The sequence below is a fragment of the Protomyctophum parallelum genome, assembly GCF_964188405.1.
Source record: "Protomyctophum parallelum genome assembly, chromosome: 10".
Classification (NCBI taxonomy): Eukaryota; Metazoa; Chordata; class Actinopteri; order Myctophiformes; family Myctophidae; genus Protomyctophum; species Protomyctophum parallelum.
The window spans coordinates 27,305,617-27,377,705 of record NC_139704.1 but is presented as its reverse complement, the minus strand read 5'-3'; the positions used below and the strand labels follow the sequence as shown (position 1 = coordinate 27,377,705).

Here is a 72,089-nt window from a genome sequence, read left to right as displayed (position 1 = left end):
GTTTGTTTTTTTTTCATTTTTTTCAAATCCTCAAAATTGATGAAAAACGGCGTGCTATAGTTTGCCGTACGGTATGGGCTATAGCCCATGTTAAAAAATGTAGAAAAACGAGGTTAAATTGTTTTTTCAAATTAAAAAAAAACGATGGGCTATAACCCATGTTTTTTTTGTTTTTTTTGTTTTTTAAACCTCAAAAATGATGAAAAACGACTTGCTATATTATGCTGTACGGTATGGGCTATAGCCCATGTTAAAAAATGATGAAAAACAAGGTTACGTTTTTTTTTCAAAATTTCAAAAAACGATGGGCTATAACCCATGTTTGTTTTTTTTCCATTTTTTTCAAATCCTCAAAATTTATGAAAAACGGCGTGCTATAGTATGCCGTACGGTATGGGCTATAGCCCATGTTCAAAAGTGATGAAAAACAAGGTTAAATTGTTTTTTCAAAATTTCAAAAAACGATGGGTTATAGGCTAACCCATGTTTTGTTTTTTTTCATTTTTTTCAAATCCTCAAAATTGATGAAAAACGGCGTGCTATAGTATGCCGTACGGTATGGGCTATAGCCCATGTTAAAAAATGATGAAAAACGAGGTTAAATTGTTTTTTCAATTTTTCAAAAAACGATGGGCTATAACCCATGTTTTTTTTTTTTTTATTTTTTTTCAAAACCTCAAAAATGATGAAAAACGGCTTGCTATAGTATGCTGTACGGTATGGGCTATAGCCCATGTTCAAAAATGATGAAAAACAAGGTTACGTTTTTTTTTCAAAATTTCAAAAAACGATGGGCTATAACCCATGTTTGTTTTTTTTTCATTTTTTTCAAATCCTCAAAATTGATGAAAAACTGTGTGCTATAGTATGCCGTACGGTATGGGCTATAGCCCATGTTCAAAAATGATGAAAAACAAGGTTAAATTGTTTTTTCAAAATTTCAAAAAACGATGGGCTATAACCCATGTTTTATTTTTTTCCTTTTTTTTCGAAACCTCAAAAATGATGAAAAACGGCGTGCTATAGTATGCTGTACGGTATGGGCTATAGCCCATGTTCAAAAATGATGAAAAACAAGGTTAAGTTTTTTTTTCAAAATTTCAAAAAACGATGGGCTATAACCCATGTTTGTTTTTTTTTCATTTTTTTCAAATCCTCAAAATTGATGAAAAACTGTGTGCTATAGTATGCCGTACGGTATGGGCTATAGCCCATGTTCAAAAATGATGAAAAACAAGGTTAAATTGTTTTTTCAAAATTTCAAAAAACGATGGGCTATAACCCATGTTTTATTTTTTTCCTTTTTTTTCAAAACCTCAAAAATTATGAAAAACGGCTTGCTATAGTATGCTGTACGGTATGGGCTATAGCCCATGTTCAAAAATGATGAAAAACAAGGTTACGTTTTTTTTTCAAAATTTCAAAAAACGATGGGCTATAACCCATGTTTGTTTTTTTTTCATTTTTTTCAAATCCTCAAAATTGATGAAAAACTGTGTGCTATAGTATGCCGTACGGTATGGGCTATAGCCCATGTTCAAAAATGATGAAAAACAAGGTTAAATTGTTTTTTCAAAATTTCAAAAAACGATGGGCTATAACCCATGTTTTATTTTTTTCCTTTTTTTTCGAAACCTCAAAAATGATGAAAAACGGCGTGCTATAGTATGCTGTACGGTATGGGCTATAGCCCATGTTCAAAAATGATGAAAAACAAGGTTAAGTTTTTTTTTCAAAATTTCAAAAAACGATGGGCTATAACCCATGTTTGTTTTTTTTTTCATTTTTTTCAAATCCTCAAAATTGATGAAAAACTGTGTGCTATAGTATGCCGTACGGTATGGGCTATAGCCCATGTTCAAAAATGATGAAAAACAAGGTTAAATTGTTTTTTCAAAATTTCAAAAAACGATGGGCTATAACCCATGTTTGTTTTTTTTTCATTTTTTTCAAATCCTCAAAATTGATGAAAAACTGTGTGCTATAGTATGCCGTACGGTATGGGCTATAGCCCATGTTCAAAAATGATGAAAAACAAGGTTAAATTGTTTTTTCAAAATTTCAAAAAACGATGGGCTATAACCCATGTTTTATTTTTTTCCTTTTTTTTCGAAACCTCAAAAATGATGAAAAACGGCGTGCTATAGTATGCTGTACGGTATGGGCTATAGCCCATGTTCAAAAATGATGAAAAACAAGGTTAAGTTTTTTTTTCAAAATTTCAAAAAACGATGGGCTATAACCCATGTTTGTTTTTTTTTCATTTTTTTCAAATCCTCAAAATTGATGAAAAACTGTGTGCTATAGTATGCCGTACGGTATGGGCTATAGCCCATGTTCAAAAATGATGAAAAACAAGGTTAAATTGTTTTTTCAAAATTTCAAAAAACGATGGGCTATAACCCATGTTTTATTTTTTTCCTTTTTTTTCAAAACCTCAAAAATTATGAAAAACGGCTTGCTATAGTATGCTGTACGGTATGGGCTATAGCCCATGTTCAAAAATGATGAAAAACAAGGTTACGTTTTTTTTTCAAAATTTCAAAAAACGATGGGCTATAACCCATGTTTGTTTTTTTTTCATTTTTTTCAAATCCTCAAAATTGATGAAAAACTGTGTGCTATAGTATGCCGTACGGTATGGGCTATAGCCCATGTTCAAAAATGATGAAAAACAAGGTTAAATTGTTTTTTCAAAATTTCAAAAAACGATGGGCTATAACCCATGTTTTATTTTTTTCCTTTTTTTTCGAAACCTCAAAAATGATGAAAAACGGCGTGCTATAGTATGCTGTACGGTATGGGCTATAGCCCATGTTCAAAAATGATGAAAAACAAGGTTAAGTTTTTTTTTCAAAATTTCAAAAAACGATGGGCTATAACCCATGTTTGTTTTTTTTTTCATTTTTTTCAAATCCTCAAAATTGATGAAAAACTGTGTGCTATAGTATGCCGTACGGTATGGGCTATAGCCCATGTTCAAAAATGATGAAAAACAAGGTTAAATTGTTTTTTCAAAATTTCAAAAAACGATGGGCTATAACCCATGTTTTATTTTTTTCCTTTTTTTTCAAAACCTCAAAAATTATGAAAAACGGCGTGGTATAGTATGCTGTACGGTATGGGCTATAGCCCATGTTCAAAAATGATGAAAAACAAGGTTAAGTTTTTTTTTCAAAATTTCAAAAAACGATGGGCTATAACCCATGTTTGTTTTTTTTTCATTTTTTTCAAATCCTCAAAATTGATGAAAAACGGCGTGCTATAGTATGTCGTACGGTATGGGCTATAGCCCATGTTCAAAAGTGATGAAAAACAAGGTTAAATTGTTTTTTCAAAATTTCAAAAAACGATGGGTTATAGGCTAACCCATGTTTTGTTTTTTTTCATTTTTTTCAAATCCTCAAAATTGATGAAAAATGGCGTGCTATAGTATGCCGTACGGTATGGGCTATAGCCCATGTTAAAAAATGATGAAAAACGAGGTTAAATTGTTTTTTCAAATTTTCAAAAAACGATGGGCTATAACCCATGTTTGTTTTTTTTTTGTTTTTTTTCAAAACCTCAAAAATGATGAAAAACGGCTTGCTATAGTATGCTGTACGGTATGGGCTATAGCCCATGTTCAAAAATGATGAAAAACAAGGTTACGTTTTTTTTTCAAAATTTCAAAAAACGATGGGCTATAACCCATGTTTGTTTTTTTTTCATTTTTTTCAAATCCTCAAAATTGATGAAAAACTGTGTGCTATAGTATGCCATACGGTATGGGCTATAGCCCATGTTCAAAAATGATGAAAAACAAGGTTAAATTGTTTTTTTCAAAATTTCAAAAAACGATGGGCTATAACCCATGTTTTATTTTTTTCCTTTTTTTTCAAAACCTCAAAAATGATGAAAAACGGCGTGCTATAGTATGCTGTACGGTATGGGCTATAGCCCATGTTCAAAAATGATGAAAAACAAGGTTAAGTTTTTTTTTCAAAATTTCAAAAAACGATGGGCTATAACCCATGTTTGTTTTTTTTTCATTTTTTTCAAATCCTCAAAATTGATGAAAAACGGCGTGCTATAGTATGCCGTACGGTATGGGCTATAGCCGATGTTCAAAAGTGATGAAAAACAAGGTTAAATTGTTTTTTCAAAATTTCAAAAAACGATGGGTTATAGGCTAACCCATGTTTTGTTTTTTTTCATTTTTTTCAAATCCTCAAAATTGATGAAAAACGGCGTGCTATAGTATGCCGTACGGTATGGGCTATAGCCCATGTTAAAAAATGATGAAAAACGAGGTTAAATTGTTTTTTCAAATTTTCAAAAAACGATGGGCTATAACCCATGTTTGTTTTTTTTTTGTTTTTTTTCAAAACCTCAAAAATGATGAAAAACGGCTTGCTATAGTATGCTGTACGGTATGGGCTATAGCCCATGTTCAAAAATGATGAAAAACAAGGTTACGTTTTTTTTTCAAAATTTCAAAAAACGATGGGCTATAACCCATGTTTGGTTTTTTTTCAGTTTTTTTCAAATCCTCAAAATTGATGAAAAACTGTGTGCTATAGTATGCCGTACGGTATGGGCTATAGCCCATGTTCAAAAATGATGAAAAACAAGGTTAAATTGTTTTTTCAAAATTTCAAAAAACGATGGGCTATAACCCATGTTTGTTTTTTTTTCATTTTTTTCAAATCCTCAAAATTGATGAAAAACGGCGTGCTATAGTATGCCGTACGGTATGGGCTATAGCCCATGTTAAAAAATGTAGAAAAACGAGGTTAAATTGTTTTTTCAAATAAAAAAGAAACGATGGGCTATAACCCATGTTTTTTTTTTTTTTTTTTTTTTTTAACCTCAAAATTGATGAAAAACGGCGTGCTATAGTATGTCGTACGGTATGGGCTATAGCCCATGTTCAAAAGTGATGAAAAACAAGGTTAAATTGTTTTTTCAAAATTTCAAAAAACGATGGGCTATAGGCTAACCCATGTTTTTTTTTTTTTTTCATTTTTTTCAAAACCTCAAAAATGATGATAAACGGCGTGCTATAGTATGCTGTACGGTATGGGCTATAGCCCATGTTCAAAAATGATGAAAAACAAGGTTAAATTGTTTTTTCAAAATTTCAAAAAACGATGGGCTATAACCCATGTTTTGTTTTTTTTCATTTTTTTCAAATCCTCAAAATTGATGAAAAACGGCGTGCTATAGTATGCCGTACGGTATGGGCTATAGCCCATGTTCAAAAATGATGAAAAATGAGGTTAAATTGTTTTTTCAAATTTTCAAAAAACGATGGGCTATAACCCATGTTATTTTTATTTATTTTCAAAACCTCAAAAATGATGAAAAACGGCGTGCTATAGTATGCCGTACAGTATGGGCTATAGCCCATGTTAAAAAATGATGAAAAACGAGGTTAAATTGTTTTTTCAAAATTTCAAAAAACGATGGGCTATAACCCATGTTTGTTTTTTTTTTGTTTTTTTTCAAAACCTCAAAAATGATGAAAAACGGCTTGCTATAGTATGCTGTACGGTATGGGCTATAGCCCATGTTCAAAATGATAAAAAACAAGGTTATGTTTTTTTTTCAAAATTTCAAAAAACGATGGGCTATAACCCATGTTTGTTTTTTTTCCATTTTTTTCAAATCCTCAAAATTGATGAAAAACGGCGTGCTATAGTATGCCGTACGGTATGGGCTATAGCCCATGTTCAAAAATGATGAAAAATGAGGTTATTTTTTTTTTCAAAATTTCAAAAAACGATGGGATATAACCCATGTTTATTTTTTTCCCCATTTTTTTCAAAACCTCTAAAATGATGAAAAACGGCGTGCTATAGTATGCCGTACGGTATGGGCTATACCTAAATACATATAAATGATAAAAAACGAGGTTACTCATTTTTTTTCACAAATTCAAAAAACGATGGGCTATAACCCATGTTTTTTTTGTTTTTTTTAATCCTCAAAAATGATGAAAAACGGCGTGCTATAGTATGCCGTACGGTATGGGCTATAGCCCATGTTCAAAAATGATGAAAAACAAGGTTAAATTTCTTTTTCAAAATTTCAAAAAACGATGGGCTATAACCCATGTTTTTTTTTCTTTTTCATTTTTTTCAAAACCTCTAAAATGATGACAAACGGCGTGCTATAGTATGCCGTACGGTATGGGCTATACCTAAATACATAAAAATGATGAAAAACGAGGTTACTTTTTTTTTCTCCAAAAATTCAAAAAACGATGGGCTATAACCCATGTTTTTTTTGTTTTCATTTTTTTCAAAACCTCAAAAATGATGAAAAACGGCGTGCTATAGTATGCTGTACGGTATGGGCTATAGCCCATGTTCAAAAATGATGAAAAACAAGGTTAAGTTTTTTTTTCAAAATTTCAAAAAACGATGGGCTATAACACATGTTTTTTTTTTTTTCATTTTTTTCAAATCCTCAAAATTGATGAAAAACGGCGTGCTATAGTATGCCATACGGTATGGGCTATAGCCCATGTTCAAAAATGATGAAAAACAAGGTTAAATTGTTTTTTTCAAAATTTCAAAAAACGATGGGCTATAACCCATGTTTTATTTTTTTCCTTTTTTTTCAAAACCTCAAAAATGATGAAAAACGGCGTGCTATAGTATGCTGTACGGTATGGGCTATAGCCCATGTTCAAAAATGATGAAAAACAAGGTTAAGTTTTTTTTTCAAAATTTCAAAAAACGATGGGCTATAACCCATGTTTGTTTTTTTTTCATTTTTTTCAAATCCTCAAAATTGATGAAAAACGGCGTGCTATAGTATGCCGTACGGTATGGGCTATAGCCCATGTTCAAAAGTGATGAAAAACAAGGTTAAATTGTTTTTTCAAAATTTCAAAAAACGATGGGTTATAGGCTAACCCATGTTTTGTTTTTTTTCATTTTTTTCAAATCCTCAAAATTGATGAAAAACGGCGTGCTATAGTATGCCGTACGGTATGGGCTATAGCCCATGTTAAAAAATGATGAAAAACGAGGTTAAATTGTTTTTTCAAATTTTCAAAAAACGATGGGCTATAACCCATGTTTGTTTTTTTTTTGTTTTTTTTCAAAACCTCAAAAATGATGAAAAACGGCTTGCTATAGTATGCTGTACGGTATGGGCTATAGCCCATGTTCAAAAATGATGAAAAACAAGGTTACGTTTTTTTTTCAAAATTTCAAAAAACGATGGGCTATAACCCATGTTTGGTTTTTTTTCAGTTTTTTTCAAATCCTCAAAATTGATGAAAAACTGTGTGCTATAGTATGCCGTACGGTATGGGCTATAGCCCATGTTCAAAAATGATGAAAAACAAGGTTAAATTGTTTTTTCAAAATTTCAAAAAACGATGGGCTATAACCCATGTTTGTTTTTTTTTCATTTTTTTCAAATCCTCAAAATTGATGAAAAACGGCGTGCTATAGTATGCCGTACGGTATGGGCTATAGCCCATGTTAAAAAATGTAGAAAAACGAGGTTAAATTGTTTTTTCAAATAAAAAAGAAACGATGGGCTATAACCCATGTTTTTTTTTTTTTTTTTTTTTTTTAACCTCAAAATTGATGAAAAACGGCGTGCTATAGTATGTCGTACGGTATGGGCTATAGCCCATGTTCAAAAGTGATGAAAAACAAGGTTAAATTGTTTTTTCAAAATTTCAAAAAACGATGGGCTATAGGCTAACCCATGTTTTTTTTTTTTTTTCATTTTTTTCAAAACCTCAAAAATGATGATAAACGGCGTGCTATAGTATGCTGTACGGTATGGGCTATAGCCCATGTTCAAAAATGATGAAAAACAAGGTTAAATTGTTTTTTCAAAATTTCAAAAAACGATGGGCTATAACCCATGTTTTTTTTTTTTTCATTTTTTTCAAATCCTCAAAATTGATGAAAAACGGCGTGCTATAGTATGCCGTACGGTATGGGCTATAGCCCATGTTCAAAAATGATGAAAAATGAGGTTAAATTGTTTTTTCAAATTTTCAAAAAACGATGGGCTATAACCCATGTTATTTTTATTTATTTTCAAAACCTCAAAAATGATGAAAAACGGCGTGCTATAGTATGCCGTACAGTATGGGCTATAGCCCATGTTAAAAAATGATGAAAAACGAGGTTAAATTGTTTTTTCAAAATTTCAAAAAACGATGGGCTATAACCCATGTTTGTTTTTTTTTTGTTTTTTTTCAAAACCTCAAAAATGATGAAAAACGGCTTGCTATAGTATGCTGTACGGTATGGGCTATAGCCCATGTTCAAAATGATAAAAAACAAGGTTATGTTTTTTTTTCAAAATTTCAAAAAACGATGGGCTATAACCCATGTTTGTTTTTTTTCCATTTTTTTCAAATCCTCAAAATTGATGAAAAACGGCGTGCTATAGTATGCCGTACGGTATGGGCTATAGCCCATGTTCAAAAATGATGAAAAATGAGGTTATTTTTTTTTTCAAAATTTCAAAAAACGATGGGATATAACCCATGTTTATTTTTTTCCCCATTTTTTTCAAAACCTCTAAAATGATGAAAAACGGCGTGCTATAGTATGCCGTACGGTATGGGCTATACCTAAATACATATAAATGATAAAAAACGAGGTTACTCATTTTTTTTCACAAATTCAAAAAACGATGGGCTATAACCCATGTTTTTTTTGTTTTTTTTAATCCTCAAAAATGATGAAAAACGGCGTGCTATAGTATGCCGTACGGTATGGGCTATAGCCCATGTTCAAAAATGATGAAAAATGAGGTTAAATTGTTTTTTCAAAATTTCAAAAAACTATGGGCTATAACCCATGTTTGTTTTTTTTTTGTTTTTTTTTCAAAACCTCAAAAATGATGAAAAAAGGCGTGCTATAGTATGCCGTACGGTATGGGCTATAGCCCATGTTAAAAAATTATGAAAAACGAGGTTAAATTGTTTTTTCAAAATTTCAAAAAACGATGGGCTATAACCCATGTTTGTTTTTTTTTTGTTTTTTTTTCAAAACCTCAAAATTGATGAAAAACTGCGTGCTATAGTATGCCGTACGGTATGGGCTATAGCCCATGTTCAAAAATGATGAAAAACAAGGTTAAATTGTTTTTTCAAAATTTCAAAAAACGATGGGCTATAACCCATGTTTGTTTTTTTTTTGTTTTTTTTTCAAAACCTCAAAATTGATGAAAAACTGCGTGCTATAGTATGCCGTACGGTATGGGCTATAGCCCATGTTCAAAAATGATGAAAAACAAGGTTAAATTGTTTTTTCAAAATTTCAAAAAACGATGGGCTATAACCCATGTTTTTTTTTTTTTTTCAAAACCTCAAAAATGATGAAAAACGGCGTGCTATAGTATGCCGTACGGTATGGGCTATACCCCATGGTCAAAAATGATGAAAAACGAGGATAAAAATAATATTCAAAAAACGATGGGCTATAACCCATGTTTTTTTTGTTTTTTTAATCCTCAAAAATGATGAAAAACGGCGTGTTACAGTATGCTGTACGATATGGGCTATTAGACGAGCGTGTAAAAATGGGATAAAAAACGTCTAAAAATAGATGTCTAAAACACGTCTAAAATAGACGTGTTTTAGACGTCTATTTTTAGACGTTTTTTATGTCCATGGTCACAGACCACATACTGGTCAAGGTCATTTATACTAGTCAATGTTATTTATACCGGTGGTCATTTATACTGGTGAAGGTCATTTATACTTGTCAAGGTCATTTATACTGGTCAAGGTCATTTTGCGGCGTGTTATAGTGCACGATTCTCCATCATTTTGAGGATTTGAAAAGATTGCGGAAAAGCGAAAAGCTATAGTCCATGGTGTCGGAGGGCATAGCATGCGCTCCGAGACGATGGACTATAGCCTCACGGTAAAACGGTTCATGAGCATTTCCCGTTGAAAGTTTGCATGCAATGCTATAGCGCCACCCTTTGGCCAATGGTCGTCGGTTTCGCATCCTCACCGTTTGGCATAGCCCTCTACCATATTGCCAAGTTTCGCGAAAACCCGACAGCACGGTTCAGCCAGACCTGCTATTTTTGCCGGAAGAAGGAGAAGAGAAAAACAGACACAATAAGGGACCAAGATTCCCTTCGGGCTTGGTCCCATAATAAATATACTTGGTAATATAACTGTAGGGAGTACAAACACAGTAAAGAACTTGGGGGTTATTATCTATGAAAAGGCAACACAACTATCAGAATATAAAATAATATAAACCATGTAAATACAACAAATTGAGCAGGGCACTGCAGGGAGTTGAACCCCATTCTGGTGAACCAGGAAGTACCACACCAGTGCCTTAGTTTGTTTTGTTGTAATTTAAAGATCCAACAACAATCACATTCATTTACATTTATCTCAACAGTAAAAAGCCTGTCGCTTTTTCGTGATTCACCTTTTTTTCACATCCTACGAAATCTCACACACCATATAGTACAGTGGTGGCGATCCGCGGGAATTTTGCGGCCCGCGGAGCCGCCCAATGCGGCCCACGGGCCATGAAGTGAATTAACGCTACCTCTAAGTGACATACGACACCAGTGCTGGTCTCGGAGGGCATACTATAGTATGTAGTTTTTCAGGATTTGAAAAAAGTGAAAATCACGGAAAAGCGAAAGACTATAGTCCATGGTATAGGAGGGCATGCTATAGTATGTGTTTTTTTTACGATTTCGGAGGATTTGGAGAAAAGAAAGGTGAAATCGTGGAAAAGCTAAAGGCTATAGTCCATGGTCATGGAGGGCATACTGGTCAAGGTGATTTATACTGGTCAAGGTCATTTATACTGGTGAAGGTAATTTATACTGGTGAAGGTCATTTATACTTGTCATGGTCATTTATACTGGTCAAGGTCATTTACTAGTCTTATGAAGGTCATTTATACTGCTCAAGGTCATTGATATTGGTCAAGGTCATTGAGCGGTGCGCTATAGTGCGCGATTCTTCATCATTGTTGAGGATTTGAAAAAAGGTGAAGATCAAAGAAAATCGAAAGGCTATAATCCATGGTCTCGGAGGGCATACTATAGTATTTCGTTTTTCACGATTTCGGAGGATTTGAAAAAAAGGTCAAAATCCATGGTCACAGACCGCATACTGGTCAAGGTAATTTTTACTGGTGAAGGTCATTTATACTGGTCAAGGTCATTTATACTGGTGAAGGCCATTTAACTAGTATTATGAAAGTACTCATTCATCAACATGGATATAAAGTAGCTAACCAAAAGTACAAGTACTCATTCATCAACATGTATTTATTATTTAAAGTAGCCTATACCAAAAGTACAAGTACTCATTCATCAACATCTATTTAAAGTAGCTTACTAAAATTACAAGTATACTCATTGTGCAGAATGTTCCATTTCAAGATGTGTATAAAAATGTATGCAAATAATTTGAAAATAGCACATCTACTGTACAAGCTCACAATGCGTCGCATCGTGACCCATTGTGATCTTGTAGATCGGCTGAAATGCATATAGGACAGTGGACAGTGTATGTTTTGTGATAATAATCAAAATCTACAAAGTAACTAAAGTGACTAAAGTTTTCAAATAATAAATGTAGTGGCGTAAAAGTACAATATATGTATCCGAGTCGCTCGCACGCACGCACACACACACACTTCTTTTCTGTGGAATAAGGAGATCAAGGCAGGAGTAGAAGAAAGTTTGGGCGCCTGATCGTAATTATTGGCGATAATCGTAGATCAATTGTTTCCATGTTGAAGATTGTCCGTACACGTTTTTTTTCTTCAAAAATAGCATCAGAAATAGCAGATCTACAAGCTTTGTAAGCTTGTAGATTTTGTACATTTTTGGTAAAGTAATGTGTCAGTGATTTATTTGTATTTTTAGGTCATTTGTCAGAAGATCTGTCCTTATGTGCAGTTTGTGATCATGAAGCGAAGCCTGAAAAGGCAATAAACAGAATTACACATATTGTAACGTTCCAATAATGTTCAAAGAAAAAAAAACACACAATGAAATGTTAATCGAAATTATTTGTTTGACAATAATTAATGGTCAACTTACTGTAATATTGACAGCCCTAAACTACTGTAGCGTATTGTGTTAAATTACTGTAACTTTAATGGTAAAAGCCCTAAACTACTGTAGCGTATTGTGTTAAATTACTACTGGCATTAAGTTATATTCGTTGTACAACCGCGTCGCTCAACGAGAATAACCACATGCTTTTTACCCCCTTCTTTTTCACCCCAATTTACTAAACGACATGTGCCCTACAGTTGACATAATTCATTAAGACCGGAGACAGAGCCAACGGTTTGAAATATTTCAGTGGTACTTTATTCAGTTGCTCTGAGGAAATAACATTTCATGAAAAGGACATCCTTCAACACAGTACAAAACAGACTATTGTGCACCAATACTGTGACTGAACTAAATACAGACGCTGACGTTGTGATAACATAGATTGTCATATTTGTGACTTTATAGTGTGCAAATGTTAAAGAAAAGGGAAATATGCCATATAGATGAGCTAGTGGTTCTCAACCAGCATGGAGTAGGTTCAGGGACACTAATTTTGATCAAATAAGACACTGTTGATCAAAAAATATATACCTGTATATTAGAATTTAGTTCGGCTCATTAGCTTATTTGGAACCAATTCATAAATAATTAGATATTGAGGTAAAGTAATCAAACAATATCTTCTCGGACGATGTTTTTCTGTTCCAGTTATAGTTGATATTTAGCTATGAGAAATTTAGTGCAAATTGGAGTCCATGTCTGTGTCTTGTTGACACTGAAAAGGTTGTGAACCACAGCTATATCCATAAACGTAACAGGTTATAGCATGAGGAAATCTCTGTCAGATGTCTGAGATAAAGCTGAAGCAGAAAGTTTAAAAGCTATACATAATATCTTTCCCACAACCCTGTTCATTTCATATCCTTCATCTTTGGCTCGTCATTTTCGTAACTCTGGGTGCAACATTATGTTCAGATGGCAACATACAGTCACAAACTTAAAAACTCGTTTACTGCCTTATTATAATCCCTTTATCTTTGTTCTTGACCATTTGTGCCATAAATTCCCCCCCGAACAAAATAAGCATTAAAACAGCTGTTGAGACGTACTCTCAAACTCCAGCTAAGTGATTGTGAAATAATGACACTACTTAATGAGCTGATGAAAAGGAGTGACATTTTTCACTGTAGTACATGGAGCACAACAAACAAACATTCATTTCCAAAGCAAAAATCAAAAATAACAATCTTTTAATAGCAATACATATTCTAGCAGTTCCTACAGCAGCACATCAAAGGTTATAGTGCAGTTTCACCCACAACATAATGGACAGTAACAAGGGTTATACACAGAGAGAGAAATAAGTTATAAAATACGTGTACCTGACAAGAGTCAGACTATTTGCGGCGCGTTGTTAATTGACCTAAGCCTGATTCATACAGTAGTTGGTTGCACGCCAGTGTCGTGAGCCGAATACAGCTGATCTACAAGCTCAATGTGGTGCGTTTCTTTGACACATAGTGAGCTTGCATATCGGCCATCGTCTGCACTCTGCACTTAACAACACACACACGGCCAAGAGCAACAGAGCATGGCGTAGTGATGTAGTTAGTTACTAGCCAACACAGTCTTGCAGTGCCTGTGTGATCATGATGATGATGACTGACATGAGCACCTGAAAGTATATGGGGACTCAAACACAAACCAATCACTATGGCCGCCATTTGCACAGGCAGCCAAATCCAGCCCGAATCAGATTGGAATCTGATTTGTCTACTCTAAACACAAACACAAACAAGTCATATATATGGAAAAATCCACATTAAAATGGAAAACATTAAAATGGAGGGGAAAGCATCCAAAAGGATGTTTTTATGATTATTATTTATATTATTATTATTAATTTTTTTAGAGAAAAAAGAAAGAACAGGGTTTAAGGTGGCATGGTAAAAGACAGACAAAAGTAACACCACTTCACATAAATATCACATCATATATCAATACCACGCCCACTCGCCAAAAACAAACACCGCAAACTTGAGAGAAGCACACTCATCTAGACTGGAACTATTGCACACATTCTCTGCATGTACAAACGTAAAGCTCCGAAGTCTGACGTCAATATCGGTAGAGAGTGACGTCAGGACTTCGGCGCTCTATAGGGCAGGGGTCTGTGTATAGACCGATTCCGTAGCGGGTCTCATGGTCGCAGCCTACGTATTTCCTGTAGGCGGACTCGACGTAGCTGCGGGGGTAAAACCCTCACCAGGCGCACCTCTTCCACTACAGTGAACGGCAGAGTGACTGATGTTAGTTTGCCTCAAACTTTACTCCTTTACCTGCTTTTTTACTAACACTAACATTACAAAGATGCCCAGAACATCGAGATGAACCTGTGTAGTTTATGGCTGCTCCAACAGTAGTGGCAACATAAAAATAAAATAAAAACGGAATGTCTAATATCCACCGCGGTGGCGGAGACCAGAGCCATTGAGCAATGGTTGAGACAAAGCAGTGAAAGATACATAACGCCAGATATTTCTGTTTTATTAACACAAGGCTGCTGTACTTTATACCTCATACTTTAAATGCTTAGTATGAGGTATAAAATACAGCAGCCTTGTGTTCATATACCATGGGTATTGGGTAAGACTGAAATTATGTATCTTGCAGGATTCTTCACTGCTTTGTCTCAACCATTACTCAATGGATATTAGACATTCCGTTTTATTTTATTTGTTATGTTGCCACTACTGTTGGAGCAGCCATAAACTACACAGGTTCATCTCGATGTTCTGGGCATCTTTGTAATGTTAGTGTTAGTAAAAAAGCAGGTAAAGGAGTAAAGTTTGAGGCAAACTAACATCAGTCACTCTGCCGTTCACTGTAGTGGAAGAGGTGCGCCTGGTGAGGGTTTTACCCCCGCAGCTACGTTGAGTCCGCCTACAGGAAATACGTAGGCTGCGACCATGAAACCGGTACGGAATCGGTCTATAGACAGGTAGCTGGTAGGATTGTTCTTGGATGCCTATGTGGTGCCATCTGGTGGATAGGATACACAACAACTACAGAGGCTGCCCTGGCCACATTTGTTTTAAATCGTCATATACTGTACAGCCAAGAAAAAAAATAGAAGGAATCTTACATTCTGTGCAGATGGTAAAATGTTACGTTCGGCTGACATTATATACTTAAAAATACCACCATTACTATTTATATCCACGATGGACAACCATACATTTAGATAAACCTGCCATCAACAGTGAACACAAGTCAAGTGAATTTGATCAAACATGTACAATTACTGGTTGTCTAATGTACATTTTGTATTTTGGCTTTGTTACATCATTTAGTTTGCAACATAGTATATCTCTGGAGTCTGGTCTGCATAATTATAGGTGCTCAAAAAAATAAACAAATATTGATCTTTGATCAATTTACAGCAATTCATATATTCTTTTCTTTTACAAGGTACATTCTCTGACAATACAACCACCACACAATCATCAACAACAATCACAAAGCTGCTTATTTGTTTTCTTTACTTGAACAAAACCAATGACGAATTGCAGTATAATTTCAAAGCTGCAGTGAAGATTGCAGAAGATTTTAGGTTTCGTTTACAATAAATGTTATGTTTTGGAATTTTACAATTAAATCGATTAAACGAGTAGTTTAAGTAGGTCATACGTTTAACAATCCTACATCATCCTGCATCTCAAACAACGAAAGGCCTTTGAAAAGTGCCACCGACGATCCTTCCACCATCATTGACTACATCTTATTATTTCCTTTGTCCATTGAAAACAAAATGCCTGCCCTGCACGGTCTCTGAGGCCAATTCGTCACTCACTCATACGGGTACAGTACAAGCAGCCACAACATACTGTGGATGTGCTTTGCGTGCTAGGAGTGCTTTTTGCAGTGCCGTTGTATTTCTACAGGTTTTGTTTGCCACAAATATACTGTATGTAGCGCCTGGTAACGTACGATAGTAACATAAGTAAGTAGCATAGTAAAGGGCTTAAGGACACTTCAAAGGGCAGTGCTGAGGTTAAGATGCCGCTCTGCTGGTTAAAAGGTGAAAACATAAACACGAGCTGTGCATTGGTCAGTACATCTTGTGCTCATATGGGCTAAATAAGTGGTTAAATAAAATAAAGTTCAGATATTTACTGTTCTTGTTTGCTTATAGGGTAACCCCACTAACCCTTATGACATCCCTATTCTAGGCATGTCACATTGGGTGAACGTTCACGAAAATTGCAGATCTACAAGCTCACCAGGCAAACAGATTTGCTGTCAGGTGGGAGGGGCATTACAGACACCAGGGGGACCCCTGGCAACATACTAAATACAGTGTTTAAGTGGTTAAATGTCCTCAAATGGAACCTTTTTTTCAAACTGACGATTTGTGATTTTGTTCTTTTTTGTACATCTGAAGATCATTGGTCTAGGATGAGAATCTGACCCAGAAACATGGCATGATCGGTCAGCCTCTACAAGATTGTAACATATTATATTCAGTGCCTCAGTGAAATAAAGATCAATACTGTATAGTGTTGTAATGTTTTAAGCCCAAACCACACCAGTTGCAACTAAGTCCTTGCAACAAAACAGTTTTAAGGTCAACCACACCATGGCAATTCCTTTTGCAAAGTCTGCTATTGGGGATAACAGTTACAGGTAGTTGGCATGTTGCAAGGAGTTGCGTGGCAAATCATTGGTGCGGTTTGGGCTTTAGAAAAGAAAGGTCCCTGGGGTGACCGGGTGAGGTGCCTCTACACCGTCTTTCTCAAACTTTTACATTTCAAGGTCTCCCCTTAACTGAACTCTGACAGTATACAAACGGTTCAGGGTTGTATCAGGGTTACAGATTGTATAAAGGTCCATTTTAGACCCCCTAAACTAAAAAGGAACCCAGAGACACTGGAATCCACTTTGGCCCCTTTTCCAACAGGGTTGAACTGGTTCAGTTCTTTTTCTCCCCCAGCCTAATATTGAACCAGTTCAGTGTTTCCACTGAAAATGTATTTGTTCAGAACCCTGAAAAGTTGTTTGCGGAACTGGAACCCCCAAAAATGGCCTCCGGGTCTGTGAAAGCACCAAAGGTTCCCAAGAATCTAGAATGGAACCAGTTCTAGAACCAAAGTTCTTTTGGTGAAAAAGGGGCCTTTGAGAAGCATTGCTCTACAGTCCATGGCAGATTCAGCCTCAGTTTGAACCTATCAATAAAGGCAGAAAAAGCCCAAATAATATCTTTAAAAAATGTACTGTAGCTCGTTTGCCAGAGAGGAAAAAATAAATAGAAATAAAGTTTTCTCCTCAAAGCAGTAGAAAACTAACCTGAATGCAACACGTTGTGGTAACATGGCAGTAGCCGTCAGCCCCGTCTGTGAGTGACCTCCCCCCTTTCTGAGCAGCAGCATGTGATTCCCTGTAAAATTATTAGGGATGCACCGATATGGAAATTCTTGGCCGATACCGATGTTTAAAATTAACAATTTAGCCGATAGCCAATACTGACACCGATATGTTTTTTTATACAATTGTTATTAGATTTTTTTTATTTTCCCCCTTTAGTGCGAGAGAAACAAATACAAATCTTCATTACAGAAATGAATGTTCAGAATCTGCAGATAGCCACATAACAAACACACCAACATAGCCAGCGCAACATGTGTGCTTATCAATTATCGGCTACTGCCCTCGCCTAATGTCAGTTTTATTTGACGATACCGATATTGACCGATAGCGGCAAATATCGTCCGATAGCAATATGTGGCCCATATATCGTGCAATCCCTAAAAATTACGCACAGGCTGTCAAGCCCCCGCCCGTCTTAAACAGTAGGAAGCAGGAGCACCTTTTGAATTTGTTGGAAATTAGGTTTAAAAAAAAATACCGTTAATCGCCTGGCACCCCGGGAATTGTGGATGGTCAACGAACGCCACGTGAGTGCTGAGCTACACGGATGGAAGGTCAGTCGGACGGGGCTACGTAACCATCAGAGCTGCTGGTCAATAAGCGTTTGTAACAGACAGAACAAGACAAAAACAAAACAAAACAAATGAAGAAAACAGAAATAAGAAGACGGTTATTTACTCTAGTATTGCAGTCTTGCAGTTACCTAAAATACTTCATCAATTCCACCACTTCAGCCAAATAAGAAAGGAACCTTGACACTCACCCACCATTATCCTCACCCCATATAGTTGGAGCAGTTCCATGTAATCATATAAAAAAAAAGAAAACCGTACACAAATACATAAAAAAGTATGCATAAATATATTGTTTTGTCCTTTCACTTACACCCACAGAGCTACAGTAATACACACGGTAAAATCGTCAGTGTTCATTTATCCATTTGCAACTCGAGGGTTCAATTGTCACTGAGGATTTTAATGTGTAGTACTAGTAGCATCGCCCTGTTAGTATAGGTCCACCAGCAGGAAGTGCTGGAGAATGTGTGTGTGTCGTGGTGTGCTTGTGTGTGTGTGTGTTGTAGTGTGTATACGCGTGTGCGGTCCTACAGACCCTTGTTAAAGTAGACTGTGCTAGTGTTGGGACTGGCTTGTCGTATCTTCTCCTGCAGCTCTGGTTCCAGGCTGCTCACTGCCATGGAGCTGCAACGACAAAACACACACACGTCTTACCCCACTGTGCATCACACGCTTCCATAGAAGACATGCTGGCTTCTGTGGAATAGAAGACACTACTTCCAAATGACTGAAATAGTTCGATGGCGACTGAGAACTTGAATCCATGTGTGTGACCGACTGTGGTCAGTGGCGAATGGTGGATGTTAACACCCAGGACGAAGTTCACCGTCCTTTCAATTAGTAACACCCAGCACCAAGTTTTATCCAAAAGACGAAGATTATTGATATAATAACCGATCGCATCGCTCCACAGCCTAGGAGCGCCTGTTATGCAATACCCCCCTGTTTAGCCGAGACGAGACCAAAACTCTTAAAACGTTAATAGCTCTTGATCTAAATCATCCCGTCCAATTCAAAGAAAAGAAGTTAGACAGCCCACCGCGGTCCAGTCGCTAGTCGCGTTAGATTTAATCATACCTCCCGTTGTCGATCGAGTGTTTTGGCTACATTTAGCTGCTACATCCACATCCGGGATAACATCCGGTCCGTCGGTAAAAGTGCTCCGCTGCTATAAATCACTGGGCACTATGATGATAACCCCGGGCAATCGGAGAGTTGGGCCTTACCTCTTCTGAGGGAACATCGCACAGCAGAGTGGAGTGGCAAACACCAGGCTGCAAAACAAATAGGTAACTTTGTTGTGAGCTTTGTTGAGGAATCACCTCCATTTACCATAATCCAGTAGTGCACCTATAGTACATACATACACACCATCAAGGATCATTAAGAATAAATACACTGTACTCACCACAGACCCACCAGTCCCACCTGAACCGGAGCATTTAGGACTGGGAATCGCTGTAGTGCAAACAATTAAGACGGAGACAAAGTTAAACAGGAAACAGTTGAAGGGAAACGCTACAACCAACATAACATTTGACACGTAACTCACATTTGTCCTTGTAGAAACAAACAAATTTTTCTTTTTTCTCACATCAGCAGGGATAGTTTGAATGCATTATGTTGCACACATTATCTATATCTACTGTACACTTCTGAACCGCAACCTCTAAACACAAAGAGAACCTTTAAAAACTTTTTTACTTTAAAATAAATAACATAGAAATAGTCAAGTTCACAAGCCGCTATTTATTTGGGTGAAAATATTGGAAGACTTTATGTTCATATTTCAAGATGATTATGTAAAAAAAGTTATATTGCGATTATATCAAATAATTACGATCAGGCGACAATGTGACAATGGTGACAGGCCTAGTGACACCACTAGGTGGCGTTACCTTCATGAAGGCTTTCTGCTCCAAGACGTTCATGATGACAGGGGGGATGGCTGTGGACAGAACAACCACCAATCAGAGAGGGTCTGACAGAACAACCACCAATCAGAGAGCGTCTGACAGAACAACCACCAATCAGAGAGGGTCTGACAGAACAAATGTAAAATCTGTGATTCTCAAACTTTATCATTTTCAAGGACACAGTGTTCTATGTATGCATTGTCAGGCCACGGCCAATTTCAAATGTCAAAATGTTTTTGAAAATATGACATGCCCAAATGTGGGACACCGCCAGGGTTAAAAGCACGCTGGGCAAGACCTACGCTGTAGAGTGCATAAACGGAAGTGCTGGATTTTGGCGGAAGTACCGCTCAAGGAAATCATCATCATCACCTTTATTTATATTAATTGAGGGCAAGCCCTCATTTTCACTGTCAAGGTAAACTTTATTGTCCACAAGGGAAATATGTCTTGGGCTTTCGCCCCTGTTGCAGCCACACACATAAAACATCAGTGACAAACAAAAATACATAACAGAGAAACAACATTACACAAGTGTACACAGTGTGGTTAATCTAAACCTTTCACAGTCACTACTGTTTCAGAGCCTCGTTCAATATTTTAGTTGACGCTGGTACAAACGGCTTTTTAAACCTGATGTACTTCCACTTTGGTTCTTTGTACCTTCTTTTAGAGGGCAGAAGTACAAACTCTCCATTTAAAACATGGAGAGTTATTTTACCCCTATGCAGTCTGCACCAATCTGAACAATTTTTTTTGTTCAGATTTTTTTTAAGATATTTTTTTGCGGCTTACGCCTTTTATTGATTTTTTAAGGGACAGATAGTAGGCTGACAGGAAACGGGAGAGAGATGGGGGGATGACATGCGGTAAAGGCCGTGTCGGGTTCGGGAGTCGAACCCGCGGCACACCGCGACTGGATCACCAGTCCGGTGCCCAGACCGTTACGCTACGGCCTGGGCCCAATCTGAACAATTTCAACCTCAGTTGTTTATGTACATCCGTGAATGAAACAAGTGTTGTGACTGGTCAAAAAATATCGTATCCGGGGGAAATACATCCGACGGATGTTCCAGCCCGACACTTCCGGCGATACACTCTCTGTCTTATAGGTCGATACACTCTCTGCCTTATAGGGCGATACACTCTCTGCCTTATAGGTCGATACACTCTCTGCCTTATAGGGCGATACACTCTCTGCCTTATAGGGCGATACACTCTCTGCCTTATAGGTCGATACACTCTCTGCCTTATAGGGCGATACACTCTCTGCCTTATAGGGCGATACACTCTCTGCCTTATAGGTCGATACACTCTCTGCCTTATAGGGCGATACACTCTCTGCCTTATAGGGCGATACACTCTCTGCCTTATAGGGCGATACACTCTCTGTCTTAGAGGGCGATACACTCTCTGCCTTATAGGGCGATACACTCTCTGTCTTAGAGGGCGATACACTCTCTGCCTTATAGGGCGATACACTCTCTGTCTTATAGGTCGATACACTCTCTGCCTTATAGGGCGATACACTCTCTGCCTTATAGGTCGATACACTCTCTGCCTTATAGGGCGATACACTCTCTGCCTTATAGGGCGATACACTCTCTGCCTTATAGGGCGATACACTCTCTGCCTTATAGGGCGATACACTCACTGCCTTATAGGGCGATACACTCTCTGCCTTATAGGTCGATACACTCTCTGCCTTATAGGTCGATACACTCTCTGCCTTATAGGTCGATACACTCTCTGCCTTATAGGTCGATACACTCTCTGCCTTATAGGTCGATACACTCTCTGCCTTATAGGGCGATACACTCTCTGCCTTATAGGGCGATACACTCTGCCTTATAGGTCGATACACTCTCTGCCTTATAGGTCGATACACTCTCTGCCTTATAGGGCGATACACTATCTGCCTTATAGGTCGATACACTCTCTGCCTTATAGGGCGATACACTCTCTGCCTTATAGGGCGATACACTCTGCCTTATAGGGCGATACACTCTCTGCCTTATAGGGCGATACACTATCTGCCTTATAGGGCGATACACTCTCTGCCTTATAGGGCGATACACTATCTGCCTTATAGGGCGATACACTCTCTGCCTTATAGGTCGATACACTCTCTGCCTTATAGGGCGATACACTCTCTGCCTTATAGGGCGATACACTCTCTGCCTTATAGGTCGATACACTCTTTGCCTTATAGGGCGATACACTCTCTGCCTTATAGGTCGATACACTCTCTGCCTTATAGGGCGATACACTCTCTGCCTTATAGGGCGATACACTCTCTGCCTTATAGGGCGATACACTCTCTGCCTTATAGGGCGATACACTCTCTGCCTTATAGGGCGATACACTCTCTGCCTTATAGGGCGATACACTCTTTGCCTTATAGGGCGATACACTCTCTGCCTTATAGGGCGATACACTCTCTGCCTTATAGGGCGATACACTCTGCCTTATAGGGTGATACACTCTCTGCCTTATAGGTCGTGACCAGGCTATTCTCTTTGCAGATGAGTAAGGCTGGAAGGACCGAGGCTATAGGTTAAAAGCGGTTATGAATGAAAACAAAGGCACTTCCACACAGAGAGAGTAGGACTCTGTCACACCCACAGACATAATCCACACAGAGAGTAGGACTCTGTCACACCCACAGACATAAATAACACTGCCATTACCCATAGCCGGCACGGCCATGCCGATACGCGACACCACCACTTGTAGGATGGCCTGCTTGGCAGCGTTGGGAGACTCTCCCAAGCGGTTCCCGTTCTCGTCGGTCACGGGGATGCCAACCTGCAGCTCTCTGTGAAGAACGACACACAACGCAATAAAGGCAGAGACGAGGGACAAACTGTCTGTGAGATGCAGGGTCCTCTCTATCATGCAAACATGACCAGTGTACAACAGTGGCTCCCCAAGCGTTTTAGCCAAAGACTGACAAGAGAAATTAGACGACTGTTTGGCACGGGACCCAAACTAGCGTTGTGAGCTTATAGATCTGCTATTTTCACTACTTCATAAACGTTTTATTTATAAAATACTTTTTGCCCTCACTTGTACCGTTACATATATACAGTATATAAATAATAGATACATAAATATATTTTGTTTGGTAAACACTGTAGGGAGCTCAGTTTTTTGGGACCGATCACTGATTGTTTTTCTAATGATCGGCCGATACAGATACCGATCTTGCGGGGGAAAATTTAATAAATTCAAAAACAAAACTGTTCCTGTGTGTGGGGAGGAAGGGGACAATGTTTAGGACTGTCACAAAGATGAAAAATGATATTATACTATATATCTGATTGACATTTATACCACTTAAATGGTGTAAATTGTCAATCACAGATATGGTAAATTGCCGATCACTGATCAAGTCATTTGGAGTGAATATCGGCCGATCACCGATCAGTGGCCGATAATTGGAGCATCTCTACGTATCAGTGCACTGTAGCTCTTGTCATGGAGGTGATCCTGAACGCAGTGCTAATAAATAATAAGTGAGACGTCAGTGTGAAGGTCTCACCTCTGCCTCATGAAGGGGATGTTGATACAGTTGGCGGCGGCGACGGCAGCGAAGGGGACGAAGCGGCTCACTATTGGTGGAAGACGCTGCAGAGAGGAGAGGAGAGGAGAGCGCACAGATCCAGAGTTAGGACTCTGACTGACTGTTTCTCCGCTGCGGCCGGCGTGCAGCCCTGGGGTGGACAGTGCTTTTGCTTGATTTGAAAACCAACGTCGGAAAACAGGCTGCGTAGCACTGGTGCAAAATGATGGCAGGCGTTGTGTCGCTCCCTGTGTGTACAGCCCTATATTCTGATAGTGTCGCTCGCTGTCTGAACCATGTACAGCCCTATATTCTGATAGTGTCGCTCGCTGTCTGAACCATGTACAGCCCTATATTCTGATAGTGTCGCTCCCTGTGTGTACTCTGTACAGCCCTATATTCTGATAGTGTCGCTCGCTGTCTGAACCATGTACAGCCCTATATTCTGATAGTGTCGCTCGCTGTCTGAACCATGTACAGCCCTATATTCTGATAGTGTCGCTCGCTGTCTGAACCCTGTACAGTCCTATATTCTGATAGTCATTGCTATAGACTCAGAGCGTCGCAGTCCTGCCCACTTTCATGACGACGCCAGGCCCAGGAAATAATTCCCAATGCATTTTCCCCATAGACATTTCAAAAAGTATTTATTTAAAGACCTTTTTTAAAAACTTTTTAAAGCCAACTCGAGTTGTGACAAAAACAATATTTTGGACCAAACAAATAATTACATTAAAGAAAAACAAGAAAAAAAGTGTTAACTTTTGTTGTGTGTAACCTGCCGTTTTCTTCTTCTTTCTAATTATTTGTTAGGCCTGAAAAATTGTGTTTGTTGTCATGATTTCTCACAACTTGAGTTGGCTTTGTACGAGGCTTAAAAGGTCTTTAAATAAATACTTTTTGAAATGTCTATGAGGAAAATTAACAGGGAATCATTTCCTGGGCCCTGGTAGGGGATGGGACTGCGACGCTTTATAGTGTTTGTTTAGTAACCGCGGACTCCTTGCAACAGCAATCTCCTAAACTAAAACTGGTTTATAGCATTACATTAAGAATACATTGGACGAAAGTGCTTATATATAAAGTGTTTAAGAAAGAAAGATACAAACTGAAAGGTATGTAGGAAAATATTATGTTCCTTTTACATTAACCCTGAACGCCTAGGGTTATTTAATCCATTGAATCATAGTGCCCAGCGATTTATAGCAGCGGAGCAAATTTAGCGACGGACCGGATGCTATCCAGGATGTGGCTGAAGTAGCTTGATGTAGCCAAAACACTCTCGATGCGATCGACAACGGAAGGTATGATTAATTCTAATGCTACTAGCGATGGGACCGCGATGGGCCGTCTAACACATAATCTTTTCTTAGAATTGAACGGAATGATTTAGATCAAGAGTTATTCACGTTTTAAGATTTTCGATCTCGTCGGCTAAAATCGATGACGTCCCACCGGAAAATAACACTGAATGTTGCGCAACAGACGCTCCCAGCCTGTGGAGATATATTGATATCAAATATGATATCAATCTCCGTCCGCTGGGCGTCACTAATTGATTGAACGGAGAACTCAGTCCTTGCCACTCAGGGTGTTAAAATGATTATTTTATTTATATTTTTTTGATGAGAGGCTAGAGCTGAAACCAGATTTAGCGAAGACAATATTTTTCTGGCAAGCATTACAAAGGACAGCCTCCACTTACATGAGTTCTGGTTCATGTAAAAAGTTGCAATAAAAGTCTTACCGTGGCTAGAGACTTGAGTCCCAGGGCTGTGACCACAGCCCCTGTGGTGGCACTGACGTAGGCTGCACCCAACTGACTGAGAAGAGAGGACACACAAACAACTGACTGAGAGAGGACAGAGGACACAAACAACTGACTGAGAGAGGACACACAAACACCACACACTAATGAGAAAGTGTCCCCCACGACTCACACTTTCACCATCTTCTCTCTCTCTCTCTCTCGCTCGCTCGTGTGCAAAGACACGAGGTGTCTTAAATAATAACCTTGAGAACTGGCATCAAAGTCCCACCCAAGCCCGTTCTTGCCCAATAAATATATTTGCTGTAGCATGTGTGGACCTCAAGACCTCAGACTACTTTATAAATCTATCAAAAGACGAGAATAAAACGCCATGAGTTTTCAGAATCAGCTTTTGTTGTGTTCGCTTATGTGCTAAAAGAGTGACTTTGAGAGCAGTTTCCCCGCTACAATGGAAGTCACATTTTTATTTCTAATATTTACTATTAAACTGCACAACGGAGCGAAATAATTCATGGAATGGACTAGTTTGCTCATAACAAGGTAAGAAAACCAACCCTCTTTCTGAGGTCCACACATGCTACAGCAAATATATTTATTGACACCGCTTAACCATTTTGACCCGCATTGAAAGCTTCACCAGGATCCTTACTTAGTAACCGTCGCTAACGTGGTATTGGCCATAATTGGGTATAAATGATTAAAACCGGAGGGCATGTGTTTTTTTAATTCATGAAATCTGATGATACAAAGACAATTTACACAGTACAGTATCACGGTCAGGCAAAGACCAATACTACAGTATTTAGCATCCAATTGCATGCTTGTTCCATGACGACTCATTCTGCATGGTGTATGCTGAATGCAATTATAAACATTCTATGAGCATGTGCGTGTGTGTGTGTGTGTGTGTGTGTGTGTGTGTGCGCGCACGTGTGTGTGTGTCTGTGTGTGCGTGTGTGCGCGTGTGTCACATTCCCATCATTTGAATGCATCATGCATTTGATGCATTCAACATAACATGTGAATGCATCATGCATTCAACATAATGAATGCATCATGCATTTGATGCATTCAGAATAACAGACACAATGCAGCACAACAGAGAAGTATGTGAAAATACTCAACCTGACAACCTGAGGGTCACAAGGCACTGTGTTTTGGGGCGAACAGTCATAGAAAATAGCCGATCTACAAGCTAAAGAAAGGAGCGAATTAAGTACAGCGCCCTGGAGGGCCAAGAGCAAAAATAAAACAACGTATAGGGTTTAAGTGGTCAACCAGTGCCAACACAAGGTCAAGGTGATTGGTAACGTGAAATAATGTAATAATGCAGCCGTCAGGGTGACACATTCTCACCGGAAAGCTGTCATATTGTGCCGCTTGGTCTTATGTGTCCCTTTCTGATGCCGTGAATGTCCTCTAGTCTAGTCAGATTATTTTACTGAATGTGTAAAAACTGATATGCAACTGAATGGCTGGAAAATGGTAATTAATAGTTTACATAGGCCTGTGTACGCAGACTTTTACGGCTAATGAGGAAGACATCACTCGTGGATCTAGAGTAGTAGTGAGTGAGGTGAGAATGACGTGGCAGTGAGGTGAGAACGTCCAGCCTACTTCATGGTCAAGGGTGCGTCTCCGCTGCGGTTGGTGTAGTTGACCACGGCGTTGAAGGACTGGTTGACCCACTGCCAGAACACTACGGCTGGAGTGGTCCTGGAGGGCGGAAAAACAGAGAGGTCAGAGAGGTCAGAGAATGAGGTCATTGTGCTGAATAACCAAGCTAACATTCAGGACACGTTTTCACTCCCACTGAATAGGTCTACGCATAACTGTGGTGTCAGCTTTCCAGAAAGTGGCAATACCATTTTCATGTTCCTGTTCACGTTCCCATGGCTTCATTTGATATCGGCTCGGCAGCAGACTTGAACAGAAAAGTATAAAGTTGCCATGTGTGTTTTGCGTTCAAATCAAATGTGACCAGAGTTGACTGAGAGACTGCTATCGCGCAAATTCCAGCTTTTCACCAGAGGAGAAAAACTTATTTTTTTCCTCCAAAATAAGTTAATAGCACTCTTCACATACTAGAGCATGTCAGAAATAAGTGTCAGAGCTGAAATCGACATGTAAATATGAAATAAATGCTTAAACATGTAGCTAGGTGTAATGTTAGAGACCACAGAAGTGAACCTTTCAAGCCTGTTTTCTCAACTCGCGGTTTCTCTACAAGACATTACTCTATAAGCCATATCTCCAGAACTGGTGGGTCAAACTGTACAACAAATATGTCAATTTGAAGCTATGATTCCCTCCTTTCACATGACATGAAAAAAGTCAATGACTTAGCCTTGGTCAGAAACTGTCACAAATGTGATCACAGCCGAGTGTGTGGGCACATCGTATAGTTCAATACACTATTCGGGTATATTGTAAATCATCATCCACTCTACAAAGACTCCAGCAATAGCAACTCTGGCAGCTTTGAACTTGTCCTCTGAAAGAGGAATTCAGCACATGCATGCAACACATTTCTTTCAGCACGCTACAAACATTTGACAGACATAAAGAACAGCGCAGCAGTGTTCTGTTCTCAGGTGACACACACCATCTGCCAGCAAAGTCACGTGATATTCATATATTCAGCAGTGACCGTGATATACTGCTTCATTTGTGTTCTTTGCTAAATTCTGCATCAGAGCATTGATATGCATTTGTTCTATTAAGCTGGAGGCAGCAGGGACACTTTCAATCCATTTATGTATTAAACCAGGAATGCACTTTTCCTACTTACTTAAGATTTTACTTGTAGCAAGCAAAAAATATATTACAAAAAATTAGAGTACTTAGCTGGGGGGGGTGGATGTGGAGTGAATATGGGCTGTGTCTTTCCGGTTGTCATTGAATGTAAGGAATCCAAAAGTCTGTAATATGTATTGTTGTTGCTGTACATCCCATGACCTCTTTTGTTTTTGTTTGTTTTTTGTCTTTTGTTTTTACTCAGTTTTTTACTGTCGATGTTTCTGTTCTATTGTATGCCTTGTTTGTCTTTTGTGTCTGTCTCAAAAATCCAAACATAAAGAGTTAAAAAAAAAAAAACAGGAATGCACTTTAACCAGCTTCTATACTTTGGATATTCAAAAATAGCAGATATACAAGCTCACTTCATGCCGAAGATGGACATTTTCCCCATTGTTTAGGCATAGACTGTTAGGTATGCCCATCTGATGACCACAGATATGCTCTAAAAGTGTGAAAAACTTATTGTTTTAAATTTCCTTCTTTAAAGCTTAATACTTATGAGTGTAAGGACACAGTTCCCAAAGTGGGGTCCAGGGTGTCCGCGAAAATATAATGTTTCAATTATGTTGTCAAATAGGTCTACAACGATATAAGATAGCATCTCAAATAAAAGTTGTGAAAATGTGTTCCCAGTGCATTGTGACTTTGAAAAGTTTGAATAGAAATAGTTCCAATGGCATCAAGATGTAAGGTTGTGTATATGCTTATTGCTTATCGGTGTTGTGAGGATGAGGGGGTACCTGGAAAACATTCTCTCCCCTCGCCCCAAGGGGTAACCCCATTGGCCGAAAAGGTTTGTGAACCCCTGGTATAAGGCTTACCTACCTATAGAAGGTCAGCATGGAGCCTGTGATGGACATGTTCACCGGCACCTGAGCAGACATTCGCCCGACCACAACCATCTTCTCTCCCGTGTCGGGGTGGAAGGCAGAGTCGTAGACATATTTGGCTCTCCAGAGCTCATCTTCTGTCAGGCCAGGCCTAGCTTTCCCTGCCCTGTGTAGAAAAACAAGCAACAACAACACATCAAGATTAAAGGACTGGATTGGTTGCACTAAATGGTTTTAGTCTTGGGCGTTGTCTTTGATAACAAGCGTAGCCTGCACAAATATTTAAGTCTGTTGCTCAGTCCTGCTTTCTTAAAACTCTGAAGATTTAGATTAGATTTATGTTTTAATCTGGAAGCCATCTGAAACAATGAGAAATGTGGATTATAAAATGTCATATCGGCATCATTAATAACCCATTAAGTGATTAATCACTGTCTTGGCAATAATCACGTTAAACCACACCCTCTCGTGTAATATTGCTTAATTATACAGTATGTAATGTATGTATACTATCACTAGTTCTGGACTGGCTCCTCGTTTCCATTCCATATGAACCTGTGACCGGTAAAGCAACTTTGGAAACTATGCGTTTTGGCTATAAAAATACATTTAGAAATGTCAAAAATTATAAAAAATTATTGTTAATGCTGTGTACAGTGTATTCTGATATTTGACATCTAGAGTAGTTCATACATACATTAACACCCGAGAGGCAAGGACAGAGTTCTCCGTTCAATCAATTAGTAACGCCCAGCGCTCAGGACGTAGATTGATAAAAGGACGGAGATTTATTGATAATCGCTCCACAGGCTGGGAGTGTCTGTTGCGCAACATTCAATGTTATTTCGCGCTGGGATGTCATCGAAAATGTTCCCCCCCAAAAACGTGAATAACTCTTGATCTAAATAATTCCGTTCAAATCGCTGGGCACTATGATTTAATGGATTAAATAACCTAGAGCGTTCTGGGTGTTTGTTAACTGTAGTAAAAGGTTAAGAAAACAAATCAGTCCACAGCCCACATTGCCCATGTACATACATACATATGTATGTATGTAGTCCTACCATCAATTACATGACCAGTTCAATATCTGCTACAAGAAAATAAATCTGTGAACACAGAACTTAATTATCTTCTAAATCAGTGGTTTTCAACCAGTGGTCCGGGGACCACCAGTGGTCCTTGAGGGGGCTCCAGGTGGTCCCCAGCTAAACGATGAAGAGTTGGTAACCAAATGGACCCTTATAGATCTTTAACTCCTGAGTGTCAAATGAAACCAAATGGACCCGTAAGGGTCCATTTGGTTTCATTTGACGCTCTCAAGAGTTATTGCTAAACATGTGCATTACTTAATTTAAAAGAAGTCTACACAATTAGAGATTGAGAATGTACAATAATTGTTACTTTTGATTAAGGTTCGCCTTTATCTCTCCTAATGGTACTGTCAACATAAATATGGAGTATTGGAGCGTGGAGTTGGAAATGTTTTGGGCCGAATAAATAATGAAAAGGGTTGAAAACCACTGTTCTAAATGATAACCTTCGTCTGTAACTGAATTTCACCCTGCACCCCATCCATCTGTACCTGTACTCCTCCACGATGACCCTGGCCTCGTCCAGCGTCTCAGAGGACAGCAGGATGTTTCTGGGGTCGGTGACCATGAAGAAGTGCTGGGCGCGGCCCATGAACGTGCCCTGGTCCCATCGCGGCTCTTTGATGTCGATCTTCAGGGACAGCGCTCCGGAGTCGTCCGTCATGCTGCCATATAAAACGGTACCATTTAGATTAGGGGTGTACATCAAGCTGCCTTGTGCGTGCTACGGAAACGGGAGATAGGCTCCCAGGCGTTGACACTAAGGGTTGCCCGCCTACGTGCCTCTGGCAGGAAAGAAGAGCTTCTGCACATTGGGTGTTCAACCCCATCGGACTTTTTACCAACATTACTCACCCGTTCAACGGACATACTGGATATGCTAGTGAAGGGGACGGCGTTCTTCGCCAGTGCTGTACGTTGGACAAGAAGACAACGGGGAAGAAGAGGAGGTTGTCTGGTTCGCCTACGCCGGAGAGGATCGCGTCCACCTCTCCCAGGTATATTCCTTGGAAACGTGAACTCTCTACCCAATAAAATGGATGAACTCCGGTTGCTGGTTTCGAGAAGCAATGACTTTCACTCCACGGCTGTCTTCGCGTTAGTAGAGACCCATCTAACGCCGACAGTCCCAGACGGAGCTGTACAGCTGGAGGGCTTTTCCGCGTTTCGAGCTGACAGAGACTTCGAGGCGGTTGGCAAGTCGCGTGGAGGCGGACTTTTGTTTTTTTGTAAACAATTGCTGGTGTTCTGAGTTCTGACGTGACAGTGATTCACCAACACTGTTCTACTGCACTTGAATCTCTATTCATCCTTTGTCGCCCATTCTATTCCCCACGTGAGTTTAATGCGTACATCCTCGTGTGTGTTTACATTCCTCCAGATGCTGACGTCACAGCAGCAGTAGACACACTGGCAGAACAGCTGTCGGGGGCGGAGCGTAAATACCCGGACAGTTTTGCTGTAGTTTTGGGGGACTTCAACCAGGCTCATTTGAGTCGGGCTCTCCCCAAATACAGGCAGCAGGTCACATGCCCAACTAGGGGTGTGAACACTCTGGATCACTGCTACTGTACCATCAAGCAGGCATACCACTCTGTCCCCCGTGCTGCGCTGGGCAAAGGTGATCACCATCTCATCCATCTGATCCCTCGCTACAGGCAGAGATTAAAAATCTCTAAGCCTGTAGTGCGGAACTACAGAGTTTGGTCCAGCGACGCATGTGAGCGACTCCGTGCCTGGCTGGAGAGCGCTGGCTGCGACCAGGACTATGTCGAGTGGGCGGGGCCTGAGGCTGGTAACAACCTGGATGAATACACAGACACTGTGACATCATTCATCAGTCTCGGCGAGGAGGTGTGTCCCCCACTCCGCTCCAGGAAGATCTATAACAATGACAAGCCCTGGTTCTCAGCCCAACTCAGAAGGCTAAGGACGGAGAAGGAGGTGGCCAGGCGTAGTGGTGATGTGGCTCTGTTCAGGCAAGCCAAATACAGGTTCGCCAAAGAGGTGAGGGAGGCGAAACATCGCTTCTCAGAGAGACTGCGGCAACAGCTCTCTGATGGGAATTCCTCCTCCGTCTGGAAAGGCCTCAAGACCATCACAAATTACAAGCCCAAGTCTCCACAGGCGTCTGACAACCTCCCCCTTGCTAACGAGCTCAATGAGTTCTACTGCAGATTCGAGAAAGAGAGGTTGCCCCCCACCCATCACCCCCCCCTGCCACATCCACCATCCCCGCATCCCCCCCTCTCTGTCACGGCGAGAGAGGTGAAACTGCTGTTGAGGAGCCAGAACCCCCGGAAGGCGGCCGGCCCGGATTCTGTCTCCCCCTCTGTCCTGAAGCACTGCGCTGACCAGCTCGCCCCGGTGTTCACCACCATCTTCAATGCCTCGCTGGAGCAGTGTCACGTCCCAGCGTGCTTCAAGGCCTCGACCATCATCCCCGTCCCCAAGAAGGCCAAGGTCACGGGCCTTAATGATTACAGACCCGTCGCCCTGACCTCTGTGGTCATGAAGGTCCTGGAGCGCCTTGTCCTGGCTCACCTGAAGAGCATCACAGATCCTGTGCTGGACCCGATGCAGTTTGCGTACAGGGCCAACAGATCCACGGAGGATGCCGTGAACATGGCTCTGCACTACGCCCTTCAACACCTGGACACTGCAGGCAACTACGCCAGGATCCTGTTCGTGGACTTCAGCTCTGCCTTCAATACGATCCTACCATCCATCCTGGAGCACCAGCTGTCCTTGCTGCAAGTGCCGGACTCCACTCGCAGGTGGATTACGGACTTCCTCACCAACAGGTCGCAGCGGGTGAAGCTGGGGAAGAACATTTCCAGCTCCAGGTCCACCAGCACTGGCTCCCCGCAGGGCTGTGTCCTGTCCCCACTCTTGTTCTCCCTGTACACCAACAGCTGTATTTCCCGCCATCCGTCAGTTAAGCTACTGAAGTTTGCTGACGATACCACCCTGGTGGGCCTCATCTCTAAGGGGGATGAGTCGGCCTACAGGAGGGAGATCGAGCGGCTGCAGAGTTGGTGCGGCAACAACAACCTGGAGCTTAATGCTCTTAAGACAGTGGAGATGGTGGTGGACTTCCGCAGGAACGCAGCCCCGCCCCCTCCCATCATGCTGGGAGACACCCCGGTGACCTCAGTGGAGTCATGCCGGTTCCTGGGCATGACAATTTCTCGGGACCTCAAGTGGGAGCTGAACATCATGGCCCTCCTGAAGAAGGCCCAGCAAAGGCTGTACTTCCTCCGACAGCTGAAAAAATTCAGGCTGCCGAGGCTCATGATGGCTCAGTTCTACACAGCCATTGTGGAGTCCATCCTCACTCTCTCCATCCTCACCTGGTTCCCCGCTGCAGCTGCTAAAGACCTCACCAAGCTGCAGCGGGTGATTCGCTCTGCGGAGAGGGTGATTGGCCGCCCTCTGCCCTCCCTCAAGTCCCTGCACGACTCCAGGGCGCTGAAGAGAGCAAGGAAAATTATGGCTGACCCCTCCCACCCTGGCCACGGCCTCCTAACCATGCTCCCCTCTGGGAGAAGACTGCGGCTGCCGAAGGCTACGAAAGCCCGCCACAGACAAAGTTTTTTCCCCTCAGCTGCCAGGCTGCTCAATGACTCTGGCTTCCCTTCCACCCCTGCCTCCTAGTGACACCGGCACTTTAATCACCGGCAACATTAATGCACTATGTACTACTGTATAAACCTGCACTTTATATTTATTTCCCTGCACGGTGTTGTCTTATGTTGTCTCTATGTGAAAAAAGAATTGAATGCACTCATGTTATGTCAAAACAAATTCCTATGTGTGTATACACAAATGGCTAATAAAGGTATCTGAATCTGAATCTGAATCAGGTAAATAAAACTTTTGGGCAGGTGGGGAATTTGCTTTCAGGTTGCCCAACCGGGCAAGAGCTCGTTTGAGATGGGACGCAACCGTCTATAAACACAAGTCAAGATATCTGTCTAAACACCTGAGCGTGGCCCCTGGCCAGCTGAGCGCTCTGTCTTCTGGTCCGTGGAATTATGTAAAGTAAGAGCACCGTTTACCTATAATGTGCTGTTTTCACTGTTCCTACACTTAAACATAAAAAAATCACACCAGTGTGAACCGAGTGGTGCAACTCCCGTCTATTGGTTCACTGTATCCTTCCAATTTGTATCGTCCAATTATTTTCTTCTCTGTATGGTTCCAATTTCTTCTCTGTATCGTTCCAATTTCTTCTCTGTATCTCTGGTGCCCCCTACTGGTATACATAAGTAACATACTCGTGCTCACTTATACATACAGGTACACACACACACACACACACACACACACACACACACAGGTACACTACACGGACATTGCAAGATGGATGTAGGAGTGGTTGCACCACTCAATAACGAGAAGTGTGACGCCATAGTCATATTCGTAGCCGCTATGTAGGTATTTAGCATAGAAATGTAAAGGTATGGCATTTTTTAGCACACACGGAAATTCTAATTATATTATTATTCCTGGCAAGTGGGCATGACCTTTGGGCAAGTAGAACATGACCTGTACTTGCCCGACGGGCAAGTGCCTCTCAACCCTTGGGCTCCTGAACTATGGGCCCCATGGCTCGGGTGGTTCTAGTCTAAACTTTACTTGACTCAAATGAGCAGAACTGGGTTCAGTGGCTGAGGCACTAAAATGGAAGAGGATGGGTAAATAACTGATTTAATCAATTACATATAATAATAATCGATTAAATGTAGCTTTTACTTGCAAAATGTAAACATAAAATGCAAATAATAAAATAGTAAAAATAGTTGTAGATCTACAAGCTCACAAGGTGTATTCTGAGGCTTGATTACTAAGATATATGAATTTCTGTGGATTGTAGTGAGATCTTCTGATAACACAATTTAATAAATAATAATTCATACATATCCCTAGATATATCCAATCATTATGGTTATGTTTAATGGGTTTTCAACTGGTGGTCTGTGAAGGAATTGCTCATTTGTTCTTTGTTCATTTCCAAGCCTTCCCCGCACGCTTATTCATTCAAATATGTTTTTTATGGACATATGATACATAGGGATACATAACAAGTGGTCCCCAGGTTTATATTCTTAGTCAGGGTGGTGGTCCCTGGTTCACAATCAGTTGAAAAGCCCTGTACTAGTGCATTACATAATTTTCCCCACTTCAATTGCATATTCCGAAGAAAATTCAAAAGTGCTTTAAAAAAAAAGGAATGCCCTTGCTTTTGAAGCCTGATGCGCTCGCTTAAATGCAGACCAGTCTCTCTTCTGTAGGGCAAATATAAAGAACGTGTTTTGCTACTCACCAATACAAAGGCGGCTTGTGATATTAGAAAGCGTACCGTCCTTAGTGGACGCACTCTGAGCCCCACACCACACGTATAAAATGCACTTTTTGACCAGAAAAGGGGTTTCTTTTTCACCGGAAGGAAACATCTTGTCTATGAGATTTTCTCTTGGCAATATCGGTAGAGGGTAGGAAAGAAATCAATTTCTGGCCAAAAAGTGCATTATTATTAGGACCATTAAAAGAAAATGAGGGGTAGGGGTGCTTGAGGGGGTCTCCACTCCCCAGTTAAATGATTGATAGTTAGGAGGAACCAAATTAACATTGACAAATAAAACTGACATTAACTGATGGCAGTAGCCGATATTTATCTGTTGTCGATAAGCATACATTTTGCGTTGGCTATGTTGGTGTACTGGTTATCTGCAACCTATAGTACCAAGCTGTGGATTCTGAAGTTGAACATTTATTTCTTGTTTTGACGATGTATGTGTTTCCCCAGGCACAAAAGGGGGAAATAAAACAACACAAACTAAATGAGCATATACCGTATGAGTATCGGCTAATTTGTACCGGTATTGGCCAAGAATTTCCATATCGCTGCATCCCTCAACGTAATGGAATCAAATGGAGGACCCCTATAATGGGTCCATTTGGTTCCATTTTTACATGGGTAGATCAGGGTCCCAGGCCAGATATTAAAATACATATAATAAAACTGGGGGTGTCCTTGAATTTAAAAGAGCAGAGAATCAGTGAGCTAAGCTGTAGTGAGAGGAACATACTGGTGGCAACAACATAAACAACAGATGGGGTGATGATGGAACTGTACTGTACTATAGTCACGACACACTGGCTGCCTGTCACCACGTCTACAGTCAGCAAATACATTACAAAGCAAGCAGCCACTGTAGGAGGACAGACAGCTAACAGCAAAGTGCTTTGTGCTTTTATAAAACAAATAATAATCCAGCAGACTGTCATTCTATGTTTTATCTAGGACAAACAACAAACCGGTGATTTTTTTGTATGGCATCAAAACAACCCACTCAGTACTACTATGTACTAGTCAGGGCTAGCATCCCAAGCTAACGAGTTTAGCCGTTTATTTATTTAGTCACTACTAACCTTGTAATGGTCGAGCCAGAATACACAGATGAGTTTGTTAAGTCTCTGAGTGAGATCACATCACATGAACGCTGGTGGTGATGAATTGAAGAGGATTACTTACTTTATGAAACTGCACTGAGAGATGGTAGTTGTTATGATGATGACCTCTGAATATCACACACACAGCAAGCACAGCAGCACACCGGCACTGTTGCCAGGGTTTGTGAGAGAAATAAGCAACAAGACCAAAATAAACCACAGTATGTATACGCACTTCAAGCCTTGGCTTACTGTATATACTATGATGTATAGATTAACGGTATGTTTAAAGTGCTACTGCTAGTGCCTAGTATAATTCAAATACATGATCGGATATTTGAAAATAGCCGATCTACAAGCTCAACGTGCCAGTATACTACGAGTTGTGAGCTTGTACATCTTCTATGTTCAAAACATTTATTATGATAATTTTAAATTCTAAATACAAAATCTGCGTAAGAGGTTAGGGAGGAAAAAATAATGAAAACATGTGCAACTACACTTTAGAAACAAGTTAAACAAGCCACCCCCTCCCCCCTCAAAACTATACCAATATATTACCGGTAATTAATAATAATAATAATTTTAACAAACAAGGACAAAAAACGCTTATAATGAGCGGACATGGCAACACTGCACACCGGGCCTGTGCTGAATGTAAACGCCAGGGGCGCTGTCGGACGGTTACTCATTTGTTCCATGCAGCGGTTGGGTGTGGGACGTAAACACTGCATGTGATTGGTTGGAAAATGAGGCCCGGGGGAAATGGCACGCACACCTATGACGCACGCTCCATTGAAATACTTAAAGGGGGGATGTCACGGCCCGAGATTAACGTTGCTGATAAGGAACATCACGTGGTCTGAATGAAAACGATTTTAAACGACACGTGACTATATCTCAGGCTCTGACGTGACCTAGCATATAGTCAAGCTGAGTGGCTAGCGCACTAAAGGCTACCTGTTTTGAGGTAACTTTCTGCGTCATACTAGGTGAAATTATCATAAAAAATAAAAAAATCGGTCGGAAATCTTCGTTACAATGACATTGAGTTGACGTGTAAGTTTTACGGTAAACTGTTGCGTTTTCTTTTTTTCGCGTGACGAGTTCCATGCTCTCCCCGTCTCCCCCCGTCTCCCCCCGCTGACATGGCCTCAAACACGGCTAAGTGCTGAACAGGGCTCCGTGCTGGAGCCCTGGAGCTTCACATGAGGTTACCACTACCAGTACCACTGCCTGTCTAGCGCTACAGCGCCGGGCTAACCTGAGCCCTCTCTCCCTCTCTCGACTCTCTCTCTCTCTCTCACTCACACACACACACACACACACACACACACACACACACACACTCTGTCTCTCTAATGATTAGGCCAGTTGCTGTATAGTGTTGTATAGCCTATCTGATCAGCGATCACCAGGGAGCAGCGACAACACACACACACACACACACACACACACACACACACACTCACGTCTAACACACTGCGTCTTGCATCAGCCTTCAGCGCGCATATGGACTGCCTTACGCACCGCCAGTCTCTCCCTCCGTATCTCTCTCTCTCTCTCTCTCTCTCTAATACTAATAATAAAACGCATCACAGCGCGACAACATATATCGGTATATCACAGTATCAGTATATATCACTGTTAACAACTTATCATATGTTGCATCAACTGCAGCGAGCAAAGGCTCTGCTCTGCTGCATCCAATAATAAATATATCAACTAGTCCAGTGCGGACTGGTCATTTCATTTGTATTGGTGCCGAGTGCAAAGCACAAGTTGCACAACCGATTGTTTTAATTCAAAGTGGTATATATTCTGTGAAATGTGTATCGTCATTCCGTGTATACAAGCTCCAAGTGTTGTGTCCACAACTCACATGCAGCGCGTTGAGCTTGCAGATCGTCGGTGCCCCACTCGCCATGAATCCAAGCAGAGGTCTTCACAAGTATAGGTAAAACACTGCCAGTCTGCAGCACAATGGCCCGTTGTGCAAAGTGTTGAGATTTTACTTGTGCGATATTCAGATAGTCTACAACCGATTGTTATAATTCAAAGTGTTATATATTCCGTGAAGTTTATATTTTCATTTGGTGTACAAGTCATGTTTTTAATATGCCTTTATCAAATGATAGAGAGATAAGCCATGCAGCCCATTGACTGCATGTCACTCTGCCTACATGCTGACAATGTGCGCACGTTGTATTAGCCTACATTATAACGTGACATTTATTATACAGCTCGAAAATATAGCCTCTCTGCAAGCTCACAACTGGTTGTGGACACTTCTATAGGTCTGACTCTGCTATTAATTTCTGTACCAAGTCGCCAGAGCAATGGTAAAGTGTCTATCATTTTTTAATTATATGGAGAGAAAAGTCGAGAGTCGGGATCTGGAGATTGCTGACAGACAATGAAAGAAACATATACTTCCACTCACAATTTAGGTGGCTTTAGGTGGTACTTATTCCTTCATTAAAAAATATGATTGGCACCTCATAAGTGTAAATATAAAATCCAATATAATATAGCCTACAATTGAAACCTGCTACTGCAGTGATTTTATCCTGTGTTCAATGCGTTGCTGCGTTTGTGTGTGGACATATATCTCTGTCGTATGGCCAGGGATTTTTTCTAAAACGGAGGACGAAAATATCCTTTTTGCAAAAGATCCATGCACGTATAGCCTGGGCCTCAGAAGGCATGTGATGTCTTCGTCTAATGAAACGATCATCTCATTAATCATTGACATAGCGTTGTTTAGGCTATAATGATCAACTTGTATGGGTGATCATTTTATGTATATCAAATATTATATTAACTCAAGGTAATTAATGCTACAGCTCTGAATATAAATGTCGGAACTGGTGTAAAATGGAGAATACGTCTGTTGCAGTGTTGCGCACTGAAAACCAGAACAGGTACGCTCGCCCCTTTTCCAACTCACCCCCACGAAAAGTGAAGAGCGGTCGCCCTGGGATTTCGAAAAGTGAAGGCTTGCCCCAAAGCCATGAATAGCTCGCTCCCAAAGTGTGGTTATCTCGCCCCACAGCGTGGATATCTCGCCCCAAAGCACGAATATCTCGCCCCATGTTTATTTCATGTTTATTTTACCTTATTTCTCATATTAGAACCTTTAGAATCAATGTTGTTTGTCAAAGGAGAACATTTAGAACCAGTTTGTTGTTGGTGGTCAAATGAAAATGATGCATGGTACCCAGGGGGCAAACCACCCTTTTTTTAGGAAACCTGCATTTGCCATGACCTCAAAGGTTGTCCACCAGAAATAATATCTAAATTGTCAAAATGAATAATATCGAAATTGTGCTTTACCATGATTTCTACCATGAGTGTTGACTGTTTTGGCAAACACAAGCAATATTAATCCATTGGCTAATGTATGGCCCAGAAGGGACATATATCCTTGAGCTTGCATATTGTCAATATGGCTGCAAAAGAAAAGAGACAATGTCTCTTTTCTTTTTCACGTTTCACGTTTCGGGTAGGCACCATCTTGTAAATATGCACAATAAGGGTCCAGACACACCCAATAATAAAAAATAGGTATTCCATTGAGTCTCTCATGGTCAGAAACCATGAAATAGACACCAAGTTTGCATTTCTAGCTCATCTGGTTCAGAAGTTACTGCCAAACCTATATTTTCTGATTTCCAGCAAAAGAAATTGACCGGGTTGTCCATATAGGTTGTGATCCTATGAGATATTATTTCTGGTGGACAACCTTTGAGGTCATGGCAAATGCAGGTTTCCTAAAAAAAGGGTGGTTTGCCCCCTGGGTACCATGCATCATTTTCATTTGACCAACAACAACAAACTGGTTCTAAATGTTCTCCTTTGACAAACAACATTGATTCTAAAGGTTCTAATATGAGAAATAAGGTGAAATAAACATGAAATAAACATGGGGCGAGATATTCGTGCTTTGGGGCGAGATATCCACGCTGTGGGGCGAGATAACCACACTTTGGGAGCGAGCTATTCATGGCTTTGGGGCAAGCAGCCTTCACTTTTCGAAATCCCGGGGCGACCGCTCTTCACTTTTCGTGGGGGTGAGTTGGAAAAGGGGCGAGCGTACCTGTTCTGGTTTTCAGCGCAACACTGCAACAGACTTATTCTCCATTTTACACCAGTTCCGACATTTATATTCAGAGCTGTAGCATTAATTACCTTGAGTTAATATAATATTTGATATACATAAAATGATCACCCATACAAGTTGATCATTATAGCCTAAATAACGCTATGTCAATGATTAATGAGATTATCGTTTCATTAGACGAAGACATCACATGCCTTCTGAGGCCAAGGCTATACGTGCATGGATCTTTTGCAAAACGGATATTTTCGTCCTCCGTTTTGGAAAAAATCCCTGGCCATACGACAGAGATATATGTCCACACACAAACGCAGCAACGCATTGAACACAGGATAAAATCACTGCAGTAGCAGGTTTCAATTGTAGGCTATATTATATTGGATTTTATATTTACACTTATGAGGTGCCAATCATATTTTTTAATGAAGGAATAAGTACCACCTAAAGCCACCTAAATTGTGAGTGGAAGTATATGTTTCTTTCATTGTCTGTCAGCAATCTTCAGATCCCGACTCTCGACTTTTCTCTCCATATAATTAAAAAATGATAGACACTTTACCATTGCTCTGGCGACTTGGTACAGAAATTAATAGCAGAGTCAGACCTATAGAAGTGTCCACAACCAGTTGTGAGCTTGTAGAGAGGCTATATCTTCGAGCTGTATAATAAATGTCACGTTATAATGTAGGCTAATACAACGTGCGCACATTGTCAGCATGTATAGGCAGAGTGACATGCAGTCAATGGGCTGCATGGCTTATCTCTCTATCATTTGATAAAGGCATATTAAAAACATGACTTGTACACCAAATGAAAATATAAACTTCACGGAATATATAACACTTTGAATTATAACAATCGGTTGTAGACTATCTGAATATCGCACAAGTAAAATCTCAACATCTTTGCACAACGGGCCATTGTGCTGCAGACTGGCAGTGTTTTACCTATAGGCCTACTTGTGAGGACCTTTGCTTGGATTCATGGCGAGTGGGGCACCGACGATCTGCAAGCTCACAACGCGCTGCATGTGAGTTGTGGACACAACACTTGGAGCTTGTATACACGGAATGACGATACACATTTCACAGAATATATATACCACTTTGAATTAAAACAATCGGTTGTGCAACTTGTGCTTTGCACTCGGCACCAATACAAATGAAATGACCAGTCCGCACTGGACTAGTTGATATATTTATTATTGGATGCAGCAGAGCAGAGCCTTTGCTCGCTGCAGTTGATAAAGTTGTTAACAGTGATATATAAACATGAACAATCGGATAGATATCTGTGTAGTTTCCATGCAGGCACAAGCTGCATTTCTCACCTAATTATAGTAAAAATGATATGCGCTAATAAGCGGTGACATCATCGTTTCTCAAAAGCTCCGTTTCGCATGACTACACAGCTCCACTGAAACAAATATTTTCGAAAATCTCCACTTATTTATCCGTTTCCAAAACCTCCGTTTGAGTGGCCAAAAACGCCGTTTGCGTGTGGCTGAAAGGCCCAAACGCACAAAGAAATGTGCGTTTTGTAAAAGATCCATAAGATCCATGCACGTATAGCCGCGAAGAGTGTGTGTGTGAGTGTGTGTGTGTGTGTGTGTGTGTGTGTGTGTGAGAGAGAGAGAGAGAGAGAGAGAGAGAGAGAGAGAGGTCCCGCCCCCCCATATCGGTGTGTGTGTGTGTGTGTGTGTGTGTGTGTGTGTGTGTGTGTGTGTGTGTGTGTGTGTGTGTGTGTGTGTGTGTGTGTGCGTGTGACTGTGTGTGTGTGTGTGTGTGTGTGTGTGTGTGTCAGTGTGTGTGTGTGTGAGAGAGAGAGAGAGAGAGAGAGAGAGCGGTCAGGTAACAGGTTACTTGAGCCGGCTAGGCTGCATGCAGTGCCCCGGGTAGAAGCACCATGACGTCGGGTACAGAGGACTGGATCTGGATGGCCCGCTGAATCTGGCCGTGGTTGACGGTATGTTAGCGGCGTTACAGAGCGGATGGGCCCGGGGGCATGGAACGCGTCACGCGGAATTGCGACTATGTAATAGTATACCCTGAAACTTACACGTCAACTCAATGTCATTGTAACGAATATTTTCGACTTTTTTTTTTTTTTTTTTTCAACCATTATGAACCATTATGAAGCTAAGTCTGACACCAAAACCACTAGCATGAGTTGATAGCCACCAGGACTGCTAACTCGCAGAGCCCAGAGGCGCTCTGCCCTTAGCCCAGATACAAGATCAATTTCATTGGTCAAATTGTGCGATCCCGACCTGATGTCATAATCCAAGACGCTAATTTTAATAGCATTATTAGCTCCCGAGGGCCGTGACATCCCCCCTTTAATTTACAAACTGTAGCCAGCTAGTTCCAAATCAGAGTCGAGTAGAAAACTAGGTCAAAAGGCTTGTTATATTTCTGAGAATACAATCCATTATATATAATCCGTTGACATTCTACAATCAGTGAAATTTCCACCATGTTGCACTCGGGGTTGCTAGGGAATGTATTGCAATAACATGAAAGTCGACTCGGCCCCTAATGCAAGATGATTCTTTATGAACAGTTGTGTACCTCTTGAGAAGATTAGCCTACTTATCTTTCGAGAAATTCGAAAGGGTTTGAAACATTTTTGAAGATTTGGCAACCTTATTTGAATTATATGGAAAAATGATCCATATATACCGTATCAGATTAGGTTGTTAGTTATTTTATTTTTCAGCTATCTCAGCCTAGATCTACGCTTCTAATCTAGAAATCCCGTCGACGCATCAATCCATCAAATGAACAACTCGTTATTTCTTTGAAACACTCTATTTGCCCAGAAGTTATAACAGTATTGGTAACACGTTTTGTCCACCAGATGGAAGCACAGGACCTTCTACTCCAGCTCGCGCGATCATGGAGACAATAGTATTACTGACTCTGTAAACCTAAAAATGGCTTATTTCCTCCATGCTTTACTCTAGTCTAGTGGACCGTGACCACTGATTAAACACATGTTCTCCTGGCAGAAAACAAAAACGTCGCTATTTCCGAGGTAGGCCTAGTTCTATATATAGATTAAATCTCAAGTTAGCCCCGTATCTGGATTGTTGGAGTGCACTTAGTTCTTAAATTGCTTAAAGGACAACTTTAGTTTTTTTCAACCAAGGTTCATGTTTTAGGTTGTTATTAGAGAAAGTAAAAGATGAGTCTTATTTTATTTTTCATTTACTGCTTTCTTTCGTTTTAGGGATTTTAGCTCTTTTTGACAGGGGGGCGGGGGCATTCGAGCATGGGGCTAAATATGTATTTTTTTACAACATTTTATGGTGATTTATTTTTGTATTATTTACTATAGTCCTAATAAACCCCAGGAAATTACATCTGGCCACAGCAGATCACAGGATCTACTGAATGTGAAGGTAGCCTACTGGGGGAAGGCTTATACTGTGTGTATAGGCTCAATATGTCAGTTTGACACATTCAATAGATCCCGTGATCTTTTGTGGTCAGATGCAATTTCTTGGGGTTTATTAGGACTATAGTAAATAATAAAAAAAATAATCGCCATAATATTTTGTAAAAAAATACATATTTAGCCCCATGCTCGAATGCCCCCGCCCCCCTGTCAAAAACTGCTAAAATCCCCAAAACAAAAGAAAGCAGCAAATGAAAGAAAATTAACACTCACCTTTTAGTTTCTCTAATAACAACCTAAAACATGAACCTTGGTTGAAAAAAACTAAAGTTGTCCTTTAAGTTGAACAAATAAGTTGTCTATACTTCTCTTAAAACGCACGTGTTTATTGTTCCACCACTGTTTCAGACTATATACTTAATCTTCCATGAGAGGCTTATTATGTAAAATGCTTATACACATGCATGCTCTATTAAGACAATACAAATAGAGGTTACTTAATACACAGGTGTCCTCCAATCGTGTGGCAGCGAGGCGGGCTGTCCCGGTGGCAGAGAGCAGCTCATTGATTACAGCACAATATGGATACATGCAGATGCAGGTAACGCTGTTTACTTTGTTCATTAATTTGCTTTCGTGGAAAAAGTATGGATCCATTCATATTTGTATGCCAATGATTTGACCACAGTCTAGCTGCGCCTGCTAGCCTACAAGTTCCGAGTTGGAATGCGTACTTTTTTTGTTGTCACTACTGGATGCATTTCAGTCACCTGATCTCGCCCGTAGTAGCCTACAGTACGACTGCGCTGCCTGCAAACGTCATATTACCAGAATCTGCAAGTCTGTATAGCCTAACAATGGAATAATGCATGCGCTAGTAGGCTAGTATGTTATAATTAATTATCAGCCTAAATGATGATAATGCTAAGTTTGTGTTGACTATGCCACATGTTGAATGCAAACCGGTCGCTACAGGGGCTGTCCAGGGTGCTGAATGCCAGAGTCAGACACCGGTGAAGTTCAAAGCAACGCAGGATTGACAAGACAACACCAACCAGGCTGCTTTGCTGGTTGTTTTGGCACATAGTATGGACGTAAGGATAAGGTTAGTAACAATGTTATTTTTTTATTTTCTCCCTTTTACCTTCCGTTAGACTACTTATAGAGACCATGTTATAGCCTGTTTTCACCAGAGCTATAATGTATATTTAATTAAATATGAGTCATGACCGTGTCCCAGCCAGGGAATCTTCATGCTCTGTTGATTTCTTTTTGCAGACCGTCGGATATCCCCCTCAGTTGTTTGGTGGCTGAGGAGGGGAGTGCTGTGGATTCCATTGCCGGTCATACTTAAGATGTTAGTGTTAGCAAACACTGGGGTAAATGGAAGAACGGATCATCGTTTCACTTTATCTATGCTAATTAGGGGTCCACTGGGAACCCTAATTAGCTAATTGGGATATCCAGCATGTTTCCACCACCACGTTCAAATCCTTTTGTAAACAGCAGCTGTGACTGAGTTCCACATGTTGCTTGTCAGCTGGTGGATGCATTTTTAAAAACCCATGCCACATTCAGAACATTTGCCAGCATTATGAAGCTGGCATCACCTTCTGCCTCCTGGCGTTCAAGCTGATTCTACCTCAGATCATCAAGTGCTGGAGGATCGATCGCCCAGCGTTGGAGTACATTTACTTAAGTACTGTACTTAAGTACAACTTTGAGGTATTATATGTACTTTACTGGAGTATTTTACCAATTTCCAATACTTTTACTTCTACTCTACTACATCTTGGATTCCAAACATTTCGGCCATTTGAAAATAGCAGATCTACAAGCTCACAATGTGTCACTTGTGAGCTTGTAGATCTGCTATTTTCAAAATATTTTGCATACATTGATAACTTAAAACGCGAATGAATTCCTGACTTTTACTTGTAACAGAGTGTGCCTACTACATCGCCGTATTGATACTTGCACTTAAGTCAAAAGTTTGTGTGCTTTTCCCACCCTGCTGCTATCGCCCATGCATTACTCCCCATGCGTCTCTCTCCAGCTATACCGGGGCTAGTCTAGCTCCATCCACCCTCTCTAGGGAGACCCCCAGCCGCTCCTTGTCTGGATGAATAAGGGAAGGGGAGCCAGCCTCTCAGCATGGCAGCACACTCCTCTCACCCCTCTGGATGGAGGGAGATGACGAATGGAGGGGGCCTCCCGCCGCCAGGGGGCTCTACGCGCTACATGCACAAGAACCCGTACCACCACCAACCCGTGGCCAACAAGTCCTCCTCGCCCATGAGCAGGGTCATCCTTATCAACGCCCCTCTCGATGGTAACGTATCAAGTCTCGTTCAGTCTCGTCCAGTTTATATTATGTGATAAGCAACTCACCTTTTTAGGCGATAACCTTATCACCGTCCTAAACGGTGATAATGAGTCGAGGAGGCCATCATACTCGTTGCTACTCACCGCGGTGAGTGATGTAAGTAGTTTTCTAACTTTAGAAAATGTTAGAAAACTACACTGCTATCCACTCTATGAAATCTAATCTGCAACACGAATACATGTAGTGGGGGGTCCCTGCTTCTTTCTCTCTCAGCTAGGGGGTCCTTGGGCTGAAAAACATTGACGACTGCATGCTCTACATCTACAGTCTACTTTAATCTCTAGCTACAAAACACGTAGCGGTCGAAGATCTGTTATTTTTCGGAGGATGTTCGCCACAGAATAAGGCGAGAGAGATAGAAACGTGTGTGTGTGTGTGTGTGTGTGTGTGTGTGTGTGTGTGTGTGTGTGTGTGCGTGTGCGCACGTGCGTGCGTGCGTGCGTATAGGTGGGGAGGACTGTGAGGACCTCCACACCGTCACGGTGGACAGGAGTCCAAATGGCCGGCTGGGCTTCAGTGTCCGCGGGGGGTCAGAGCATGGCCTCGGCATCTTCGTGAGCAGAGTGCAAGACGACAGCTCCGCAGGTTGGCAGTACGCACTGTCTGTGAGCTTGTAGATCTGCTATTTTTGAAAAGATTGTGAAATGATATTCTGCATTATGAGTACTTTCTACTTTTGGTACTTTTAAGGACATTTTGATACCAAAGACCTTTGTACTTTTATTCAAGTACATTTTTAATTCCGGACTGTCACTTAACTATCTAGTTCTACATCTCAATATTGATACTTTTACTTAAAATGAGAGTACGTAAACATGTGTGTTCAGTGCAGGCTGGTCTGTGTTTGGGCGATAAGCTGGTGGAGGTGAACGGCGTGAACCTGGACCACATCACCATGGACAGCGCTGTGAAGGTCCTGACAGGGAACAACAGGCTCAGGATGCTGGTGAGGAGGCTTGGCAGGATCCCCGGCATCCGCGTCACCGGAGAGAAGACCACATGGTAATAATAATACTAATAACATGGTGAGGAGGCTTGGCAGGATCCCTGGCATACAGCCGGTGTAACTGCTCAGCCTGTTATTCCTAAACATAACCTCAGTAAACTATTCCTAAACGGTCAAACCTAATTTTATATCTAACCTTAACCTCCGTTAAACGTTGTCCAAAACCTAACCGTGTTCCCAAACTTAACCCCAGTAAGACTATGCCTAACCCTGAACTACTGTATTTCTTATCGTATTCTCACTAAAACAAATACAATAACTGTCCCCCACCGAGTGGTCGACGTGAGTTCGGTCACGGTGCATGAGGTCGGTCATTACGTTTACGAGTAAAAGTAAAAATCCGGTAATGAAAATCTACTTGAGCAAAAGTATGAAAGCGCATCAAATTATAAAAGTACTCGTTACCGTTTCATGAGTTAGTTAAAAGAGTAAAACAAATGTACTTTTTCCACTATATGTAGGGTGGATCTGATTTACTGCTGTATACTGTACTGTACGTATAGGGTGGATCTGATCCACAGGCGCATGGTGGTGGAGGAGAACGGCAGCGTCACACCGTCGGACGCAAGTTCGGACAGCGCCCTCCGCAGGACTGTTCATCTCCACACCACGCCCGAGGACCGCCACTGCCTGACCACGGACCGCTGCCTGGGCTTCAACATCCGAGGAGGAAGAGAGTTCGGCCTGGGCATCTATGTGTCCAAGTATGTTCCATTTATTTATCTATACAATAGGCATTTACAGACACGCTTGCCAGAGTGAAGGTAATACATGAATGAAATACATAGTCAACTAGGATCATAAGTAATATAAGAACCTATCAACAGTAATGAAACTATGAGTAAACTACTCATAAACTACATAATATGCTATCTACAGTAAATATTGTAGCCTTTGCATGGCCTGCAAGGTCATCGAGGCTAGGGAAAGTGCTTTTGACATGGCAGTGATGTGAGGTGTTGGGTTGCAATGGCAAATGGCAAGAGGCTGGGAATTCTACAGGTGAGGGGACTTAGGCTCATTAGGCCCACTGGCAGAGCCTGACCAGAGCCGTTTGTGGCGGTTCTGGACAACCGTGTATCCGACCGACCGGGCACTGCACTCCCTGTCAAATTTGAAGTCGGTGGGGTGAACGGATTTCGAATTATGTGGATTACAGACGTACACACGTACTGTACATACACACACAGATGTGGTGCATTTATTGTAAGATATATGTATTGTCTTCTGTTTAGGATGGACCCCGGTGGGCTGTATACTGTACTGTATTGTATTGAATTGTACTGTATTGTACTGTATTGTCTTCGGGATGGACCCCTGTGGGCTGTATATTATACTGTACTGTCTTCAGGATGGACCCCTGTGGGCTGTATATTGTACTGTACTGTACTGTCTTCAGGATGGACCCCTGTGGGCTGTATATTGTACTGTACTGTCTTCAGGATGGACCCCTGTGGGCTGTATATTATACTGTACTGTACTGTCTTCAGGATGGACCCCTGTAGGCTGTATATTGTACTGTACTGTCTTCAGGATGGACCCTGGCGGGGTGGCCGAGCAGCATGGCCTCAAGATGGGCGACCAGATCCTGGCGGCCAACGGGGTGAGCTTCGATGACATCACCCATTCCAACGCAGTGGAGGTCCTGAGAAGCCACGCCCACGTGGAGTTGACCATCAGGGTGAGCATTCTGGGTCTAGAGTGGACACAGAAATGCCTACTGTATGTGTGTGTTTTCTGCAAATTAGCAGTGGTGGAATGTAATTAAGTACATTTACTTTAATGATACTTTTACTTAAGTAAAATACATACAATACTTTTTACCACCACTGCACATAAGTAAGTATGTCAAGTGGCTTATTGTTTGTATCGGCCGAAGAATGAGATCATCTATCCCCTTCTTTCAATACATGCACTGCTTCCTCTGAGAGATGCATTGCTGAGGTGGAGTGCCACACCTACCATCAGCGCCCAGTACTTAACACTTTGAGGGCTTTAAATTATTTAATCCATGTTGTAGCCACACTTAACACGCTAAACCCACTATTTGTTTAATGTGTTTAATTCGTTGTTTGATTATTATGACAAAACTCCAGATTCGTCGCGGACATTGTGACAAGGCGTTATGATGACGTAACCGGAAATCAAACATCCGCCGGCTTGCAAGGGCTTCTGGGAAACTGAGTCCTATTATATACAAAGTGAACGAGGGGGTAGAGACAATCTTGGCTCGCTTTGCTCTTTGTCTGTGACCCGGATCAAGGAAGTGGCTTTTTTGTCTGGGTTTTTCACAGATCAAAGGCGCAAATACTTTGGTTTATACTCCAAAAGTAATTAAACAATCCCGGCAGCATTGGTTATTGGATTAAATAGCGTTGATAGCACGGGTTATGCCATCAACGTGTTAAAACAACACCTACCATCAGCTCCCAGTACTTACTACAACAACACTTACCATCAGCTCCCAGTACTTACACCACCTACCATCAGCTCCCAGTACTTACAACACCTACCATCAGCTACCAGTACTCACAACACCTACCATCAGCTCCCACTACTTACAACACTTACCATCAGCTCCCAGTACTCACAACACCTACCATCAGCTCGCAGTACTTACAACACTTACCATCAGCTACCAGTACTCACAACACCACCTACCATCAGTGCCCAGTACTCAAACAGCACGTGTTAGTTACCCAAGCCGTGCTACTCCGCACGCCGAGTCTGTCCAAAGGCGAGTGCTCTACTGAGCAAGCTATATCGTACACAAACCACTGAATAGATCGGATCTCACTGTGTCAATTTGGAACAAAAACCAGGCTTTCCGCCCGTGTAGAAACACCCGGTGACGTGAGCTTAGTAGGGTTTCTCACTTTCTACGACGCTGCCCTCCGGCTGCACTCATGGCAGGGAAGGTGAAAGTCAATTCCATCCACAGGGACGGAGTCCAACTCCATGCCCTTCCATGCCCAGGTAAACGCTATATGCTATGAGAGAATTATGAATTATTGGTCCATTTCTACACCCCAGAGTAAACGAAACACATTCTGCTGCTGTGTGATTAAGTACTTTAGTGGTATACGTAGGTTTGTAATTGATGCAGTGTTCTTAGTGCACCGAGACATTAATCATTGTCACACGGAGCCTTAATCAACATGCATGGCACTTTAAGGGGGGAGTGACACAGCATTAGCCTGCATAGGAAAGCAGACTGCTGGAGTGCAGCCCTTGAATTCCTTGTATGTATGGGCGTGCGTGTGTGTGTGTGTGTGCGCGTGCGTGCGTGCGCAATGTGTTTGTGTGTGTGTGTTTGAGTGTGTGGTGTTCGCGAGGACATTCCTGCGTGCTGGTTTTCCTCCTGCTCTGATCTCAGGTTCCACGTGTGAGAAACGGCCATGCAGGCACAGCGTTCATTATTCAACGGCCGTCGGGGATCAGGTTATAATCAGCAGAAACACGTGTTTTATGTGTTTCAACCAAACCCGCGTTGGTTGGAGCCCAATTATGGCTCCACGTCACTGGGCTCGGGCTACTAAACGCAGACACACACCTGCTCAGCTGAAGCCCCTGATGATGAAGAAGCGATGGGCCTCAGGAGTGACATTGACCTTAACCACATGAACCCCATTTGGGTTGGTTGTATTTGGTCTCCCTGCTCCTCTCCACCTAACAGACTACTACAGATTACTAGAGAGAGAGACTAAAGGCCCTTTGAGTCAGTTCTCGCCTGGATCAGCGACGCGTCTGCACATGAGGAGCGCGGGCTGCGTAGCGTGGGAAAAAAAGCTGACCACAATCCAGCTCAGTGGCCTTGTGGTTGTCCGTCCTGGGAGGTCGGGGTTCGATCCCCGGCCGGGTCATACCAAAGACAAAGACAAAGACAAAATGGGACCCAGTGCCTCCCTGCTTGACACTCAGCATCAAGGGTTGGATTGGGGGTAAGTCCCTGCAACATACTAGCATCATGTACATCAAGCTGCCTCACACGCTACAGAAACAGGGGATAGGCTCCTGCCCCTATGGGCCTCATGGCTCGGCAAGGCATACTTATTACAATCCAGCTTTACCTGTTTGTGCGTGTGCACGAACAGAGCACGGACGCGACAATTTCACGGGATAGCTACGCAAGAGGTCCAAATTCAGGGCAGAACAGGAGGATGTGTAGCTCCCAAAGCTTGATGCATTAATGAAAGCTAGACTGTCAAATGATATTGTTGCTGGATCTTTTTAATGCACTTCACTGAAATGTGATGTATCCCAACAGGAGGCCGGGCGATACCCTGCGTTTAAGGAGATGGTAGCAGAGTACAGCTGGCTCAACCAAAGTACGTCCACAACAACAACAACAACAATCACAAACGGTCATTTTACATGATGATGTTTACTTGAATGATGGCTTTACAGGTACGTTCTCAAACAGATGATGACGCAAACATTAGAACTACTAGAAGTAGTAAAAGAAGGAATTGTAATGGATCGTATGGGTTAAAACTCATAAAGATAAATACAAATCTGACCAGTTTTTGATCGGCGCTAGCCCCTCCTATATTCAGCTATTAGTGTAGATTTTCATTTTACACCAATTCCCATTGACAATGAGTGGAGTATGTACGTCATATGTGTCTGACCAAATCGATGTTACGTCATGATGATGCACGATAAGAGCGCCCCTCACTTCACATAGGTGTGATTTTTAGTATTTAAGGAGGAATAAGTGGAATTCTAGTTTCCCATTACAAGTACATTGTTGTTGAGAGAAAAAATAGAACACTGGTCACACAGGTCTGACTTATATTCAGACTGTAATTTTCCCCACAGACGTCTAATTCCCTCTTGAGGAAGGAAGGCACTGGAGCAACTCAGACAGTTTAAGCCTGGCTATGACCTGACAAAGATGTGACCGATACATCGAAACTGTCCGAGTTGCTCCAGCAAGTGCTCTTGCCTCTGAGATGCATCAGCCTAGCCTGCCACAGGCTTGAGGCGCGGTTGGAACTCCCTTTTGTCTAATTCCCTCTTATTTCAATTCGATGGAAACAGCGGGGGATTAATTCGGAGTGTGAGCTGAAAGGCAGATCGGTCTTCTGGAACGGAACATGACCTGACTGACGTCTGGGTCGCTGCATCTGTTTGTTCCTGAACGCACAGTTCACACAGAGTCATTTTGGGTCATGTAAAGAAAATGGAATCATGTGGAAACGAACAAATGGAATTGGAAGTGATGACGTGAATAATTGAGCAGACAAATTTGGAATTGGAACACTATAAAAGCTTAGGCTGGAGAGAGCCCTGTTACTGAACAAACAGTCAATAGAGTGCCCAAGTCCTGACGTCACTCACTACATCCCCTGGCTCATGAAGTTTTTCTCTATGGAGAATAACATGGGGTCCTCTTAAAATCGCCTCATATGAGCACTGAAGTCATTTCATATCCATATGAATGAAACAGCCGGGATGATTTGTTTATTTGTCGAACACAGTGCTTATATGAGGTGATCTAAAATCCTCCTGTGGGGATTATAATGCAAATAAAAAGTACATGAACCTGTGGACCCACTACCAATGATGACGTCATACTTCTAAAATAAATAAAATAAAACCATAGCACCACCATTAGCCTTTTCATGTCGCGCACCACAAGGGGTGCACGCACCACAGTTTGGGAACCACTGCTCTATAGCAATGATTGCAATCCGAATACAGAGCTTGATATATTTTAGTTTCAACCAAAGAAACATCACTTACTGCATCTTCCGGTGTCATTCAGCACCAAGACTGAACTGTGCCAGGGTCAAATAATACGGATTGAGACTTTATACTCTCTGTGTAACGTAACTATTTCATTGAGGCGATGCATTGTGATCAACAACGATAACATTGTCTGTTTCTGTGTTTCATAGCATATTTGTCTTGAGTTAAACACTATTATGGCTATTTACGATCTCCTTGTCGTTGTTGTTGTCAGGGCCACAAGGCCCTTCCCCCTCCCCAACAGTGGCCATCAACGGGGGTCCTGGGTCCTCCCCACATGACTCCGTCTCCTCCGTGTCCTCCTTGTCTTCCGGGACCCTGCTGAGCTCCTACAGTGGTCTCTCCTTCCCTCTGGGCTTGGGCTCCGACATGGTGGAAGACGTCGACATCATCGCCACAGAGTAGGGCTTCCAATCAATATCACCATTATTTAACACTTTGTTTGGCCTTGTGTGCCGTTAATGAACGATGTGTTTGTTTAAATTGCTATGTGAGCTTGTAGATCGGAATTTTTTGGCAATTCTGCCCTTCAAAGCCAAAGTGCAGTGGCTACGTGTTTGGACACATCGACTTATTTGTGCATCACAAACGGTTAGTCACAATACTTGATTCTGATTGTCTGGTTTCCGTTAATCCACACCTTCAATCACTTTATATCACTCCCAGCTGATCCCGCAGCTCTGTAGCTGAACTGAGGAAGGGGAGCACTTGATTGCCTTACACACCCTGCCCGTGCGGGCGTCTAAGCACCGCCCGCGCTCATATGTCTGTGAATGTGTGGCTCTGGGCGGCCTCGTAAAGACATCAAGCGCCTCCTATTCCCCCGTCACAGAGACTGGAGTAAAAACCCAAGGAAGCTCTTAGAAGGAAGTGAAGTGGTCACGTGACTGGGCTGCGCCATGACACTTTCATGGACACTTTCATGGGAGCCAAACTCACACCAGTAGTGCAATGAATACATGGCAGTGAATGGAGCCGACTGGACCAGCTCATAACAAACATTATACATGAACGATTGCGAGCTTTGTCATATAATTGGTTCAGGAATATGAAAGAAGACATAAGTGATATCACACGTTTTTTCCGAGTGGTTGTTTTTCGACTTAATAACTATTTATTTTTATTGAGGTATTTATAGAAGAGCACATAGTAAGTTTTCTGCCTGGGCTGCTCTCTGCTCTTTGAAAAAATAAATCACATTAAGTAGTATGCACATCAAAAAATAAGACAGCCTAAAATAACCCTCCGCTACGCGTCGGGTCTCACTACGCCTCTCAGCCATTATAAAATACCCGGTAACCTGAGACGTCTTGTGGCTTATTGCTTTATTAACCATCGTGATTTTGTGGGATAAACAATTACCTCAAGAACATAATTATTTACAATTAGTGTAAACTCACTTATTTGTCGATATCTCATTTGGCTGACCAGGTGAAACACCTTTAAACCCACTATTTTCTCCCGTAGCTACTGCACTGACGGTCATTGGTTCCAGGTGTGGGTTTTGATAGATTTTCGGTTTGTTTCCAGGCCCACCACAGAGGACCGCTCTCGACCCAGCAGTGCCAAGTCTACCAAATCTTCCAAATCTACCAAGTCTAAAAAGTCTACCAAGACTACCAAGTCGACCACGGACTCTGCCATGCAGACTGACCCCTTCCCACCAGACTACCCGGACTTCCCGGACTTCCCAGACTTCCCAGACTTCCCAGACTACACAGACTACCCAGACTACCCAGGCCAAGTCTCGCCGCACGGCCCACAGAGCAGCCGGCCGGCGTTAGCCACGGTGAGCGGTCGGACCGTCGGCGCCACCGTGCTGCTGAAGGACACGGTGGTGCACGGGAAAGGGGAGGGGCCGAGGGACATGGGAGGAGCTCGAGAAGAAGGAGGGGGGCGGGGCAGGTCGGTGAGGACGCCGTCGCCGGGCGGCCGAGAGCGCGCGAGGGACTCCGCCCCGAAGGCGCTGATGGAACTGAGCAAACCCCGCAAGCCAATCAGACGCTCCCAGAGTCACATCACTGACACAGGCGAGGATTTCTGTCTGTCTGTCTGTCTGTCTGTCTGTCTGTCTGTCCGTCCATCCTTCGCATATGTTGAAACCGTTCATCCGGTCAATTTTACCTGGGTAGCTAAGCAGACCTGGCGGAGATTAGCGTTTTATTATGATACATGGCATTGCTGTAAATGTATTAATATTGCGGAAATACAGCTGCAAAATCACCCATACAGACTCCCGCTGGAGAATCCAGCATTTAATTACAACTCAGACCAATGAAACTCTGGCCTCAAGAAAAGCCAAATGGGAAGCAACATATTCAGTATACTCTACTACTGTACCATTTTATTTCTTGGAAAGACGAGCTGATCAGATAATCATGACTCATTCAGTTCTCTGGTCTTTTCAAGAAATAAAATAGTACAGTACAGTATATTATATGAATTAATCTCCACACAGAATTAGTCTGAGGGCATAAAACCAGAATGCTTTATTCTCTCTCTCTGTCTCTCTCTCTCTCTCTCTCTCTCTCTCTCTCTCCACACCTCGGTGATAGTTGTACGAGAACGAGTGTGAAGAAAATTCCATCTATTCCTTCAGCGGGCCGCTTGAGTTATGATCCTTGTTCTTCTACAATGTATCTAGTGCTACCATACCTCCAGGAACGGGCAGGGCCTGGGGGGTAAGGGCCAGGGTTGATTGGATATGTGTTATATAAGCTAGAGCTGCTGCCCTCAATAGTTCAGAGTGGGTGAGCAGACTGGCGTGCAGCTGCAATCCATCAGCATTACTGCGCTGCGTTTCATGGTGCAGGATTTACTGCCGTCAAACAGGGAACCTGACGGGAAGAGAAATGAACAGTCGGCACCCGTTGGAAGGTGTGTATCACCCACCTACTGATGACCAAAAGCATGGAAGCATGCTAAAAAGACAAATTCATCATGGTTTTGGCAACACGCATGCACGCCGATAACACCAAAGGCCTCGTTCTTTTACTACAGCAGTATGTCTACTCTGAACAACATGTAAGATTTAGTAGAACAAAAGCAAAAGTGTGACCGGTAGCAACGAGGACACTGATGCTCGCACTTGATTTGTCCGTTGTCCCAACTTCACTGAAACGATAGTTCAATATACTCTGAAAGATAAAGTGATCCTTACACTGCACAACAGTGGTGGAAAGTAACTAAGTACATTTACTGTACTTCCACATTTAAATTATTTTACTTGGGCTGGGGTCCACCTCAAAGGCAAATAATGTACTTTTACTCTACTATAATAAAAAATAAAAAACCTTAGTTATTATCACAAAACCTTGCCAAAACGTTGGCAATTTGAAAATCTACATGAATGAATTAATTAATTCATTTCTGTGTCTGTTTGCCTTTTGCAGCCCATCCCTTATGGGATTATTCAGACACAATTTACAATACATTATATTTCTTGTGCCAACACACTGACAGCAAAATATTAAACAAATATAATATAAAATAAATATAAAATAATTATCACAGAATGTAGGCCTATACATAACTCTGATCAAGATTACATTCAAGTAGTCCATTTTATATCAAGATAGACTAAAGTGGAGTTCACAATATGTCGCTAAGTGACGCGTTTTACGCTTATAGAGCTATTTTCAAAGGAGTTTTTTAACCCATTTTGGGCAGGAACCCCTTTTGGTGTTTTAAACATTATGTTATAATTGCAAAATAGCAGATCTACAAGCTCATAAAACTTGTAGGTCTGCTATTTTAGAGAAATCATTAAAATGTGCCTCAAATCTTTGACAACTTGTGAAATGGGACCTTCTGCATGATGACTACTTTTACTCTAGCCTATATTGATGCCAATACCTCAAAGTAAATTTCGAATACCAAACTTGTGCTTGTAAAACCGACAATTTCTACAATAGGGTAGCCTATATTGATACTTTTTACTATAAGTCAAACAATGTGAGTAGCCTACTTCTTCCGTCACTGCTGCTGCACAGTTCAGCTGAGGTGAGGTTTTCCTCTGCTCTCCAGAGGCTAAGCAGAAGAAGAAGAGACAACAGAACGACAACAGGAGCACGGAGGAGGGGCAGGCGGGCGTGCAGCGCTCCAGGACATTTATGGAGCGCTTATTTAAGAGAGACCGCAAGGAGAGGAGCTCCTCCAAGTCTCACGCAGGTATACACTAGCTGCTGGACCCCAGCGTGTAAACATCTATCTATAAATGCACCATGTCTCTGTGACCCCCTCTCCACTGGTTGGTTCCCAAGTTCTTTTTGGTTCTTAGTCCATGAGCCAGAACTCCAAAATTGGTGGGAAAAACTACACCTAAATTGTTTATAGGATCAATACAAGTAAATTAATACATGATAACCCTTCTACAGTAGTATCTTTTTCATATTTTCTATTATTTTGCATATTTTCCTGCATAATGCCTCATTTGCATATTTAAAAATGTAAAATGTATAATACAATAAATATTTGTCTTCGTGTAAGTAATCAACTGGGGAAGTGTCATGGTGATAACAATCTAATATAGGTATGGTTTTGCCCACTCAATTCATAATTAACGTTCATCTTACCGAGGGGCAGCATAACATTGTGTCTATGGGTACTTTTAAATAATCATAACTTGTTCAATTTTCAACCGATTTTCAAACGGTTTGGTTTGTTATAAACGTCAGAGACGTCCGCATACTTACGTGCTTTTATACAACGTTCATATAAAAAACTAAATTAAGCAGATAAGCATCCTGAATCATAGCCACGTTGACAACGTTTGTAATAAATCAACCCGTTTGTAAATCTGTCAAGATTTGAGCGAGTTATGACATGGTATGTTTTGTTTGAGCTGCCATTGAACTTATACTGTACTGTAGTCCCGAAGCAAGATGGCCGCCGGGTGAACTACGTCAGAGACTCCGCCTTGAGCCATCTAGCCTTTATATATGTCTATGGTCCTACATGTCTGTCCTCTCTGTTGTCTTCTGGCTCCTTTTTAACTCAAGCTTTTGTTTTATTTCAAGACAAAGACAAGGGACGACCTGGTGAAGCTGCTGGTGGTGGCAGGCTGAGGGGGGGCAGTCCGCTGCCCCCTGGTGGTGGTGGCGGGCTGAGGGGGGGCAGTCCGCTGCCCCGTCCAGACACCCTGGAGCAGGTGGAGCTGATGGCCAAGAGGCTGCTGACCCAGGACGAGGCCACTGCGGTGATGAGACACTGTCACAGGGTAATAAAACCCCCACTGAAAGTTTATGTGTAACATACATAGTGGTACTATCTGCACACACGTTATGCGTTTACAACACAGATCACTTTGCCAATAATTTAGGAAGTAAAACGGAATGGCCAGCGGAGGGATTTTAATTTGATGACAGATACAGGAAGCGGTCATACTTGGCCAATAGAATGTGGGTTTGCGGACATAACAGCTAATTGGATTGCTGAGTAATATGACAGGTTAGCACCCAGTCAGTCAGTCAGTCAGTCAGCCAGCAGAGCCCCAGCCCCCTCCCCAGGTCTGACATACAAACAAACAAACACACACAAAATAATGTAGGCCTATGTCCATCACTTGTATTGCACCTATACTGTAGTATAGGCCTACTACTACAGGCCTATATAATTATATTATACTACCGTTGGCCTATATAGTGAGCTGACAATTCTTGTTGCACTAGAGAACTTGATTCAAGTGTAACACATGCTGCCATTTTACTTCACAGCCGAGCACTAGTCCTTGTTGTTCTATATCGGCAGAATCTACAATATATCTTAGAATTTAGACCCGTGTTTCTTCATTCAATGAGAGTAGAATGGAATCACACTTAGTACTAGCACAGAAAGCAGCAGATAAACATGATGCACAGTATCTGGACTTGTGTCCTGCCCAGGTAGCTACAGACAGACAACACCCGAAGAGCTCACCTCAGAGAACATACAGTGGCCTTAATTGTTCCTTTCTAGGCTGCAACAAGACCAGACACTAAACTCTGTCTTTGTGTGACGGTGCCACGCGGTGACAGCGGAGGGATTTAGCGTGTGATTTATGAGAGGGATCACATATCGGTGACCATCTGATCCTCCCGCCTGTCACCGACTGGTCAGTCACTCTGACCAACGCTGCATAACATATTAGACCCGATTAGAACACAAGTGGTAGCACTGTGTACCCATCAATGACTTAGCAGTGCTTCTCAAATGTTTTTTTAATTTCAACTGGACCCCACCCAATCACTCATTAAGACAAGTGGAACTAAATGTTGTGGGGCGGCGGTGGCTCAGGGGTAGAGTGCCTGGATGGTAACCGTAAGGTTGCCAGTTCAAACCCGGGCTCCCCCAGAGTTACTGTCGAAGTGTCCTTGAGCAAGACACTGAACCCCTAATTGCTCCCGATGTGCTAGTTGGTGCCTTGCATGGTTTCCACTGCCATCGGTGTATGAATGGGTGAATGTAATGCACAATCTCTGTAAAGCGCCTTGGATAAAGGCGCTATATAAATGCACCATTTACCATTTACCATTTTAGTCATATTTTAGTTTTAGTCATATTTTAGGCATCTGAAATCGTTTAGTCTAAGTCGACAAAATATCAAAATCTTAGTCTTTTAGTCTTAGTCAACCAAATGAACCCTGAGTGTCCCTTGAACCCACTTTGAGAACCACAGAAACAACAGACTGTTAATTAAACCAGAACCTACTGTATTTCTCTCTTTTTCGACCTGAGGTCCGATATGAAAAGGTATAGGCAGTGATTCAGTCCAAAGTTGTTACAAACCGGACTCATTTCATGAAGGGTTAGGGTACTACAAGAATCTTGCAGTAGCATCTTTACGCGTACATTGGCAATAATTCCAAACATAACATGAACTATTTCTCTCTCCATTCTTATCCGTCTCGTCAAGTTTCTGTCAGACAACGTGATTGAAGACCTAGTGCGTCCCCTTCTGGCCATCCTGGACAGGCCCGAGAAACTGCTACTGCTCAGAGACATACGGTGAGCCGAGAGAGAGTGCGTGTTCTTGCGTGTGGGTCGCCTGTGTGTGTGTGTGTGTGTGTGTGTAACTGTAACTTATCTCATCCTCTGCAGAGTGCTACTCCCTCCATTTGAAACAGGCAGGTTTGACAGCATGGTGATGCCTTATGAACTGGAGGCTTACGACATCCTGAAGAGCCGCTCTGGTGAGGAGAGGAGATATGCATACATTAACACAATCAGCACCGAGATTTCTTTCAAAATAACAGCTTGGGGTGCCGCGTAGACATGGCCAGCTTTTACTCTGTAAGCCCCCCCCCCCCCCCCCCCTTACGTTCCGGACAAAAACCGGGAGAAATATTATTGCTTGCTTACCTCGCTATCATTACGATAAAGTCGCTGAATAATCCCTCGCGTTCATATTTTCAACGAGAGGCATGTTGTCAGAAATTAAGAGCTTAGTATATCCATCTGGTCAAAACCATGGAGAGCTCCTTAGATTACACACTCCGAGCCTTTCTTTCTGAGCCGTAAACAGGGAAGTGAACGAAAACGCGTATGCGCGAAGAGCAAGGAGTATGGTGCAGAAGGAGAGACAAAAAAAAAAGAACAAACAAATATTTTTCTCTCGTTTGATATCAATGAAAATGCGCTAGGACCAGGGGGGCAGTCAGCCAGATATTTCGTGAAGCCTCATTTGAAATCGGTAGTTCATATAATGGCCTGTTGTGGCGCTGGACTGGACCCAAAAAGCCCAACTTCACCTAGACTGTATTACCTTAATAAACATGGTCATGAATACTTTCTTCTTCCAGTCACTAGTTTAAAGTCTCATTTCTAATGTCATAATATTCTTTTTGGAAAATTATGGTCCCATTAATTAAAAAAATGACCATAAAGAAAAAAAAACACGTATGCGCGTATGTTCTGAGGGGCGTGGCTACCGTTACAGTCTATGATCGGGATTCCCCTCCCACTCAAGTCAAAATAAAAACCAACGGAGAAGAAGGGGGGAAGTCCCGCCTCGTTGTCTGGGCAGCCAATGGCCAGCTGGTCCAAAACGGAGCCAGCCAATGGCCAGCTGGTACCAAACGGATCTAGAAAGATGGCGACTTACATCAGGAATTACCATATTATTACAGGCTTCATTTTACGTTCATGTTAGACCCGGCGAACGCTTTGTCCATATTTTTTACAGTCTATGGCTAGGACGTCCTAGCAATCCGTTGGTTGGATTAGTTATGATTTTTATAAATGCACCATGCACGTCTCTGTGTGTGCGTATACGTCTGTACTCCACGTATAACTCGAGAACCGTTTGCCCCGCCGACTTCAAATTCGACACACGCGTTCCACACATAGTTTTACTGGGGTTAAGTTTGGCACCGTTTTATTACTGAGGTTCAACGTGTGTGTGTCTGTGTGTGTGTGTGTGTGTGTGTGTGTACTTTGCAGTGCATTCTCCAGCACTGCGGTCACCTCGTCGCGGGACCCCTCGACGACACCTCATCACCCCTGTCCCAGGTGAGCTCAACACCAGCGTGTGTGCGTGTGCATGTGTGTGCACGCGTGTGTCTGTGTGTGTGTGTGTGGGTGTGTGTGTGTGGGTCTGTGTGTGTGTGTGTGACTGTGTTTGTGTGTGCACGCGTGTGACTGTGTGTGTGTGTGTGTGTGTGTGTGTGTGTTCACAGCGTGTCTGAGCCAACCAGCCTGCATGGCACATATGCTGTGCATGTCGTTATAGGTGAACCGTGACAAACTGAAACACCTGCACTTGCAGTCAGAATGCAGCTCATGTTTCAGACACCCCCGTGCTGGCGCAGAGGGTTGCGTTACACATCTGTGGCACCCAGAAAGGACCAGTGGTGCTGGTGGGGGTGGTCGGGTCTTTGTGCTGCTGCTAAAACAATAATACAGGGGGGTCGGGACGCCTTTGAGCCTTTTTCATGTAGCTAGCTCCATTCAAGTCCAAATTCCAATACCAAAAATCTCGGCCACTCGCTCACATATCAAAGCCAGAATGTGTTGTGTGTGTGTTTCTGTGTGTGCGTGCGTATGTGTATGCGTGCTGTACGTGCATACGTGTGTTTCCCTGTGTCTACTCTGCGTGTGTGTGTGTGACGTGACCTGCAGACTCCAGAGGTGGATTTCACCTCCAGACCATCCAGCATCAGGACGTCCGGTACACGACGGACACAGACCGCCGGCTGAACGAAGACCTGGAGAGACTGCGGCGGTCCGGCCTACACACCGGCCACCTGTCCACTTCGCACGCCTTCGCCCCTCTCCTGGACGTACCCGTGGACGGTTACGGCCCCTTCGCCCTGCCGTCCCGCTCTCCGAGCCCCTCGCCCTCTCACAGAGAGTCCCCTGGACACAGACACTCCCCTGGACACAGACACTCCCCTGGACACAGACAGTCCCCCGTACACCAAGAGTCCCCTGGACACAGACACTCCCCTGGACACAGAGAGTCCCCCACACACAGAGAGTCCCCCTCACACAGAGAGTCCCCCTCACACAGAGAGTCCCCCTCACACAGAGAGTCCCCCTCACACAGAGAATCCCTCACACACAGAGAGACCGCCACGCACAGAGAGTCCCCCGCACACAGAGAGACCGCCACGCACAGAGAGTCCCCCTCACACAGAGAGTCCCCCGCACACAGAGAGACCCCCACGCACGGAGAGTCCCCCTCACACAGAGAGTCCCCCTCACACAGAGAGACCCCCGCACACAGAGAGACCGCGGGGCACAGACAGTCCCCCGCACACAGACAGTCCCCCGCACACAGACAGTCCCCCGCACACAGACAGTCCCCCGCACACAGAGAGTCCCCCTCACACAGAGAGACCCCCGCACACAGAGAGACCGCCACGCACAGACAGTCCCCCGCACACAGAGAGTCCCCCTCACACAGAGAGACCACCACGCACAGACAGTCCCCCGCAAACGGAGAGTCCGCCGCACACGGCGATTCCCCTGTGCGCGGCGGCGCCCAGCAGCGCGGGCGCCAACCGTACCGCTCCCCTTACGACGAGGTGGACGACGGGGCGTACTCCGCGCTCGGCGATGTTTCGCCGCTGTCCGCGTCGGACCGGGGAGACGCCACGCCCGACCGGGGAGACGCCACGCCCCCCGAGCGGGGAGACGCCACGCCCGAGCGCGGGCGGTCCCCCGTGAGGAACGGCCACCGGAGGCACCGGAGGGGGGCGAGTCCGGACAGCGTGCACGGCAGGCGGACGACGCCACAGGAGCAGGGCTACGCGGAAACCAACGTGCGCGCTCCCTCTCAGCAGTGGCCGAGGTCTCCTCTGGTTGAGGTCAGTGGTGGAAAGTATAACTAAGTAATTTTGTTAGGTACTTTTACTTCACTGCAGTATTTTGCATTTTCAATACTCCATTACATCACATACTTACTATTATTATTATTATTCGAAAACTTGTGAAAGTTTGTGAAAGTGTGAGTTACTTTCACGTTTGGTCCTTTAAGTATATTTTGATGCCAATACTTTTGCACGAAAGTAAAAAAAAAACGACTTTTCCCTCCGCTGTTGGAGGTGCCGGAGCACCACAGAGAACGCAGTCCTTCCGCGGTGGTCAGGAGTGTTCAACAGGCACACGGACATTGGCAGGACGGTCACCAGCAGAACAGAGTCATCTTTCCAATCCAGCAGTATGAAATCAAAACGGTGACCATCTCCAAATCCAGACCGTCCCTCGGTGAGTGCCGAGATAAGAATGCAACAAATATGTTTAGTTTAGTTTTCAGAGAAATGACAGAATAATATACCCGTATTTCGCCATTGAGGCTCCCTTGCATGTTTTATAAATACCTGCCTGCAGCAACACACAACACAGTATTGTAATGGGCCATGTCCGTGTGTCTGTCTGTCTGTCCGTTCGTCCGTCTGGATGTAAGTAAATAGAGTTCAGAGGACAGATTTTCATGACATTTGGTGGGAATGATCAGCAGGCTTCCCCAAAGACATCAGACGTTTTTGAAAGGAGAGATGTTGGTGCAGGCAGGGTGCATTTTCTTTCCCCCAACATTGATCCTCAACCAAATACTCACTCAATAGCGTAAACAACAACAGACATTATTAAACTGTCAATGTTACAATCTGTAACCTCCCGTTGTTCTTTGCCTCACCAGTAGAGGTCAGGGCAACACTCTGTGCTGAACTGAAACAATTTAAAGCCTTTGTCTTTGGGTTCCTCAAAGTGGGTGCCTTGGCACCCTGGGGTGCCGTGACACAAGTCCAGGGGTGCCTCAGAATGAATTATTTGAGCTCAGCACAATGTTGTGACACTGATCGGCTATTTTTGGGGCTAATGTTCACCCCTGAATAGGGACGCTGGGGTTAAAGTGCAAGTATTAAGTTATGTTCAATCTGTCCCAATGTAAACTGATATCCTTGCATGTTTTCCTCGTGACAAACTGCATTTTATTCTTAGGGCGAAAGACTTTCATATTTACGTATAGTGTAATATGACATAAATCTAAGGTGTGCTGAAAAGTAAGTGTAACAATGTCGTTCAGGGGTGGCGTGGATGAATCAGTTATTTAATGTTTGAGAACCTCTGGTGTTTCCAGGTATCAGCGTCTCTGGGGGGATGGAGTGTAGGATCCAACCCCTGATAAATTAAAACCTCTGGTGTTTGCAGGTATCAGCGTCTCTGGGGGGATGAAGTTTAGGATCCAAGCCATAATAAATTAAAACCTCTGGTGTTTGCAGGTATCAGCGTCTCTGGAGGGATGGAGTGTCGGATCCAACCCATGATAAAGATCCAGAAGATCTTCCCGGGAGGAGCAGCGTCCACCAGTGGCGTCCTGAAGGTGAGTGGTGCGTGGCTGCGTGCGTCTCGTCCACCATCCAGCCTCAGGTTCAGAATGTAGACGAGTCGTACCCACGCTGTCGGTGAGCAGGCCATTTGTCTCAAGTTAATGACAATGGAAAGAAAGACGATAGCGGATTATCATCGGCGATGAGCCTAATTATTGGTAATTGAGCCCAAGGAAGCACACGTACAGACCAATTACCATCAATGTAATTCAGTGTAATCGGCGCAGGGGTGCAATTAAGTTCTTTAAATGGGCTAAACAACAGCGTGTAACTTGTCCTCAGAAATGCTCCTCCTTGACTTCTGTTCTTAAATTATTCAATGCTGCAAACTAAAGAAATGAGAGTTGTCCACTCAGGTACAGTCATGTTTTGACAGTCAGTCAGTCAGTCTACTGTGCTGTGGTTATGAGTTATTCTCATACAGTGAGTGGTTGTTCATGAGCAGGGGGGCAGAGGGAAGAACGTCTCAAGTGGCCCGTCTCTGTCATTATTCATGAGCTACATGGATGCTGCTCCACTAATGTGTTGGTATATGTGTGAGCTACACGGACTTACTTACTTATACATTGCAAGCATTAGTTTTGCATGAAAAAACACTCCTTGGGCTAAAAACAGCCATAGACGTTAATGTGATGAGGTCAGCTCATCACAGTTGTATGGCCGAATTTAGCCCAAGAAGTGTTTTTCATGCAAAACTAATGCTTGGAATGGATTCAGAATCATGAAAACCCCTTCGTTTGAATCGTTTGACACGTCACATGCTAATTAGATCATCCGGAACGGCCCTTCTTACCATAAAATCAGGCTGCAAAAAAACTAGGCGACCGGGCATTTGCGATCCAGGCACCGTCACTCTGGAACGCCCTGCCCCTGGAGATCAGGCTTGCTGAGTCTGTGTCCCATTTTAAATTGCTCCTAAAGACTAATTTTTACAGAGCTGCATTCAGCCCATTACCCATGTGATTTCCGTTTTTTTTTTTTTTTTTTTTTTAATCTTCTGTTGTGTTCCATCGACAAATCTCTATTGTATTCTATGCCTTTTTGATCCATGTTTTTCTCTATATATTTTTCCGTTAAGCACTTTGTGACTTGTTCTTAAAAGGTGCTATATAAATAAAGCTTTATTATTATTATTATTCTTATTATTATTAATTAAAGTATAATGACATTTTGAAAATGTTGCCATATGTTGTTATGTTATGGTCACATATAACCCCCTATAAAAACAAATAATTGCTCAATGCTGACAGCCGGTCAGCAGGTGGATTCATGATATGTATACTATATAGACAATATTTCAGGCCAATAAAAGAAAACTATATACCAAATTTTCCTCTTTGAACAAAAAAGCCTGTTGGCTGCCGGACTATACAGTACCTGTAAGTCTTACAGTGAAAAAGTGCCGTAATCAGGACACGTTGGAAATTATCATTATCGTGTGTTATGTTAAAGGTTAAAATGGGATTTTCCTTGTACTGTATATCTTTTACCACAACCAAACCAAATCAAATCAAATTGCATCTTCAAAAAGAGACATTAGATGTCACAAGGAAGGTTGGGATCTGGTTAAGTGGCTTTAAAATTCACAGGTCAAAGTGCGTGACTGACAGGGCGAGTCAACACAATGCCCTGCCATTGTGGGTCAATGCAGGTCATTGTTTGGGTACATGCACTGCAGGTGTATCAGGTTTATAAATAATGATACGTGTGGGCGTACGTGCGTGCGTATATTTGTGCAGATACGTGCGTGCGTACATACATTAAGTGTGAGGGGTTCCGGACCTCTAGATATCGGGTGACAGCCTTTCCAAGGACCTGGATGCTGACTATAGCAATGTATTTTCCCCAAGCAATGGGACGTACAGGAATTTAGGGTTGCAGGACATCATGACATACTAGAGTCATGTCCAGAGAAATAACAAAGAAATTAAACACTTCTTTGGTATTTTAATGTAGCTATACTTAAACCACACTGTAGCCTAATGATTTAAAAGTACAAAATGTGCCAGCCGTTTATTGTGATCAGGCTACATGCAAACTTAAACTTAAAGTACCTACAAATATCGGACACTACTTTTGTATTTTAATTTTGCTACTAATTGTGGTTGGTTTAATTGTAGCAAAATACCAAAAAGAAGTGTTTAATTTCTGATGTTATTTCTCATGTCATGAGTGACGCCGGCGCGCTATTTTACTGTAACCTCTGTGGTGTGTGTGTGTGTGTGTGTCTCTCTCTCACATGTCGAGTGCAGCAGGAAGTGAGATCGCTGCACCCCGCGTGTTAACATGACATCCTGTCCCCTCAGACCTGTACGATAAGAATAACTCGAGTGAGGTGTGTGTGAGACAAGTGTGTGCGCGTGTGTAATCTCCTAAATTCACAGTTAAATGCATGTATGCGATGTGATGTGATAGTGCAGACTAGCCAACACCAACTCAGGACTCCTGAATGGCTGCCCTCCACACCCTCCCATCTATCCAGCATCAGGGGGTCTGCTGCAGTGTCATTATCTCTGCTGTCCCACCACAGTGTCTCTACATTATACTGCATTATGAATATGCATCTTTTGAGAGCATTCACACTACAGGACCGCGGTTGGGCAGAGCTACGTTGGTCTGATGAAATGTACACATACATAGCACTGTAGGAGCTATGCAAGGTCGAAAGGCTGGCACGGTCTAAATACCAGAGTAAATTACAATTCACGATGTAGGCGTTTCAGAGGCACTCTCATCCTATCTTATTTCAATTGTGAGATGAGAACAAAGTAAACATGAACTCTAGTCAATAAACAATGAGGTTGACAGTCACAGAAGTGTGCAGAGAGAACAATGTACTGCAGTGCCTCTGCAGAAACTATAGGAACACAGGAAACAATGAACCTAGCATCTGTCAAAACCAGTGTTGTTTTCGTCGACTAAAACTAAGACGAAAAATGTTCGTCGACTACCTTTTTTCACTGACCAAAACTAAATAAAAACTAATCACGCTGCGACACGTTGTGAGCTTGTAGATCTGCTATTTTCAGCATGCAACCAAAGTGTAAAATCTGCCATTACAACGGTGCCGTGTCATTAGTCAGAAGGTTCATTGTTCCGAAATTACTATCCCCATCTCTAACCCTAACCTAAACCTAACCGCAAGCACGGGAGCAAACCTAAACCTAACCGCAAGCACGGGAGCAGTGCATGTTCGGACTAACGGGACTTCGGATCTATGGGCAGTTCCCATTACAACGACACCAAGGCCTGTCAAAACACATTTTAGTCATTTAGTCAACACTGGTCCAAACAACATACTATCTGTTACTGCGACAGCGTATATAGTTGTATATGTACAGAATGTTACTTCAAGTAACATTCTGTACATTTGAAACTGTCTAAACAACAAACAAACAAACATCTGTGTCAAACAAATCTGAATATGTAGAGTGTGAATATGTCAGCATGCTACCTACAGTGACATCCTCAAGTGGACATTTACGGAAGTGGAAATTAAGTGAATATAGGCAATCGATACACATTGCATACCAGCTGAGCAATTGAGTTCCATGTTGTCACTCTGAGTTACAAACACACAGCTGGGTTTTACGGCGTAGATAAAAGTGGATATAACGGATAAGAGAGAGAACAGGGAATAACTTTGAATGCCTGGAAAGGGAAAGGGACACACATGTAGGAGATATCTTGACAATGCCTGTGTGTGTGTGTGTGTGTGTGTGTGTGTGTGTGTGTGTGTGTGTGTGTGTGTGTGTGTGTGTGTGTGTGTGTGTGTGTGTGTGTTGAGCGGCTAACCTTCGGTGGGGTTGACAGTGCTGGCAGGTGCATCCTTGGCAACTGCTGATGACATCACACAGGAACTTCCTGTCTTCATGGTTCCATAGAATTCTGTTCTCCTCCTGCAGGAAACAATCAGTGTGTGGGTGTGTGTGTGTGTGTGTGTGTGTGTGTGTGTGTGTGTGTGTGTGTGTGTGTGTGTGTGTGTGTGTGTGTGTGTGTGTGTGTGCATCAATGTGTGGATAGTTGTCCAAGTATGGGTGTGAGTTTGGGAGCAGGGGAGGAAAGTAAGTCTCAGATAAGTGTACTTGTAAAATTTCATAATGTCACAACAAGTTTTGAGCTTGTAGATTTCAGCTATAATTTGGGAAATTGTACATTCTGCATAATTCTATTACTATTTTCTAAAGTTTTTGACATATTCTGAACTTTTGGAAAATAAAAACTTGATGACGAGATGGGACATTCTGCATAATGAGTAGCCTATACTTTTCACGATACGGTACTTCAATTATAATATAATGGCAATACTTTATTGGTACTTCAACCCAAGTCAAACTTTTTAAAACAGGGACTTTTACTTATTAACAGAGCATTTCTATGGTTTGGTATACTTCTACTACTAAATACTTTTGAGTATTTGTTCCTCCACTCTTGGGGAGTATGCATGTGTTTGTGTGGATGTACTCATATTCACCAACCATGTGCTGACTCTGAGGTTTTATGTGTAGTACGTACAGTCCTTCAGCGTGTGAATACATTAACGTGATGGGAGGAGAGGCCCGCTTCTCTCTGGCATAAATCAGGGCTCCGATAAAGGCATACTGTACATACTCCAGTTTTAGGTGATAAGTGATCACCTTTGTAGGTGATTATCACCTAAAATGGTGACAAGGATTTGAGGCCATCATACTCGTGCTGATGTCCTTAAGAATTGACCCAACCTCTAGAGTCTAGACTCTAGACCAATCAGTGAACGAGGTGATAAGCCACAGTGCAAGGACTTGTCTGAGGGTAAAAACAGAGAGATGTGAGAGACAAGCAGCAAAGGTTATTAGGAACGGTCAGCGAGTCTCTCACTGATGCCCTGGCTGTCGGACACCCATCCACTGCTCTGCAGCAATTTTCCCACTGCCGTGCGAGGCTTTAGAATTCCACGAAAATAAACAAAACGACGTAACTACTCACCGAAACAAAGCCTGCTAGACCTTGGTAAAAGTCTATTCTCAATGCTGGGAAGCATCTCAGGTCCCCAGCTTCTCTTTAAAATGCACTTTGTGCCATTTTAATAAAGCAATGTACCGGACTGAGTAACTTCTTCTACTATGACAAAAATAGGGAATTTTAGAGAGAAGCTGGGGACCTGAGACGCTTCCCAGCTTTGAAAATAGACTTTTACCAAGATCTAGCAGGCTTTGTTTCGGTGAGTAGTTTTGTTTATTTTCGGGGAATTCCAAAGCCTCGCACGGCAGTGGTAAAATTGCTACAGAGCAGTGGATGGGTGTCCGACAGGGACACCCATCAGTGAGAGTTTCGCTGACGCACTGGACCAGGGCTAGCCAACGCCAATATATATGCGGCATGTGCCTGGACCGCTAGGCCAGCGGGCGCCCCACTTATGGAGGTAAGGTTATAGTGAAGATTAAAGAAGAACTGCTCTTTTGGTGCAGGGGACTAAGGTCGCATTCACACCTAATACTTCGGTAGACTCGATGCGAATGGGCGGAGAAGTTGGGATTCTTCATCAATGTGGTCCATTCATAAACTACACAGTGAAATCTATGGTGTTAAAATAATACTTTGAGTAATAGTTAGGACGTTAAATTAGGGTAACGTGTGTCCCTTTGGACGTGTTTGACTGTACCCTGTACTGTTTACATTTCTGTTTGACTGTACCCTCCCAATAAAGTATTCAATCAATCAATCAATCACCTCATCGCTTGTTTATTCTATTCACAGCTTTATGAACCTGCCACTGTCAGTGTCTATATATTTATGTAGATTGTAGACAGTTCATTGATGTGTGTGTGTGTGTGTGTGTGTGTGTGTGTGTGTGTGCGACCGTGTGTGTGTGCATGCAGGCGGGGTTTGAGCTGGTGTCCGTGGATGGCGAGTCTCTGCAGGAAGTGAGTCATCAGCACGCGGTGGACGTGATTCGCAGGAGTTTCGGCAACAGGGCCAAAGACTCAATGATGTTCGTGGTCAAGGCCCCCAGGGGCCCGGCCACCAGCGCTCCCAGCACTCCCAGAAGCCCCAGAGGCCCCTGGGAGCCCTGCTGACAGTCTGGAAACACAAAGGAATCATGGATGGTTTCACCAAAGCCTTCCATTGCCTGCTCAGAGTGGAGAAGGACTCACTGTCTGGAGCCAGAAGGTGCATAACGGCCCAATCATAGCTGAGACACCCCTTGGAGCCAGACCGATATGGGCCATTATTTTTGGCCATTGAGCAGAAATTATGTGACTTTTTATTCCTTAGAAATAGCTCAATAGATTATTATTTTTGTGGACAAAACAGCGGTCAAAACATTGGTAATCGGTGGGCTAGAAGTCTCCAAAATCGGCCCCCAATATAAATTGCCGGGCTCTAGGCGGGTACTTAATGCAGCAAGAGGCCCAGTCATGGTGGATAGACACACAAGGACCTCCTCTAAAGCCTAGGATTTAGAGCTCTTTGAAGGGTATGAATTTTTTATCAGGAAATGTCATTATGTCAATGAATATGACAGCTGATGTTCAGCTGTCAACAATTGTTAATAATTAATTACTTTAATGTTACTTTTGTTACGAGGCAAAGTGATGATGAGACGCTTCCTTGCACTGTGTTTAAAATGATAGGACTTTTATAGCAGTGTTTATAGCAGACATTTAAAAATGACATGCAGAAATTGCACAGACGTACAAGCAGACACAGCAAACCAGGGACACAGCAAGAAAACACGACATATTGTGTTGGACCTACTGATGCAACAGCGTAGTAGACGGAATGGACCGCAAGACACTTCATTCTTCTATAGTCTTTTCCTACTTTTCTTAAAATGTACAGTACTCATACACACATGCACGTACGCACACACAAACGTGTGAAACAACGACAGTCATGTTACATCAGGAGCAGTTAGGGGGTCAAGGACGTTTCCACGTGCAGCTAGTAGGAGCCGGGGATCGAACCAATGGCCACCCTGTACCTCCTGAGCCACTGTCACCCCATTATCCCTGTGGTTTTGATATAAAAGGCAAAAAAAACATGCAAGTGACCTTTTTCCCACCCTGTCAGTTGATCAGTGACGCTGCCAGAGGAAGGATTATAGCCCCATACATCCTGCTTTATGAGATACCAGATTAAAGCGCCTGGCCCTGGCCTGTAGTATTATGTCA

At 42.3% G+C, this 72,089-nt stretch overlaps 2 protein-coding genes across 3 annotated transcripts; one reads left to right on the top strand and one right to left on the bottom strand.

Annotated features, from left to right (window-relative positions):
- Nucleotides 1–17,922: 17,922 nt before the first annotated feature.
- Nucleotides 17,923–36,630, bottom strand: sfxn3 (sideroflexin 3). 2 transcript variants are annotated; one of them, XM_083774487.1, is made up of 11 exons: nt 36,543–36,630; nt 30,493–30,666; nt 28,903–29,073; nt 26,896–26,994; nt 25,255–25,330; nt 23,487–23,572; nt 22,633–22,760; nt 19,925–19,974; nt 19,435–19,484; nt 19,253–19,300; nt 17,923–18,650 (listed from the first exon to the last, which is right to left on the bottom strand). In XM_083774487.1, the coding sequence occupies exons 2-11, from the start codon at nt 30,663–30,665 to the stop codon at nt 18,554–18,556; spliced, it is 978 nt and encodes a 325-aa protein (XP_083630613.1). In that variant the 5' UTR covers nt 30,666; nt 36,543–36,630; the 3' UTR covers nt 17,923–18,553. The 2 variants fall into 2 exon arrangements, with proteins under 2 accessions (XP_083630613.1, XP_083630614.1); XM_083774488.1 differs by having other exon boundaries at nt 36,440–36,560.
- A 9,503-nt stretch (nt 36,631–46,133) lies between these two features.
- LOC310865768 (PDZ domain-containing protein 7-like) lies at nt 46,134–70,991 on the top strand (the record flags this gene model as incomplete). The annotated part of the gene is made up of 19 exons (XM_083774976.1): nt 46,134–46,311; nt 46,813–46,950; nt 47,193–47,367; nt 47,875–48,075; nt 48,905–49,052; nt 51,639–51,699; nt 53,370–53,526; nt 54,656–55,155; nt 55,725–55,806; nt 55,938–56,002; nt 57,152–57,295; nt 58,144–58,343; nt 60,018–60,109; nt 60,203–60,294; nt 61,544–61,612; nt 62,222–63,411; nt 63,649–63,811; nt 64,828–64,928; nt 70,794–70,991. The coding sequence occupies 19 exons, from the start codon at nt 46,134–46,136 to the stop codon at nt 70,989–70,991; spliced, it is 3,954 nt and encodes a 1,317-aa protein (XP_083631102.1).
- Nucleotides 70,992–72,089: the final 1,098 nt, after the last annotated feature.

Bases quoted from the DNA above. Each gene is read 5' to 3' on its own strand.
- sfxn3 (XM_083774487.1), bottom strand. From the start codon at position 30,665: ATGACGGACGACTCCGGAGCGCTGTCCCTGAAGATCGACATCAAAGAG. The intron at 29,074-30,492 runs GTACAGATGGAT...TTTTCTACACAG, and splicing joins GTCATCGTGGAGGAGTACAG to GGCAGGGAAAGCTAGGCCTG. The intron at 25,331-26,895 runs GTAGGCTGGACG...CTCTCTTCTCAG, and splicing joins GACGCACCCTTGACCATGAA to TCAGTTGGGTGCAGCCTACG.